This window comes from Eretmochelys imbricata, chromosome 27 (genome assembly GCF_965152235.1).
Source record: "Eretmochelys imbricata isolate rEreImb1 chromosome 27, rEreImb1.hap1, whole genome shotgun sequence".
Taxonomy (NCBI): Eukaryota; Metazoa; Chordata; order Testudines; family Cheloniidae; genus Eretmochelys; species Eretmochelys imbricata.
The window spans coordinates 10,982,552-11,051,486 of NC_135598.1; the positions used below are offsets into that span (position 1 = coordinate 10,982,552).

At 52.3% G+C, this 68,935-nt stretch overlaps 4 protein-coding genes across 10 annotated transcripts; 2 read left to right on the forward strand and 2 right to left on the reverse strand.

The window, feature by feature from the left end:
- The first annotated feature begins 5,859 nt into the window (after positions 1-5,859).
- On the forward strand, positions 5,860-6,171 carry PRR15L (proline rich 15 like). The gene has a single exon (XM_077806157.1). It carries the CDS (start codon positions 5,860-5,862, stop codon positions 6,169-6,171), a length of 312 nt encoding a protein of 103 aa, XP_077662283.1.
- Positions 6,172-8,605: 2,434 nt separating this feature from the next.
- PNPO (pyridoxamine 5'-phosphate oxidase) lies at positions 8,606-19,291 on the reverse strand. Of its 2 annotated transcripts, none has more exons than XM_077806322.1 (7): positions 19,151-19,291; positions 17,521-17,645; positions 16,888-16,987; positions 16,204-16,257; positions 14,966-15,094; positions 14,667-14,737; positions 8,606-9,231 (listed from the first exon to the last, which is right to left on the reverse strand). In XM_077806322.1, exons 1-7 carry the CDS (start codon positions 19,277-19,279, stop codon positions 9,186-9,188), a joined length of 654 nt encoding a protein of 217 aa, XP_077662448.1. In that variant the 5' UTR covers positions 19,280-19,291; the 3' UTR covers positions 8,606-9,185. The 2 variants fall into 2 exon arrangements, with proteins under 2 accessions (XP_077662448.1, XP_077662447.1); XM_077806321.1 differs by lacking the exon at positions 8,606-9,231 and adding an exon at positions 12,952-13,995.
- Positions 19,292-19,472: 181 nt separating this feature from the next.
- Positions 19,473-28,387, forward strand: LOC144258115 (uncharacterized). Of its 3 annotated transcripts, none has more exons than XM_077806471.1 (7): positions 19,473-19,540; positions 20,705-20,988; positions 22,742-23,412; positions 24,063-24,133; positions 24,773-25,018; positions 25,707-25,953; positions 27,302-28,387. In XM_077806471.1, exons 2-7 carry the CDS (start codon positions 20,774-20,776, stop codon positions 27,409-27,411), a joined length of 1,560 nt encoding a protein of 519 aa, XP_077662597.1. In that variant the 5' UTR covers positions 19,473-19,540; positions 20,705-20,773; the 3' UTR covers positions 27,412-28,387. The 3 variants fall into 3 exon arrangements, with proteins under 3 accessions (XP_077662597.1, XP_077662599.1, XP_077662598.1); XM_077806473.1 differs by having other exon boundaries at positions 25,707-25,937; XM_077806472.1 differs by having other exon boundaries at positions 19,492-19,540; positions 20,708-20,988.
- Positions 28,388-29,747: 1,360 nt separating this feature from the next.
- On the reverse strand, positions 29,748-46,429 carry SP2 (Sp2 transcription factor). Of its 4 annotated transcripts, XM_077806235.1 has the most exons (8): positions 46,357-46,418; positions 42,244-42,406; positions 37,362-37,438; positions 35,775-36,728; positions 34,819-35,119; positions 31,805-31,979; positions 31,483-31,676; positions 29,748-31,020 (listed from the first exon to the last, which is right to left on the reverse strand). In XM_077806235.1, exons 3-8 carry the CDS (start codon positions 37,422-37,424, stop codon positions 30,920-30,922), a joined length of 1,788 nt encoding a protein of 595 aa, XP_077662361.1. In that variant the 5' UTR covers positions 37,425-37,438; positions 42,244-42,406; positions 46,357-46,418; the 3' UTR covers positions 29,748-30,919. The 4 variants fall into 4 exon arrangements, with proteins under 4 accessions (XP_077662361.1, XP_077662362.1, XP_077662360.1 ...); XM_077806236.1 differs by lacking the exon at positions 42,244-42,406 and having other exon boundaries at positions 46,357-46,429; XM_077806234.1 differs by lacking the exon at positions 46,357-46,418 and having other exon boundaries at positions 42,244-43,510.
- Positions 46,430-68,935: the final 22,506 nt, after the last annotated feature.

Here is a 68,935-nt window from a genome sequence, read left to right on the forward strand (position 1 = left end):
GAATAGCGAACATACAATATCCTGCTAGGCCAACGGCACCAGCCGCTTTAACCCTTTGCTGCCCAAGCATCAGGGTGTCAGGCCACCTAGAGACCCTCCCCCTAGCAACCCCACGCTGGAGAAGCCCCTGCCCCTTCCTTTCCCCATGCCCCAGGTGAGCGTAACCTGAGCTGCTTGTAGAAAGTCCGTGGCAGCAGCTGCCCAGATCAGGTTTCCCCTGTCATGAATATTCAGCACTCCCCTGGCCCAGCCTCTGTTACTATTTACTTAGGCAGGAGTGGCTGGATCTCGGGTTAACCTTGACACAGAGCAAAACGGAGCAAGAGGTAAAACAGCAGCTCCCCTGCACCTGCCTCCACATGCACCTGAGATGTGACAGTCGCGGTCCCCACCCTCTCCGGGCGCAGTGCAGCCCCTCAGTCCGCAATAGCGCCCTGGAGCTATCCCAGCCCCCGGTTCCCTCTCTCCTGCCACTGAGTGCTCCCTGGGGGAGCAGAACGCAACCAGCAAGGGGCTGAATTGAAGCAGGTACGTTGGCCAGGGTGTTTGGGGGAATGGGGGGCAGGAGAGGGAAACCTGAGCCCCGACGTCGTGCCTCAGTGCCTCCATGAATGTTTCATTGATTAGTACTGCCGAGGACCGGCCAACCTGGTGCCGAGCACCTTGAGCTCTGGGGAAGTTGAGGGCGCTCAGCCCCTGGCAGGATTGGGCCTGAAGCCAGCTTCAGGAGGTGGCAGGCTTGACCATGATCCAGGGAGGATCTGGACAGCTCGTGGGGGAGTCGGAGCCTTTCCCCTCAAGTGGGACCTGTTACCTCTAGCCCAGGCTGGCAGTGACCAAAAGCTGCTCCTGTGTGATTGGGATCCATGGGAATTGGGGTGGCGGGGGGGTGGGGAGGGGAGCGCATTAGGGGCATTCATTTGTTGCCATCTCAACAGGGAGGCCAAGGAGTCAATGGGGCAGGGAGACTCAACTCTTCTTAGCCCTGGAGATGGAGGCACATGCCAAGGGGGGCGTATTGGGGGCATGGTTACCTTGTCACTCCCCTGGCTAGCCCTGATCAGTAGCTATCAAGGGCCATCAACCCAGCAGCTTTCACGGGATGCTTTTTTGGTAAAGGTTCAGCCTTCCCAGGTGGAACAGACAGCTGGTGCCTAACGGGGCGGGGAGGGCTAGCTCAGTGGTTTGAGCATTGGCCTGCTAAACCCAGGGTTGTGAGTTGAATCCTTGAGGGGGCCATTTAGGGATCTGGGGCAAAAAATTGGGGATTGGTCCTGCTTTGAGCAGGGGGTTGGACTAGATGACCTCCTGAGGTCCCTTCCAACCCTGAGATTCTATGATTTCTATAACCCACTAGCCCAATTCATCCCTGACTAGAACTGCTGAAGTCTCTCTGGGGCCTCTCCGGGACAGACCTAATGACAGCAGCACCTGCCCTAAAGAGCCCAATGGAGGGGGAAACATTGAGTTTGTTCCGTGCAAAATGAGCTTAATCCTTGGCCTGCTGGTTGCCAAACGAATGCTAAGGGGGTGGGGGTGTAGAGATACTGGCCATTTGAAGCCCCTGAAGGGTTATACCAGCCCTCCCCCGTGCTGGGGCTGCCCCCCGTCATATGCAAACACCAGCTAGAGATGGCAAGGGGCTCCCCACCCCCTTGTGGGTCACTGACATAGGAAAGCAACTGCACGCGGGATGCACCACGGCAGCTCCTTCCATGGGAATCTCCTGCTTGGGGTAAGGCTGGGTAGGTTTTGGAGCGGCCAGTGGGAATTCTGGAGGGTTGTTTAGGGGGTAGGTAACAGCAGGAGAGGAGTCTCATCTCACAGGCCCCCAGGAAGCGCTGCATGGAGAAGGTCTCTCGTGCCATCAGCAGAGCAAATGGGTCACTCAGGGCACTGAGAGAGTGAATATGGGGGGAGGGGTAATCGGGGGGGATCCAGAGGGCAGAGATCTCCGATACTGGAAACCTTCCCCACCAGGCATGAGGAACTAGCACCCCCCCCCCACCCCCAATATACCCCTGCCTGGGCTCTGCTATTCTGCCTGAGCTATGAATGTTTAACTTGCTGAAATATCTGATGGACCTGGCCCAAGGTTATTGCTACTTCTCACGGGATGTGCCCTCTCGTCACCCGCTACCTGCGAAGGCTGCCTGTGCTGAAATCTCCCTCCCCCCCCCCGCCCCCGGCTGATGTAACACCGATCGCCCAGCTTGCAGGAACTCCGCCACTCGGTCACAAGGCTGCAGAGGGGAAATGGAGCCCCTATGGCTAATAGCACCAGTGGGGGCTCAGGCCCGTCTCAGGTATGCTGTGCTCAGGGAGGAGGCAAGAAGACAGTTGAGCAGAGAAGCCCAGGGAATTGCTGGCCAGATCCTCTGGCAACCTCCCTGTGTCCTCTCCCCTCCCTCACATTGTAAGGAGAAAAGAAAAGGAGGACTTGTGGCACCTTAGAGACTAACCAATTTATCTGAGCATAAGCTTTTGTGAGCTACAGCTCTCACAAAAGCTTATGCTCAAATAAATTGGTTAGTCTCTAAGGTGCCACAAGTCCTCCTTTTCTTTTTGCGAATACAGACTAACACGGCTGCTACTCTGAAACCTGTCATTGTAAGGAGAGTGATCACTTTAGATAAGCTATTACCAGCAGGAGAGTGGGGTGGGGGGGAGAGAAAACCTTTTGTAGTGGTAAACACCCATTTTTTCATGCTTTGTGTGTATAAAAAGATCTTCTATACTTTCCACAGTACGCATCCGATGAAGTGAGCTGTAGCTCACGAAAGCTCATGCTCAAATAAATTGGTTAGTCTCTAAGGTGCCACAAGTCCTCCTTTTCTCAGTACAGGAGGTCGCTGCACGTGACCGTGGGTTCCACTTCCCCAGAGAGACCCACTGGATTTCAGGGCCAGGGTGACTTTGACTGGGATTTGGCTACTGGGCTCATTTCTGATATGGGAATTTTCCCTGTACGTTTATTGGGGGGGGGGGCGGGGGGGGGGGCCAGTGGTGGTGGTGGGTGTGTCCTTCTGTGACTGTGCCTCCCACTGTTCGCACTTTCCCCGGGGATCTCTGCGTACGCATGGGTCTGTTTGAAGGGGGACGTACAGCCACGCGACGTAGGTGTGCGCTGGATTCTCAGCAGGTGCATGTAGGTCTGCACAAGGGCGTCTGTGCATACGGGTGCCCAGACAGACAGACAGACTGAGCACTGTGGGTGGTAAGAGCTCAACATAGGGCTGACTGGGTGTCCAGCAGCTCTGTACGGGATGTTCGCGGGGCAGCTTCTCGCCCCGAGTGGGACGGCAACAGAGCACCCTCCCTTGCTCTCCAGCTTGGAGCTGAGGGTGTGAACAAGTGCAATCTGCAAAGGAGCCTGGGGGAAGCGACCAGGCTCTGGGCTGGGATAGGGACAATGCTAACAAGGGGTGCGGGGGGGGGAGGGGCGGCGTCCTTGAACCTATGCCAGGGTTCCAACTTCAGCCTGACGCAGGGGCCCCGAGTTCGACGTTTATCCTCAGCACCCCACCCCCTCGCCCTTCTCCCTGCCCTCCGCTCCCAAACGATGACGTAACCCCACCAGCTGGCCGGCGTTCACACCGGAATGGGAGAGGTGCCCCCGCAGAGCCAGGCGCCAAAAACACCCCCTGTCTAATGCCCTGTCTGTCATTCACACTGCTTCCAACAGAACCCCACCTGGGTTAACCCTTTGGGGACTAGGCCCAAGTTTCTATCGGTTATGTAAAGACAAATCCAGGTGAGCTGCGCCAAAGCCAACAGAATGGCAGCAGCTCTACCGTGGGGTGACTCTGGCCCACAGCCCCTAAAACCAAGCTGCTTCTATCAGCGGGTGCTGTTCTGTAGGGCAGTGGCGAATGGACTTGGTGATCGAACAGGCCTTTTCGACAGCTAACAACCCCAGTGCTGCACATCTTCCTTGGCAGTCAGCCTGCTATGGACAGATAGGGGGAGACCAGTTTGCCACGGAGTGGGCCAGTTTTTCTTACCCTTCCCTGGCTGCACAAATGGACAGACCGACCCAAGGGAGGCCGCCCAGCTGCACCCATTTTAGGTTTTTCCGACTCACTCCAGTATATTGCTGAATGTCGGCAAGAGCTCTGCTGTCTCTCTAGGTCAGGCAGGGCTGATGCGCCTGTGTACAGGACACCCCATGAGGGACTGACCATCTCCCTCCCCCCTCCTGGCTGCCACCCTGGCTACAGAGCGATTGAATGTTTCTATACAAACAGCTGGAGGGAGTGATCAAAGGGTGAGATACGCCTTCAGCAAACACCCAGATAGGATCATGCCGGAGGCTGTTGCCGGCCAGGAAAAAAGCAGGGTGGAACCCAAGGACTTGAAACTGTAGGGACTAGCAGCAGGAGCATTGATTAGACCCGATCTGGGCATCAGGAGACCTGGATTCTATTTCTGGCTCTACCCTTGGAGTATGTCACTTTGCCATGACTCAGTTTCCGCATCTGTAAAATAGGGATGAACAGGAAATGGATCATGGTTACTCTGGCCAAATTTCCAAACAGAGTGAGTTTTACCTTGGGGCTTCAGGACTGGGTCTTTCATATGGACAAAATGCCTACAGAACCCAGAGATGGCCCAGTTCAATAGAATTATTCAACAGGTTTTTCCGATTACTGGGAGCATGCTTAGGCGTGGCAAGACAGGATAAGAGATGGGCCATGGCCCCACACCATCTTCTGTCAAATTAAGACGGGATGCAACAACAGAGTAGCAAAGAATTGGCCAGGGGAGAGAGGGGGAGAAAAGTAGCAATGAGAACATGGACTGACGTGGGCAATGATAAATGGTTTGGAGGCGGCTCTTTGACGCGCCGTAGTGACTATAGGCCCCAGGCAAGATCAGGGCTCCATTGTGCTAGGCACTGTGCAAACACATTGCAAGAGAGTCCCTGCTCTGATGTTTAAGTAGACCAGAGAAGCAACAGAGAGGGATCAGAGGCACAGACAGGGGTAGTGACATGGGCCAGTGTCCCACCGCAGATCAGCAGCTCAGGAGTGGAGTGGAACCCCCCCCAGGCCTCCTGCCTCCAAAGCTAGTGCCCTAGCATCTTGCAAATGAATAGCTCCCGCTGCGTGCGCTGAAGGCTCGCTGCGCCAGGCTGCGTCATCACGTTGCAGTGAGTCGAGGCTGCAAACCCAGCGCCACAAAGTGACAGCTGCGGGGGCCGCCGCTCCTTTGACCTGGGTCTCCCCCAAGGCCTTGCTGAGACTTGGCTAAGTTTTGAGCCCTGAGTTTCCCTCACAGCAACCATTGCAGCAGCTTCTTCAGAAACAACCGCAGGGGGAATGCCCATGCTCAGTGACCGAGCAGGTAGCCCTGCCACCTGCCAAACCCAGGCTCCGTTCCTGCTCCTCCTCCTCCTCTGTTGTTGGCAACGTTGGTCTTTGTGGGGGGGAGGGAAAGGGAATGGCCCTCTCCCTGGGGGGCAATGGGCTCTGAAGGGAATCTCAGCCAGCAGGGGGATGGTCATGCTGACCCACGACCATGAAAGGGGACAAGCAAAAGTGAAGACAAATCAGATGGCACAGAATGGATAATGTAATATATTGGCTTGTGTGCACAATCAATGCTGCCCTCTAATGATCAGCCCACAGGGTAGAAAAGGGACCGGTCCTTACTCTGCCATCTGAAGGGGCTCTCCCTTAGCATAGCTGCGGTTTTGGAGCTGAAGATCTAGGGGTCTCATCTACATTCCAAGGGAGGGCATGGTGTAAAATTGATCCGATTGTCCAGGCAAACAATAAACCCTAGGAAAAGGTCTGCTAACCTATCTGCCTTCTCTCTAGAGACACGCTCCTCTGCCACCAGAGAGGAGAAACCACCATGGCAGATAACTACAGCTGGTGGAAGCTCACCTTCCTGCGGAAGAAGAAATCCACCCCCAAGGTCCTGTACGAGAGCCCCGATATCTATGCCAACGAGAACCACCAGGAGGCCACACGGACAGAGGTGGGGAGTGATGATGGCGCCGAGAGTGAATTCAATGTCCGGCTGGAGAAGATCGTGGATAAGAACACAAAAGGCAAACATGTCAAGGTCTCCAACTCCGGGCGCTTCAAGGAGAAGAAGAAAGTGCGATCCACGCTGGCTGAAAACCCCAACCTCTTCACCGATGGCGAGCGGGAGGAGAAGTGAGGCAGGGGAAAGCGGGCATTTGGGGGAAAGCGCTGCAGGGTGGAACCAACGCCCTGAGGCCATTGCGCATGGACCCTTCACGACTCAGAGCCAGCCTAGATGTCAATTCTGTTCTCTCCGCAAATGAAGTAATGAGGGGGCAGGGACCGCCCCGCTGTAGATTTCAAAGACTTTTGGTTCTGATGTGCACTCACAAAGGAGAAAGGACTCGATACTTTTTATTTAATACCAATCATATTTAAAATAAATGCCACTGGGTGATCGTCACAAGATGGAGGCACCCAAGTCTCGCTCTGAAGCCTTGGAGGTGGGGAGGAGTCAAACACAGGGCAGTTCAGAGGCCCCTTGCAAACACTCTCAGTAGTGCCCAAGGGCTCAGAAGCAGCGGTTGGCTGCAGGGGGCCATGGGATGGGAGGAGCCAGCTGATTCTCATCCACCATTCTACCACTGCACCTAGAAGATGCCTGAGAAGAGCTAGGAACTTCAGCTGGCTCTGCCCTGGGGGATTTCACAGCAACTAGCCTCAGCTCTGTCCGCACCCACTGACACGGGAAAGGTAAACGTAAGGCTGGCTGGGAAACAGGGTTGCACCTTTTAATACCACAGAGATTCCCTGGCCTGGGAAAGAGAAATACTTGGCCACAGGCAGTCACCAGCTGAACTGGTGGAGGCAGAACTGGGAATAGGACCCAGGATCCTCATTTCCTGGATAGCAGCACTCAGCCAGTTGAGCTAAAGGAGAACCAACCTTAGCTGGAGCAAGAACGTCTCTTGGCCTTCAGTTACTACAGACCAACACTTGAGTAGATCTGATCTTCCAGCCAGCGGGGGCACGGGGGTAAGACAACTAAAGATTCCACTGATAGGAGAAACTGCGGCCAGTCGGGTGGGGGGTCTGGGGGCTTTGGAACAGGGCTACAGCCCTGAGAGCTTATTTTCTTTGACTCACTGTTGGGCACTGGTTGATGTAGAAACCAGCTGGAGTCTGCTAGAGTGACTCTCTAAGAGAGGACAGATGGTCTAGTGGTTAGCACAGGAGCACCGGAACTGAGAAAGCCTGGATTCTATTCCCGCCTCTGCCTCTAGCTATGCCTCAGTTTCCTGCTATGAGCACGAAGGGGCCATCTTTCGAGTCAGCTTTTGGACCATAATCTTGCTTTGACGTTTCCTTCTCCACAGGTAAAAAAACGCTCAAGGACATGCTAATGTTCCCAGTAACTTAAATTCAAGGTTATTTGTTAACTTCTTTCCCTGCATTCATCTGCCTCTGAGTGGCTACCAGCCACAAATAGCTGGCAGCCCAGGTGGACTTTAGCAGCAGAGATTCTAATAACTCACTCATCAAGCCATTTTGCACTCATAAAATCTGCATGTTTTGCTGAACTTTGTGCACGGGAGCAGTTGCTGAATTCACGTGGTTTCTGGCAGAAGCGCCTGATGCAATGATGCAGAATTCTCTCCCCCCTCCACTGGGTTACAAAAGGAAAAGTTTGATGGCCCTTTTAATTTCCAAGAGCCATTTTGCTGCTGATACTTTAGAGGCCTTGATCTTCCTGGCTGGTGCTTTTTTCATGTTCAGTCGCTAATTCAGGGGGCGGGCAGTTAAAAGGTGAACTGTTCCCCGTGCTGGGGAGACGGAGAGTTGGCCACCCTACGCACAGTGTAGGTGGCGGCGTGGGGGGAGAGGGGGAAGGTAACACCTTGCACCCTTAAGAGACAAAACATGCTTGTAGTTAGGGCTCATAGCCGGAAGAGGCATCTTCTGTAAGTGTTTGTAAATGTTCTTTGTTAATAAACAAACCTGAAAACAAAGGAAGCTCAGTGGTTGATCTATGAAAACACCCCAGGGTTGGACCAGATGGAAACCTGTTCTGCTTGAAAAGATCGAGGGACCCTAACTCTCCACCCCTGCACAAGGGAGCAGGTGATACGGTTTCTAAATTAAGGGAGGTGGTGTCTCCCTGCTCCTAGCTGTACGTAATGAGTCTTCAGGGCCTAACTGGTGCCACCGTTGAGCCTATGGAATGCTATCTTCAGGACTCTACGGAGGCCGTAGAGGTGAAGCGCGCATGCAGACGTACTGGGGGAGCTCCAGAGAAACGGGGGTAGTGCTCTAGGAGGAGGGTGCATTCGTGCAGAGCTCTCCGGGTCCAGTACCGCTTCAGCGGGATGCATTCAGACACACCATTTCAGCCAAAGCCATACTCACGCACACACAGCCCTGTCGCTTCCTCTCATGTTACCGGTGCCCAGCATGGACTCCCTCCCTCCCCCCCACCCCATCTCCTGATGCCAGGAGTCAAACCTGCTGCCCCAGCAGACAGGAGGGCGAGGCGAATCAGGCTGGGCCCCTCCTTGCCTGAGCATTGTGATCAACACAAAGTTTCACAGGGACGCTCAAAAAGATTTTCTGTTTATTAGCAGGGAGTGGCTGAGCCTGAAGCTGAAAGAAAGTAGTGACCTTCTAGTTATTATAAAGGCCATATTATCCTACCAGCTTTGATTCAGACAGCCCCCTTCCCCAATATTTAGCCACTCTACAAACACACAGCACCTAGATAACCCAGGCATATTGTGTTCCCCAGCAGCCTCCACCCTTATAGCTTGTTACCAAAATAAACAGAGGAAGAATTCTGCAGACATACAAGGTGTTCTTTGTCCCAGACAAGTGATCAGTGAGAACCAGGGCTCCTTGAACAGGTGGGTGGAGAGGAAGAAGGATGTAACTATTGGCTAAGACCTATGGGGATGGAGAAGGAAAGGCAGGAGGCCTCTGCAGATCTGTTTACACAGCAGCCCATGCTGCAGCATCTGGGCACTTGCAACACTATTTGAAAGCAAAATTCAAGCTGCAAGTGGCAGCTTGCTGCCCATCAGCGGCGGCTGGGAATGCTGGAAATTTACTCACCTTTGTCATTAGTCACTGTGAGCAGAAAATCCTGGTCTATTTCCCCGGGCATCAGATTCACCGCAGCTACTCTAGCTGTCCTCAGCCCGACAAACCAGCTTACAATCAGCTATGTAGGAGGTACAGCGGCTCTAAACTGACAACGGAAAAGCTGCAAGGGAGGGGGAAAAAATAGTCTCATCACTTCATCGTCTATCAAAGAGGATTACCTTGCTCACGCCTGGTTAGAGCACTCGGTGAAGGCTGGGATAGGAAATAACTCAGCAGGAAGCAGCTGAGCTGTCAGCTTAACATGTTGGTACAGAACCTAGCACAAGAGAGGCCCGATCCAAGACTGGGGCTATTAAGCACCACAGCTATACGAATATGAAGGGGGACAGAGCAGAGCTGCAAGCAGAGACAGGCAGCAGCTGTCTGCTACTGTTCCTTTAAGATAGGTTCTGTATTTTGGGGGAGTTCATTCATCCATGTGGTACTCTCTGATCTGTCCGAGCAGAACCTCCTGCTCTTTCCTGTGTCTCTGTCCACAGTTCTGATCTCCCCAGCCAAGCGGAGGATTTCTCAGCCCAATCACTGAGCCGGTGGCCTCCTGGGGCTTACACAGCTGCCTGACTCCTGGCATTGGAGTAGGAAACATTTTCATCTGTTTTAAAGACACTGCTTTGAAATGTTCTCATTTTAAAATAACTTTCTCCGGGGTAGGTATCTGGCCGCTGTCTCCACTGTATCTGAGCACTGCCATCTTTAATGTACCTGTCGTCACAAACCCTGGGGAGGCAGGGCTCCTTTTACAGCTGGGGAACCGGGACACAAGGAGCCTAAGACCCAGATTCTCAGAGGTGTGTCAGCAGTGAATTCCCAGCGATTTCAATGGGAGTTAGGTGCCTCAATAACTTTGAGGATCTGAGCCCAAGTGACTTTTCCAAGGTCACCCAGGCAGCCTGTAGCAGTGCAGGGAACTGAACACAGGTGCCCCACTGCCCAGGATAGCAGCCTAACCCCTGGGTCATCCTTCCTCTTTCAGAAACAGACGTAAGCAGATTCCATTTCCGGTTGGTGACTAGGAAAGCGGCAATGGAAAAGGCTGGCCAGAGTTTTGCTTAGGATTTAAAACCCAAACATCAGTGATCTAACCCTTTCCCTCTTCAAAGCGGCGTCACAGACGCTCCCCGACTCTCACCGCCCCCCACCCCCACAAAGCAGGCAAGTGCTATTGCAATTTTATGGATGGCTGAACTTCCACCTGCAGAACTGGGACAGCTCCAAGGGCACACAGTGAGTCAGTGGCAGAGCTGTGAATAGCACACGAGGATCCAGCCTCCTAGTCCCCTGCTCTAGCAGCTTCTAGGCCACGCTCCAAAGGGCCAGAGGAAAACGAACCTGCATCTTAGCAAAGGAGGCTCTGCAAGAGAGTGAACTGTGGGGCTCCACGCAGAACCAAAGTCAGCTATTGTCCCCGGGTAGGAGCACACTGGGGGGGGTCTGGGTGCCTCCAACCCACGTCCCCCCATGGTCCAGTGGTTAGAGCAGGGAACCGTGAGTCAGGAGCTCTGTGTAATCCCAGCTCTGGCACAAGAGTGGTGATTACAGCAAGGCAGGGGAGGAGGTCAGGATTCCACGGTTCTATACCCAGATCTACAACAGCTGTGCAAGTCTTTTCACCTCTCGGTGAAATGGAGCTCACACGTATGCAAAATGCTGTGAGATCCCCTTGGAAAGGAGCTGTGGAAGGTTCAAAGTACTTGCAACCTCAAGCCATGTTAGGCAGAAGTTGCCATGGCAACCACTGCAACAACAGACACTATCTCCCCGTCATTTGCTAGTTTTATTGTGAAACAGCCCAGGAGGGGTGGAGGCAGCTCTCAGCGATTTGGCCTGAGCTGCGTGTACTACCTCTGCCCTTGTCCCCAGTGGCAAGCCCTTCTTCCTGCCCTGGGCACACAGCTAGCCCTCAGGCTCTGCAATGCTCCTCTCTGTTTAGTTAGCAGAGGGTGTGGAGAGTGACTCACTCCCCAGCTATTGTCGCTGGATGATTTTCCACCCCCATTCACACAGAGCTGGGATCTCCCCTCTCCTGCAGAGATCAGCTTTGGAGGTTTGAGGTCATGCTTCCCCGCTGCTCAGAGCCAACCCGTGACCCACCCCAAGCACTTCCCATTGCTGCAGCCAGAGGCACCCTCAGAATTTATTCTAGGCTGACAATCCTGCCCCCCCCATTGGGTCAGAATTTAGGGGTCCCCCTTCTCCCCAACTTTCCCCCATCTGCCCCACTCCCCTCAGGCATTCAAAGATGAGTTGCAGCTTTCATTCTCAAACCTTCATTTGAATACGAACCATTAAGCCTATGCAAATGTCTGCTCAGAGTGAAACCTGCCTGCCGTACACCTGGCTCCCTGAGCCTCCCGGCAAAACAATGGGCCAGGCCTGCCACTCCATTACAACCCACTGCACCCTTAAGGGAATCCCAGGTAGGCGAACCCCCCCCCACCACCCCCGACAAGACAAGTGAGTTCAGAACAGCAGTAGATGCTGGATTGGAAATAGTGCCCGTCTGTCAACGGAGCAGGCAGCCTACACTAGAAGTGGGGGTATCCGTGCACACAGTGTAAGCGGAAAGGGAAAACTGCCCTGTGACTGGTCTGGCTTTAGCTATTTTATCTTACAGGGAGGGGGGTGTTGAAGAGGAGCTGTATTTTGATGAGAGCCACACAACTTTTGCAGAGACACAAGTCTGCTGTATGCAGCCATGGGGACTTCAGGCACCTGCTCCAGTGAGGGCTGTGAGAGTGGTCAGGGGATACGTAACAAACCCATCCCTTCGGTTAAAGGCACCAGTCACCTATAGTTCATGGGGGATTGGCTCAGCCAGGCTGCCATGCCCGCAGCTGAAAGAACAGCATCCTGATTAGCTCTGCAGCCCGACGGAGGCTGATGGAGGCACACGCGGCAGGACGGCGGTTACGCCTGTTTCTCCCCTGCCCCAGCCCTCCCTTCCCTGCGCCCTAAGAAAGGGCCACGGGCTGCTGCTGCTTACCCCTCGCTGCTCCCAGCACAAGGGGGCAATTGCTATACCAGAGCAGACCTACTTCCGACAGCAGCCAGGCAAGAAACCCAGACACGGACAATTATGAAACACCCTGCGCAGGGGAATGGAAGCACTTCGCTTGCAGCTCGTTGCCATGCAGGAGACAAAGGAACTCAGCAGCTACTGCCCCATTCTGATCCTTCCTAAAACAATCCCCACGGGGAGAGGGTCTCATTGTTCACAAGTGTATATAGTGGATAAAAGCAGGACTGGGAGACAGGAGGGGGCTTTCTAACTGCAGTCACTAGATTTTGCTTTTGCTCTTACACGGTGATGAGGTGGCAAAGGAGGGACGGGGAGGCCTGGGGCTAAGGGAGAGCCCTAGGCTAAGAGCAAAGAAAGTGCTTAGGGCGTGCGGTTGGTCACTCACCCTGCGGCATGGGAATCCTGCCACCGCATGTGAAACAGCCAACAGATCCTGACCCCGATTGGCTGGGGGAGGAAGCAAATGACTAAGAGTGCAAACTTGCGCAAGGAGCCGAGAGAGGGCAGAGGTTATCAGGCTGCAGTTTCACTGGGACACAACCCAAGAAAGCGAGAGCAAACCCGGGGAAAACACACATTCCGGCCAAGTTTCTGCTCGGAAGCTGGGAGACCAGCTACCCCTGCTGGGGGTTACAGGCCCCTGGCACGGCCTGCTTGCCAGGGGGAGATTGAAAAACAGACATAGCTCCCCCTGCTGGACAGACAGAAGAATACAACCAGTCCCTCCCCCACTTAGGCATGTTTTTTTCCCTTTAACAACTGTAACACACAAGTTAACAGTAAACCAAATCCCCTTCCAGCTCTAGTTATCAGCTTGGACTTTATTTATGAGTTTATACATTTAGGGAGGCGTTACACAGCAGCACTGATAAAAGCAGCTCTAAGCCCAGAGGCATTGCGAGACATGCCGGTATCCCCAGGCTGGAGTCCAGCAGGGATTATACACAGAGATTACACACAGATCATACGGCTACAGACATTACCAACAACATGACTTGTCCGTCTGCATCCAGAATCGGTTACATTATTGCACTCAAAGCAGCACTGGACAAAATTAAACACCTGATTACAGCACACGACCACACAACACCTCTGCTCCCCATGTCATGTTGGCCCTTGAGGACTGGCAGGTTAAAACAGGGAGGCCCTCAGGCAGGAGGCACTTACAGAGAGGCTGTCCAGGAGAGCCAGCCTGCCTGTGGTTTTGTCTCAGCCACCCCCTTGGCAGGCGGGTCCATATAATCAACAAGAGGTCCAAGAGAATCACTAGCCAATGGCCTCTCTGTGAAATGAGTTTGGCGGGTCTCAGCCCAATTCCCTGTAAAGCAACATCCACATGACACAGAAACCACCACAGTTGGTACTAACTGCCCCCACTATGGAGACTAAACTGACCCCATGCCCAGAGTTATCCCTTTACGTCAGGGCAGACATATCTTGGCGGGGGAAGCTCACACTGGGATAGATAGAGGGCTTCAGTCTCCAGGGCTGTCAATCTGGTACCTCTGAGCACCCCAAATATTGCCTGGTTTTGTAAAAGTTAAGATAGTTGCCCTGTGAAGTGCAGGAGCAAGGGGGCCGTACCCCATTCTCCGCTGCTCTTGGGTAAGGGGGTGGGGGGGCAGAAGGGTACTGAATATATCCCAGGTCCCTATGTGAAATGATCTAGCTCTTGGCCTTCAAGGGGCAAGCCTCTCATACACCCAGTTCCCCTCTCCCTTGTGTGTCATGAGTCCCGTGGGGGCAGTGGCGTCCCGGAGGTGCCGGAAGACGATGCGGTCATGTAAGCGGTTGGTTTGGCCCTGCCAGAACTCCACAACGTCTGGTTTCAGGATGTATCCCCCCCTGAGGGAAAAACAGATGCTGTTAGAAGCGCCCATGCAGAGCAGCAGCCTTCACACAAAGCCAAGTGGGACCAGGAAGTTCCCTACGACGAAGCGGATGGAGCTAAGCTTTTACATAGCACAGATCACGACCGTCTGGGGGCACCTCAGAAGGATGTGAGGCGTCCGCACACACGCACGCCAAGCCCAATGATGCTCACCATTCTGGGATGCACTCTGCCTCTTCTTGCAGGGAACAGCTCAAAAGCAGGCCAATCTCAACCCTAACTGACTCCCCAAAGAACCCTTTAAGTAAATCCAGGATTTTTCAGGAGGTGGTACTCAGCTGCACGAAAGCTTTAGGTTCAAGCCCTGCACCTGGCCTTCAATCTAAATCTAACCTCGATGCTGCAGGGCAGAGCGTCGCAGAGAGGGGAGCAGCAGCAACAACACTATGGAGAGGTACCACCCTTTGGAAAGATTAAATCTAGGTGCCAACTGTCCATCTCTACCAGCCGGGAATCCGAGATCTCCTGGCACTTTTAAGGAGACCAGCATCCCCCCAGTTTCTAATAACCACAGCTGAGGCACTCAGAGCTGTAGCGGAAGAATGGGAAGGGACATCAAAGGAGAGAGGGGGAGACCAGGCCTAGCTTACACAAAAGCTGATTTTAGCAATTAAGCACCACTCACCAGAATGCAGGCTTTGGCACAATTCCCTCCCGGTACCGCTCTTCCAGTTCTGTGTTCTTCTTCCTTAAATACTGCAAGGGAAAGGGAGACAGTCTGAAGGCCTGGGGCTTTCTGCCATGGAGCAAACATGCAAAAAGGACGCAAAGCATGGCCTGGGGCCCTCACTGCCCCCCAGCAGGAGATAAGATGCACTGGGGGACACAGCGAGGGAACAACAGTTCCCAGGGAAAGCTCTGACACACCCAAGGGGCTGGAATCCAGCACAATCCACCCCACCCTCAAGTCTCACTGCTCCTCACCTCCCTGTCAGGAATCACTGTGCTCTGGCAACTCACAACTGCCCCGATCTGGCTGCTTCGGGGCCGGGAGTGGAAGTAGTGCTCCGATTCCTCCTCTGGGAGTCTCTCCACAGAGCCCTCGATACGCACCTGCAACAGCCACAGTGAGATGGGACCTGGCCCCCGGAAGATGGACACACTTCCACTAGGGGCCAGAAGGAGACCAAGTACATTTTGAAAACAAGATTAGGATTGTGGTTTCCACGAGAATAAGGGTGGGACATCAGTCTATCATCCCCCTGTGGATTCGCCAAGTGTCAAGTGCTCCCTCCGTCCCCCTGCTGTTATTCCAGGTGATCACCAACCCCGGCCTGAGATGGGGATGAGCTAGACACAGTTTGAATCACCACCACATCCTGCAGGGTAGAAAGGGATTTAACTCCTCTCCAGAACCTAGCTCCCTGGAAGGCAGCCAACTCACCAGCCCCCCACCTCAGGCAGAGTCAATTGGGAAGGTCTAGAGAACACACCTGAGAGCCACTTAGAATTCAGTTGGTTTCAGTGCCTCTCTCCCCACTGTCCATTATTAAAGACCCAGATTTCCTTCCCCCATAAGAAACCTGCCGTGCCCTCCCTTTTTTCTCCAGTACGTAGCTGACCTGCAAAACAGTCTCCTACTCTGGTAATTACAGTTTGCTGCCCTAAATGACCCTGCAGTTTCAAGTCAATAGACTCACTTCTTGGCGTTATTCTTCAATTCCCCTTCTAAGAACTATTGTGCTGCGTTGCTGAGGGCTGTTACACCACTACCACCTTCTACCCCAGAGGCAGCTGCTTTCAGTGGTGTGTGAGCATTCTCTGTAAGCGCAATTCATAACCTAGAGGCTAGCCCAGCACGCTTCTGGCGCGGTAAGAATACCTCAAGTTCTCAAAGTCGCAGCCCCCAAGGAGCTAAATAAGTTACAGATTCCAACCATCCGTCCCATCTGGTGTAAAGCAGTTTTTGATCTTTTAAGAAGCCTCTCCAGCCCAAGATGAGCAAACAGAGGGTCTCTGCTCAGTGCTGCAGTCTGCATTTTGAAAGTGAGGGTGTGGCTCTGAAGTAGACTGCATCTGCCATCTCCTCCAGCACTTCTCCGCAACAGGCCTCACCAGGGCATCCCAGGGAACGAATGTAACTATGATACTGCGTGCAGGGTGCTGAGCCTCTCCCCTCTGCCGCTTCCTCCCCTTGATTGGAATCAGAAGGCACAACTCACCTGGCGGTTAAGGGGCTCCCAGTAAAAGACGACTGAGGCAAAAGGATTGGAATCCTGAAGAGTGGGGAGGCAGGGGGATAAAAAACACAAAACAAAGGACTTTCATCAATTAGGTAATAGTTCAGATCTTAAAAGCTAGAGAAATTACCCACCTCTCCCAGCTCGATGGTTTGGGACTTGGAGGCACTTAAGAGCGCAAGACAGACTAAGCCAACACAGCCCATGGTGAGGAGTCAACATGCTATGCATCACCTTGATCAAAGCAGGATGGGGAGTGGAGAGGGGCACACGGAGACATCTCCCTCTCACTCTCTGATCCCCACACCTATGATCAACATAGCCCAAGGCACTTTGGTCCCTGAGGCGTATCTATACTGAAGGAGAGAGGCAGCTGCCGTCCACTTGATTCAATGTAAGCCTGGTGCAGACCTTGAGCACCTGGCAAGTCGGCGTCCTGCCCCTCATCTGAGCAAAGTTCAGGTGCCCACAGAGTTATGGAAAATACAGGCCAGTGGGTAGTTTACCTGCTTGATGGTCAACATCTTACGTCCCCCAGGATCCTCCCTCCTGGCACCACGCCCAACCCTCAGAGGTGCCAGAGCATGACCGAAACCTGTCCTCAAGTGACATGCCCCACACAAATCAATGAACGACATGGTCTGTAACCCACGAGGCAGCTCTCACCAGCTCCTTTCCTTTCCGGCTCTCGTGGTTAGTGAAGAATCGAAAGCCATCCTGGCTAAACCCCTTCAGGAGCACCATGCGGGCAGAGGGCCTCCCATCCCTGAGCCAGGGAACAAATGCATGAGTCAACACAGAAGTGCAACCACATACATAGATACATTCCAGAGACTGCCCACCCACCCAGGCAAAGGTGAAGGGAATCTACCCTCTTCTTTCCAGTCATGAATTGAGCATTGCTGAGATCAGGAGGACGGTTCACCACCCCCTCTCACCCTGTACCTCATTATAGGAGGCTGCACATTACAGGCTTTTGTGCCTTCCTCTAAAACATTTGAGATTGGACCCCACTGGAGCCAGAATAATGGGCTGGATGGGTCACTTGATTGATGTAACAGGGCAAATGCCTAGTCCCGTTCCAACACATAGCTGTGCCCCTGGATTTGCTCCTTACTATCCATACAAACATGCCAGAAGCTGTCTGCTTCCCTACGCGCCAGGTTACCCAGCCTAGGATACGAAAGCTAGCAGTGCACGTCACCGCAGGAAAGCAGCAAAGGAAGCCACCCAAAGATGCAGATAGGAGAGATTCTGGGCCAGCAAGCACCTTGCCAGCGACTCTCTTGCAATGCCCACCTGGTACAGGTGGCCAGGCACATAGCATTGGCTTCGCCGATTGAGGGACATTGCATGGCCTCTTCAAACCACATGGCAAACTGCTTAATCGGGTCAAAGGAGGCGAGATGTTTCTCCTCAAATGCCTGCACAGGACAGAAACGGGGAGAGGAGCAGAAGAATTGAAGTATTACATCCCCACCCATCAACCGTCAGGATCCTTCACTTCCCCACACATCATCTCAAATCCTGCTAACCCTGTAGCTGCAGGAACCAGCCCACATGAGTTTAGCTTTACAACTCCCAGCCCGCTGAACGGTCTCTGATTATCCACATTTGAAAGGAGACACATTGCTTAAAGTCACACAGTGAGCCAATGACAGAGTCAAAACAGAACCTAAAGTCCTGACCCTGCCCTGCTCGACTCCCTGTTCTAGCCACTGGAGAACACTCCCTGGTTTTTTATTTCATTCACCACTTGTTGATTTTTTTTAGGTCAGCTGAGCTCTGTGAAGCTGCTGTCTTATCCCATGCTGAGTAATGGAAAGGCTGGTCTTGAAGCTTAAAGCGTGGGCCTGGGTGTCAGGAGACCTGGATTTTAGTCCCAGCTCTGCATGACCTTGCCCTCTCGTTGCCTCTCTGTGCCTCAGTTTCCCCTGTAAATTAAGATTAGTATTTAGGTCCCTCACAGGTGGTTATGAGAATTAATCCACTGGTTTTAACATGCTCAGAGGCTTAGGGCTTGCCTACATGGGCAAGTTTTACCATTTATACTGATATAATTATACTGGTGTACACACAACCTCAATGCACACCTTATCTTATACTGCTATAACTCTCTCATGTACCCAAGTCCTTAGACAGAAGGGCAGGCTATTAAAGCCAGGCACAGCCCTGTGTGTAACATAAAAACGACCACACTGGGTCATATCAACGATCCATCTAGGCCAGTATCCTGTCTTCCATCAGTGGCCGATGCCAGGTGCCCCAGAGGGAATGAACAGAACAGGTAATCATCAAGTGACCCATCTCCTGTCATCCGGTCCCAGCTTCTGGCAAACAGTGGCTAAGGACACCCAGAGCACGGTGGGGTGTCCCTGACCATCTTGGCTAATAGCCCTTGATGGACTTGTGCTCCAGGAACTCATCTCAATCTTTGAGCCCGGCTGTACTTCTGGCCTTCGCAACATCCCCTGACGGACGAGTGCCACAGGTTGGCTGTGAGCAAGGAACCCAACCCAGCCCCTAGAGACGAACGGGGCCCGAACAGGGCTTTTCTGTGATCCCCACCACAACCCCCCGCCCAGACTTTGGATAAGGGCAGGATGTGGGGGAGCCTTGGCGGGTGGGGGGGGGAGAGCATCATGGCTCAAGGGGCAGCAGGGTAAAGACTGGCTCACCTGCCAGCCCGGGCACCTCTGTGGGAGGGGTGATTGTGCACCCCACCTGTGGGGGGGGTCACCCCACCTGTGGGGGGGGGCAGAGATCTCTGATCCCGCTCCTCCCTCCTCCTCGCCCCCTCCCCTCCCTCTTTGAGCCCCTCCCCCTCTAGAACCCTCCCCCAGCGGGACCCCCCCCGTAGCCCCCCCACCGCGACCCTTCCCCCAGCGGGACCCCCCCCCCGTAGCCCCCCCACCGGGACCCCCCTCACCTCCTCGTCCCCCCGGTAGCTTTTCCTCAGGGGCCCCAGGTCCATGGCTGCAGCTGCCACCCGCCCAAAGGGACGGGAGCCGCGCCAGGCCCAAACGCGCAGCCCGCTCCGCGCCGCGGAACGCATCATATCCCCGCCCCCGTCCCGCGCACGCGCGCGCAAAGACCCCGCCCCTTAAGGGGGCAGGACGCCGGACGTGCCGCAAGCCGGGGCGGGGCGATATCAGCTCACGCCCCCTGCCCCAGCAGCCAATAGGGAGTTGATGCCTGGCCTCCAATCAGGAGGGAGACAGGGCCAGGCCTCGGCCAGTGGGGAAGCGGCAGGGGCGGGACTCGGGGACCAGGAAATGGTGTCAGGGCTGTAAACAGGCACATGGAGGGGCTGTTAAAGGTACAGCGTCCCGGGGGGGAGGGAAGGATGGGGGTGGCTAACAGGAGGTGGGGGACGGAAGGGGGGGGTCCATACAGGGGGCATATGGGGGAAACAGAGGGAAGGGGATGTGGGGGAGACAGACAGGAGCAAGGAGGGAAGGGGCAGACAGGGGACATGTGGGGGGAATAGACAGAGGGAAGGGGCAGACAGGGGACATGTGGGGAAAACAGAGGGGGAGGGGCAGACAAGGCTCCAGACAGGAGACAAGTGGGTTCAGTCAGGGCGAGGAGAAGCGGATGGGGATCAGACAGATGTCATGACTGGAGGGAAGTCAGGCAGAGGACAAGGAAAGGAAGAGGGGAAAAGAGACAGGAATAGACAGGTTCAAATACATGAAGGGTTGTTACAAGGAGGATGGAGAAAAATGGTTCTTCTTGGCCTCAGAGAATAGGACAAGAAGCAATGGGCTTAAATTTCAGCAAGGGAGGTTTAGGTTGGACATTAGGAAAAACTTCCTACCTGTCAGGGTGGTGAAGCACTGGAATAAATTGCCCAGGGAGGTTGTGGAATCTCCATCATTGGGGATTTTTAAGAGCAGGTTGGACACACACCTGTCAGGGATGGTCTAGACAATACTTAGTTCTGCCTTGAGTGCAGAGGGCCTCTCGAGGTCCCTTCCAGTCCTATGATTCTATGAGGTTACAAGAAAGGGAGGAGGCCAGACAGAGGGCAAAGAGGGAGCAAAGTGGGCAATCAGGGCTAGTAAGGGAGGAGGAGAAGGGAACAGAGAGCAGTGAAGGGCCAGACAGGAACAGGATGAGGGAGAAGCAGGTGTCAAAATAGGCAAAGGGCTGTTTTTTACAGAGGGGTTGGGGAATCAGATGTGGGACAAGGAGGGGAACATGTGCATCAGAGAGAGGGGAGGGAGATAGGGGAGAGGGGTCAGAGGCAAGGGTGGTGGGGCTACTCAGAGAGAAGGACGGAAAGCTAAACTAATCCTGAACCCAGAGAATGTGTGGGTGGGTGCTGCGGGGAGGTAGAAATTGGGGGCTGGATCGACAGGACCAATGGTGAGAGTGTTAGGACAATGTCAGATCAAAACTGGTATTTGTATATAATCCTTCTCCATTTCTTTTTCCCTGCTGGTGTCTCTTCCCATCTCTCTCTCCCTTCTCTCTTCAGCAGATTGAGTTTTCCTCCCTCTCCTCCACTATGTTTCATTGGGGCTGGAAGCTGTGGTGATGAGAGCCAATGTCTGGTGGTGTGACTGACCTGCAGGCTCTGCAGAGCCACCTCCAGGCCATGGAGCAAGGGACAGGAGATGGCAAGCAGCCAGATGGTCACCCACTGTACAAACTATCTGAGCCTGGGCTGGACGGTGCTGCTCTCTGCAGCCCTGACTTCCAGCAGCCCCAGGAGCTGGAGCTCCAGGAGTCCCGAGGACATGCCCCCCCAGAATGTACCAGGTAGGAGGCGGGGACATGCCACAGCTGATTCACCCAGCTGGACCCATGGAGAACTGGTGGGAAGGCACAGGAGTGGGGCACTTGCGGTGACTTTTTCAAAACGCAGTGTGGCTTAGAGGCTAGAGCACTGGACTGGGACTCAGCAGACCTGAGTTTAATTCCTGGCTTGGCTGCTGGTCTGTTGGGTGACCTTGGGCAAGCTACTTCACCTCCAGCTTTAATGGTGGCTGTTGTTATGGGACACCTGCCCAGCAGGAACTGAATTGCGACCCTGAAGCTTGTTTCTTACAATCCCTTGAACAGCCCACTGATCGTAACAGCTGGCAGTCACTGGGCTGGATTTGAACTGTAACTAACAGGGGAAAGGCCCCAGCTCCCTTAGCCCTCTGGTCCCACTCATTAGATCCCAGTTCCTAGGGAATGACTCTGCAGGGCCCCAAAAGCAGCAGCTACAATTCAGAACCTCGTGTGAGTGTAGCAGATAGGGCGCTGGACTTGGGTTCTACACCCATCTCTACTGTGGAATCTCTAGGCTGCTTATTCTAATCCCAAACCTTAATTCCCTGTCCATAAAGTGGGGATAATACTTCCCCCATATCCCAGGTGTGCTTTGAGGATACAGTCTCGTTCTGGTGTCCACAACTGAAGATGAATTGGAGAGGGGTCAAAGAAGAGCCACAAGAATGAGTAAAGGATTAGAAAATGTCTTGTAGTGATAGATTCAAAGAGAGGGTTCAGGTACTTGATCACATTCTGTAAGTACCTACATGGGGAACAAATACTTAATAATGGGCTCTTCAATCTAGCGGAGAAAGGTCTAGCATGCTCCCACGGCTGGAAGATGAAGCTAGACCCATTCAGAGTGGAAATAAGGTGTACATTTTTAATAGGGAGGATCATTAACCATTAGAATAATTTACCAAAGGTCATGGTGAATTCTCCATCACTGCCAAATTTAAAATAAGACTGGACGTTGTTCTAGAAGATCTGATCAGGGAATTGTTTTGGGGGAGTTCTCTGGCTTGTGTTGTACAGGAGGTCAGACTAGATGATCACAATGATCCCTTCTGGCCTTGGAATCTGAGTCCATGAATAAGGGTGAGGTGCTCTGATGCTGCAGTGAAGAGGGCCATCTAAGTCCCTAGATAGAGTGAATACAATAGCTTTAGCTGGGGAGAAAATGGAAGAGCTCTTTGTCATTAGGACCTGTCTGATCTCACAAGCTAAGCAGAGCCTAGTCTTTGTCTAGGAGACTTCTACGGACCACCCCAGTGCTGGTGATTCGGCAGCATACCAGGAGGTTTTTGCATTAGTTTAGGTTTTTGTATTAGTGCAAGGTCCCTGCAAAGCTCACCGAAGTCAGACGGGCTTTGAATACGCTGTCTTTTGAATCTCACCGAAAGCCGCAATCCTGAAGGCTTGTGGCCATTAAAGACCCTCTGGAACTTTTCACAAGAGTTAGCCCCAGTAGCCTGCCCAGTGGTGGAGTTCCAGCGGTTCCAATCTACCTCCAGAAATTCCCCCTGGAGTTTCAAGTGGATATAACATTCTCCTTCGCTTCCTCCCATAAATTGCTGTGTTAAACAGCTGCCACATACCACCCCAGAGGTGGCTGCATTTCACTGGTGGGTGATGTGGTTGCTGCATGCGCACATGTGCTTACACACCGTTTGTACAGTATTTGGAGACAGTAAGGGCTGGAAAGATGTGATTTAATTATAATCTCTTCTTTTTGGCTTTTGTCTGCTTCCAGCGCCCAATCCCATGGAGCCCTGAGCAGCCTTGGGAGGCCCAGCCACTCTCTGCTGTGCGTGGAAGAGGAGGTCAAGAACCGGAAAAGACCCAGGCTCTCCAATGGACCCGAGGCCAGTCCTAGCCTTGTCTCTCACTTCCGTCGTGTGCTGAGCGGGCCACAGCCCCAGGGCCCATCCCCCTTTGGACACATCCTTCAGAGCAATAGCCTGGATCTCCACAGCAGACGTCCCCAGGACGGGCTGCCACACACCAGGACTCTGGACAATCCCAGAGCCACGCATTCTGGGGCCTCGGTGCTCTACAGGCCCAGCCCAGAGCCACTGGAGTCTCCATCCCTGAATTACGGACTTGAGGATTGCTGCCCATGGAGCGGCCGAGCTCCCTCAGGAGGCAGCAGCATTAGCAGCCAAGCGAGCAAGGTGACGGGTCTATACGCCGAGCTGGTCAAGGAGCTGGAGCTGCAGATGGCCGAGCTGCGGAATCTCCTCGCCTCTCGGGAAGAGGCCGCCATGTGGCAGGAGAGGAGGATCAAGGAGCTGGAGCTGGAGAACCAGCAGCTGAAGAGCCAGCTGCGGAACCTAGAGGAGCAGAACGACCTCCTCTCCAGCAGGAACGGGGCAGGGGCAGCGGCAGCCAGGACAGTGCTGCGGTCCGGAAACAGCTGTGTTGGTAACCGAATCCTCCTTCCCTTCCTGCCTTAGCATCGTGGAGGCAGTTTGCAGCTATGCCAGCTCTGATGGCGTTAACCCGATCTCGGGCTCCAAGGCCTCTGCTGGTCTCTACATTCCCCACTTAAAAAGGCGCCCAGCCGGCCAGAGGCATCAGAGCGTGCGTGGTGGGGGGCGTCACCTTATCCTGAGGTGTCAGGCCTTGGCCCAAGCTGGATGCAGCAGCTCAGCCTGATGGACCAATGGTCTGATCCAGCTGGGCAAAGCCCATGTCCCTAGGTCAGAGCTGGGAATACCTGTGTGTGAGCTCAAGGCTTGGTAGCAGACTCTGGCCTCCCCCTATGTGTTCCGTGGGGTCCTGCCTCCAGCTCGAGTGGGGTGGCTGGAACTCTAGCGATTGTGCCAAGAGAGAAGAGCACGGCCAGCAGCTCTGTAGAGAGGCCCCTGGGCTGGGATCAAGGGACAGGCACCTGTAGGAACTCTGGGCAAGAAGTGGGCACCAGGGTGGATAGGGAAGGACCCCTATTCTGCGTGTGTGCCTGGGACTCTCATGTGACCCAGCTCAGCCTGAGGCCAGGCCAGGGATGGAATTGGTTTCCCATGGGCCTCTGCGATGCTCAGTTCTGTCTCTGTGTGCGCGTCTCTCCCCAGACATCAACGAGAGCAACATCCAGTTCCTGAAGGGCCTGGTGGGGCTGCTGGAGAGCAACACGGCGTTGCAGGTGGGTGCCCCAGTGTCTACCCTTGTCCGAGCAGTAGCTACCAGCACCTTGGAGGCAAAATGCTTCCCTGGCTTGTCTCCCTTCCAAGGGTGCATATGAATCAGAGAGGCCGGAGATGAAGAAACCCCATTCGAGCCCATCTGCCCAGCCTCTCGGTCCTGGAGAACATTTTCTAGGGCGTGGCCCACTGTAATTTTAAATATTCCAGACAATGGGGGGATTTTGCTCCTGGGGAGATGATCCCACACTCTCTGCTGTCATTCTTCCCTCCCCCGCACCCCCCCATATCCCAGTTAAACCCTATTGTATCATTGCAGGGGCAAGCCGAGTCTCCTGGGCACCCCCTTGGTGTTTCCCCCCTTCACAGCCTCTGATCACGTCCTCCTGTTAGCCAAGCCTCAATGATTTAGCTCAGTTTCTCCAGCCAGGACCCTGCTCTTCTCTGAACACCCTCCAGTTTCTGTCTGGTGTTGAGGAGCAGAGAACTGAAAGCAGGTCGGGTCAGAGTTGTATGGAGGACCTGTCCTCTCCTGGGAGGCGGGAAGGGGTGGAGGCAGAAAGGGATAGCTCATTCGTCACCCAGTTTTTCCACCACGCATCCCTGTGTGTGGCATCCCCACGCATTCGTTCCTATTGCAGGCCAATGGCCTCCAGCCATTCTCCTCTCCCAATATGGGGGAGCAGAGGTGCACCCCAGCTGAGGTCCCCAAAAGCCCCCCGGTCTGGAGGATGCGAGCTGGGGTCCCAAGCGGTTTCCCACCCTGGATCAGCACAGAGGACAGCTCGGGGAGCCCCGTCACGCTCAGTGATGCCACCTGCTTATGGGAGGAGAACGTACAAGATATGCTGCCCGATGGCACCCCAGTGTGGGCATCACCTGTGGAGGTGGGTGATCCGCGATCAGCTCCTATGTGGGCCATTGCTCATTGACTGCATGGGGATATTGCCTAATGGGACCCCGGGAGGGCACTGGCCATAATTGGGGGTGGCGCACACGCCTCGGGAGGGAGGGGGGATTGGGCATTATCTTTTCTCCTTGGAGCCAGAACCATCCCTACCCTTCCAGGTTTGCCCTATAGTATCTGGGGTGCTCTGCAGCACTCAGCTTGCAGTTCTCAGTGTGGCCGCTGCTCTCGGACAAACACCTTCCTGCCCTATTTTAAGTAGGCCCTTGCCTAAATTCCAGTTTAAAGGCAGGAGTGCAGGTGAGTGACTAGAGCAGGGAGGCAAGAATCCTGGGTTCTAATCCTGGCTGTAGGATGGAGTGTAGGCTAGTGGTTAGAGCAGATGAGTCAGGACTCCTGGGTTGTATTCCCAGCTCTGCCAGTAACGTGCTGTGTGACCCAAGGCAAGTTACTCAACCTTTCAGTGCCTCAGTTTCCCCATCTGTAAAATGGGGGCTGATATCCCCTCACTGAGATCAATGGGCTTGGGCCTGAGAAAGGATAGCTGGGGTTAGCCCAGCATCTGTCGCTCGTTTAGCCTACCCGGGGTGGGGTCTGCCTGAGTCTCCCCAGACTCCAGGCACCCACAAAGAGCGGAATGACGAGGGGCTTCTCTCCTTTTGCCCTAGGAGAATGGGAGGCCCAAGCTGGAGCTGATCCCCAACTCGGGGGTCTACATCACCCACAACCAGCTGGACGACCTCTCGCAGGTTTCCACCGACAAGCCCAAGCTGATGACCAGGCGCCTGCTGGATTACTTCTTCTCCCGGGAGACGCTCGCCAGATCTTCGGCCACCGGCCAGCGCATTGCCCACAACAACACGACCATGGAGAAACCCATCCGCCTGCCGGTCGCTGTGGTAAATGCTATCAAAGGTAGGGGGGGTGGGTAGGGGGCTTTGTGGCGGGAGATGGGGTGAGGCTGGGGCTCCCAACGACGCAGAGGGTGGAGAGCGCGCATAGTATCGATCCCCTGCAAAAGGGACAGGATGACGCTGTTTGATCCTGGCCGACGGGTTCCTTCTGCTCCCCTCCTCCATTGTCCTTGCCCAGCAGGAGGGGTTCTGTTTGGTACAAAGTCGGACCGCCTGAGACTGGATCCACAGAACTGGCGGATAGCACAGGCAGGGGCAGTTCAAGCATCCGTCCCATAGCAAAGCCAACGGGACTCAGGCCTGCTTGGGGTTTTCTTCGGGCAGCCTCTCCCCTCTGCATGGCCTATGCAGTTCTCAGCTCCCCTGATGAGACTGCCAGAGCTGGCCAGTTAATGCCAGGTGGTGAGGATTGGGACTAGCTGCCTACTGACAAGAGGACCGAGCCGCCCCACTCCTTTCACCTTGGCCCCAGGGAGATAATGATTTTCAGTCCCTGGCAAGCCGGGCTTGATTTGAATTGGGGACCTAGAGAAGAAATGCTTAGAGCCCATTCCCAGCCCCTCGAAGCCTCCAATCTGCTATTTGGGAATATATTTTATCCGTACCCTCATCCGTGCTGGTACAACTTCCCTTCTGCCGTAGTTCAGGACCCCCAAACGCAGCAGCGTTGTTACTGCCAAGGAAGTCATTGGGCCTGACCCAGCGAATTACAAAACGTAACCACCCAGCATTAGTGGTGAGACGCACGTGAGGCTGCAGAAAGAGAGGGTTAGTTTTAATACCCCAAGCTGTGTGCCTGGGTTGGACAGGCGGAGATGCCGGAACAATTCTAACAGCAGATGCAGGCCAAGGTTTCCAGAAAGGGTCCTGATTTTCAGAGTGCTGGTGCTGAGTCAAGGGGTCTCAGATTGGGCACCCACAAGCCAAGGCAGCCCAGATCCCCAGTCACGCCTGCCAGTCTCGCCCCCTGCACTTTACACACCTTCAACTCACTAGCGTTTCTGATCTAGTTAATCAGCCACCCTCGCGCAGTTCCTGTGACGTAGGGATTACCACCCAGTTCGGCAGCAAAAGATTCAGACTCAGAGGGTGAAGATACCACCGTGCTAAATGCAAGATCAGATTGGATGGGTGATGCCCAAGGTCGCAGAGCAAGTTAGTAGCACATCAGGGATGAGAGTGCAGGACCAGGGGCATGGTGTCCTTGTCTGGGTCCCACATGCTGCATTGCGGGTGAGCGTGGGTTTTGCATGATGGGATCTGGCGTGATTCATCTCAGTGGATTCAGAAAAAGCCAGAACTACGCTGGTTTTTTGCTCCACTTCTCTGCCCTCCCCACCCTCCTCCAGAGTACGTCACCAAAGTGTGCGGCAAGAGCTGCAACTTCAACGCCGTGATCAACAGCAAGTGCGGCACCTCCCGGAGGGCGGTCAAAAAAATGATCATCAAAATGGAGTAGACGGCAACGTCCATCGAGACAACGGCGAACCAGCTGCCAGCTCCCACGACGCTCCTCAGAGGATCCATCGCCCCCTACTCCGACGGACGCTGGCGGGAGATCGACACAGCAGTGCTGGTGGCCCGGGTCCCCTCCCACACAGCTGCATTGGGGGTGAGCATGGTGGAGGTAACGCACCCCTCCCAGCAGACGTTACGGGGGCAGCCGTGGTGCAGTTTAGTACATGCACCACAAGGCCTGAAGCACCTGCTGTGTGGCCGTCCTGGGGCATTCAGTCCTAGCATACAGACCTCGGTGCGTGCATTCCTGGGGAGGGGAGACTTAACGCCTTCTAAGGAAGCATCTGGGATCTGCCGCGCCTGGGGGAGAAGAGAGCTGGCGGGTACGTTCTGGTGCAAGAGCTCTGACGTTCCGTTCTAACGAGTCCCTGAGGAGGGAGGGTTGATCCCAACTGGGACGCTGCACTCACCCATGGGAAATCTCGGTCCTCTTTCAAAACTTGTCAGCTCCAGTCAGGAATCCCGGCTCCGTGACGCTGAACATTAACACTGCGGCCCTCTCCTCCTCCTGTGGGCAAACTCTTCTCCCCTCACATCGGACTGGAAGAGGGACAATGCTGGCAGTGGAACGGGGCCCAGGCTGCAGTCACGGCACTGGACTCTCTGGCCAGAGCAGGGGAACTTCTGCTTTGAAACAGTTCTTACCAGACTGTTTAACCGGCCGGGCCTGTAGATGAACTCAGAGCCTTAGTCTTTGGAGTTGGGGGTGGGATTTCATCTCCCTCCCACAGGGCAAGGTCTGCTCTCATGCGGAGGCTCACGGTGCGGCTCAAAAAGCAATTTCTCTGCTCATTGTAGGTGTAATAATTTAACTGTGGGTGAGGCATTATTCCCCCCCCCCCGTAAAGAAAGTTCCCATAAATATTCATTCTTGTAAATAAAATAATCTTTCCTCTCCCCCCAACTTCCCTAATAAAGGCTGGAATGTAACAGTTGTTTCTCCCGCCTGCTTCCCCATGCTGAGGGTGGAGGGGGAGCATGGAGGAATTTATAGTCTCTAGGGTTGTCACAGAGATTAGAAGTAGCGCTAAGCTGCCTACGGTAGACACAGCCAAAACCAGCGGGGTAATTTTAACCAGGAGTTCTTTCCATCGTTCAGCATCTGGGGCAGGAGGGCTTCCCCCCACTCCCAAGCCACGATTCAGCCTGAACGCCTGTGTCGGGTGACCTGAAAGAGAATTCAAAGTGGCCCGTTTGGTGCAGTTATTGGCCTCCTCTGGCAGGCTCAGAATGGAGCAATTCCCACCTTCCCATTTCCGAGGGTGAGCTGACCCCGGACGCTGAAGCTGGCTCCTTTAAGAGGATCCTTCTCTTGCTTCCAGGAGATGCTACCAGAGCACAGCAGGGGCAGCGTGTGTGTGGAGGGGGAGGGACGGAGGTGGTGGGACACTTTCCAATGACTCCAGTTCCTGAGCAATTTCCCCTGCCCTCCAGGTCACCAGGCAGCTTTTGAAAGTCATCAACTGTACTTTTTCCTGCCCAGTGCTGGTGAATGGGGCTTGATTGAAGGCCTTCGGGTATCCGGAGCAGGGACAGCACCAGGGCTTCCCCAGCATTGCCACTGCCCTGGAGAAGGGGGTTTAAAGGGCCGAGCCCCCTCCATCTGATTTTTGGTTAAGAATGTCCCATGCCCCATGTCCTCTCGACATGGACACTCGTCTGTGGGGAACCAGCAGCTCATTTCCCAAGGTCAGGCAGGTTAGAGGGTAAAGCTTGTGTCGCCCTATCCAGGGAAGGACTCACAGACCCACAGATGGTTCTGAGGTCCGGCCTGACTGTACCAACGGGATCCTTTTTTGGGTGAAGCTCGGGAGGATAGAGAGATGCTCCAAAAGACAAAAGCCAGTGGGCAGCAACTGGAAAGCTCTTTGCAACAAGGACTGTCTCTTATTCTAACGCACAGCTCCTAGCACAATGGGGCCCTACTACAAATAACAGTGTGGTCCAGTGGGTGGGGCATTGGCCTGGGATTCAGGACACCTGGGTTCCATTCCCAGCTCTCCCACTGACCTTGAGCAGGTCACTTCCCCTCTGTGCCCCGACCTTTCTCCTCCCAGCTTTTGCCTTGTCTAGGTAGATTGTCAGCTCCTTGGGGCAGAGACAATGTAGGTGGCTCCAGTGGACGGGGTTGAAATCTCAGCGGGTCTCTTGGTGCTACTGTGATACAAACAACTGACCTGGTCACCCCCCAACTAACCATCTCACCACTCCCCAAAAACTGGTCCCTTTTACCAGGCGTCACGCTTACAAGACAAAGGATCCTTTGCTTCCCATGCGGGGTTTGCCTCTGGCGACTAAATTTATTTAGCAAGAAAAAACTCTTGGCTGACTCTTCACCAGCCAGCCAGTTACATCGTTAATAAAGAACAACAGATCTGTCACTTAATTCATAAAACATACCTCAAGCAGTTACAACTAAAAAATAAAGTGGATTTTTTTTTTTAATTTAAAAGCTCAAAAATAACAAGCCATATGTTTTTGAAACATGTAGTAAACACGGAAGCAATATAGTCTATGATACAATATACACTATACACAGTGATGGGCTGCCGGGGGTGGGGGTGGGGGTTGGCATTATGGGCAAAAGAGGATTTAAAGATCCAAGATTCAAAAGGAAATGCCATGTCACTGAGAAATGAAAAGGAAAAATAAATCAGCGGAGAGGAAAAAAACCTCTTCAATTCATAATTAGAAAAGAACTTTGGAGGGAAAAGGATTGGGAGGGCAGATTATTAAACGGGCTCAATTAAATAAAAAAAAAAAAAAGCACTCACGATACACAGTGTTCATACTTGGGAGCTGGGAGCATAAGGCAACAATTTCCATAGAAAAAAAGGGCCTTCCAAAGGAGTTTATAGAGAGAGATATTTATAGATATTTATAGATTTTAAATATAAAGTAGGAATGTGCCGCAGAGCGCCAGGTGGGCTGTCTGTGGAGTGCTGCCCCCCGCTGTGTCGAAGCTTCACAAGCGCAGGGAGTGGGGGGGCACCGTGAGAAAGTTTCACCGGCATCCTTGTTCCGTTTACATGAGGATGGCACGGCACGGCTTGTTCAGTCCCCCCAGCCCGCGACGCAGCGAGGAGCATCTGCCGCTCGCACCCACGTTAGCATTTTCCTTTGGAAATAAGGGCTTCCCCTTCGTCCCGGCCCGTGCAATCAATGTCCGGCTCTGACGCGCTCTGCGGAGGAAGGAGCTGGATTCCCAAGGACTGTGCTGGAAGGCGGATGGCTTCCGAGGAAGGAAGATCAGCAATGACTCCTCTCCCCGCGCAGACACCTCTGGGAGGGTATCAAAGCCAGGAGTGCGACTACGGCTGTGGAGTCCCAGGCTGGCCGTCTGCCCAACCCCTACGCCGTACCCACGCCGGGGACTGTCCATGACAGTGCGGGGCTTAGCCAGTGCTCGAGGGCCAGCTGGCGGCCCCCGCGTCTGGCTGCCGCTAACCCTACAAGTTCTTGGTGACCAGGTGGGTTTTATAGTGCTTCGTCAGGTGGTCACTTCTCATGAAGCGCTTTTGGCACTGTGCACACTCAAAACGCTTATCACCTGCCAGGGAAACAAGAGCAACGTTCAACGCGCCAGAGGCCAGTGCTTGCTGCTGCAGCCGAGCCTCGATCGCTCCACCTCTAGACTCATGCCCGCAAGGGCGCGTGTTGCGTCCTCATGCCGGGAAGGGGGAATGCACCGATGCATGCTCCCCTTCCCGCCCAGCTCCCCATGTGTACAGCTCGCACCCTGTCCCTCCCCCTGCAGGGAGATGACGGATCTGTGCCAAGCTGCAGCTGGGGCGACGCGAAAGCAGCAGAGACCCCATATGCTCTGGAGCCCCCCTCCCCATCACCTAGTCAGCAAAGCGCTCGGCGGGCAAGGCGGCAGCATGCTCTGGGGTTACTGGTGAAGCGGAAGCAGGAGAGGGGGGAGACAGTCCCACAAGACCAGCTCCGAGACACGGCAGGGCTCTCCTGGTGGGACACGGGAGATGGGGAGCAGGTGCGGCGGGCAACAGACCTGTGTGCGTCCGGGCGTGCCGTTGCAGCTCATCGCTGCGCGTGAACCGCTTCCCGCAGAAGACCCAGTTGCAGACAAAGGGGCGCTCGCCCGTGTGCAGGCGGACGTGGGCCCGCAGCAGCGAGGTCTTGCGGAAAGTTTTGCCGCACTCAGGGATGTGGCAGATGTGCTTCTTCTTCCCCTGATCCCCTGACCTGCAGGGACAGGAAACCATCGCGACTGTTACTCTTGCTGATGTGGGGGCGGGGAGGGGCAGAGATGGCTGGCACTGTCTCTCTCTCCCCCCGACAATCACCTGTCCCGCCCCCATCTGCCCGCTCACCTTTTCTCCCCGTCCTTGCAGTTGGGGCAGGTGCATGCCATGCGCCGCCTTTTCTCCCCAGGCTGGATCTCCCCGGACAGCGCCTGCTCCATCTGCAGCTGGATCTGGGTTGGGCTCAGGCCGCTGATGGTCAGGTTGTTGCCAGACACGTTTTGGACTGTCAGCTGCTGCTGGCCTGCGGGTGAGAAGCAGAGGGAGAAGGGTATTAAGGCTGCTGCTCGGCGTTCCCCTGGGAGACCCCCAACCCCAAGCGGAGACGCAAACGTCTCGCTGCTGGCGTTGTACATGCCTCTTTTCCCATATTCCCCACACAGGCAATGCTCCAGCTGCCTAAGCAGATCAAATCCTTAAAAGGGAGGCCTGGCAAAGGGAAAGGAACCAGCTCCAATAATGTGACCAGTCCCTACTCAGCACCCCCAGATTTTGCTTCCTTTCTCCTCTGTGCCACCCTAGTATGCAGTGTCCCAACGGCCCTGGACCCCCCTGTGGTGCTGGCCCTTTAAGGGGGAGGCAAGTCCCTTTTTTCTGAATATACTGTGCGGTTTTTCAAAGTTTTCAATTTAACCCTTGGGGGCGGGGGGGAACAATCGGAACAGGAAACGAAAAAGAAACTTTGAAAAAACGTGCAATATATTTACAAAAAAAATGGGACTTACCTGGCACCCTGAGGGGCCAGCTCCAAGCTCCGGCTTCAGGGACGCGGGAGCCTGGGCCGCGCCGGGGGCTGGAAAGAAGAAAACTGATGTCAATGTCAGCGAGTGGAATGGATCCTCCCAGGGCCCCTGGGTGACGGAAATCCAACATCCTTCAATGCTGCTGAAAAAGGTCAGCTCAGCGCCTCTTCAGACCGAAGCCCTGTAGCTACTGAGCAGATGCTTTCCCTTCAGCAGGCCTCAAGACTGCTCTGCAGGGATCCTTTCTCTGCAGCAGAGAGGGCAGCTCAGCTTCCACAGTGCTTGGCTTCACCATGGGGGCCCTCCAAGCAAGTGGCCAATAAGCGCCAACTGTGGAAACTGGGCTGAGACACCCATCAACTCATCTCACGTATGGAACAGCCAGCAGGCCCTGCAGAGCCTGGGCTGGATCTGAACTTGCAACCCTTGAGGTGGAAGGTTCCATCATCATCTCAGGACTAGCCTCCTCAGCTGGTAGCTGGTAATTTACCATGAAACCACTACACCATGGTGGATGATGCAGACAGGAGTGAACATCTGGCCAGTGCCGATTCATTTATTTGCTGGTTTCGGGACAGATTTGTGTGCAAGCCACAAATTGTGGCAGCTCACTTAGCAACTGTTCTGTATTTTACACTGCTTTGGTTTAGCCAAGCGAGGAAGGACAGCTTCCAACTTAAAAATCCAGCTGGGAATCTTGCCACTTCCTGCTGAGGAAGAAGCCCTCTGGCAGGTCTTTCTGGATCAGAAAACAGATTGCCTTTTCCCAGACAGAACTTCCTTTCCTGATGCTTCCTGCAGCAAAAGCCTCCCAGCTGACCTCTGGAATGCAGAAACGTGCCACTGAGAGCAACGGGTCGATCTACCACATTGGCTGGGGGCAGATGCAGGCAATGATGGAGCACACCACAGAGCCATGATTCTCCGAAGTCAGTTATGAAAGGAAGTGTCTATGTCTGCAATGCCACCTTGGAACAGGAGGAGTTGAATGCAGTGCAGTATTTGCAAACTCTCTGTTGCTAAAGAGATCTGGAGACTGGGCTAAGACTCACCATTACTTCCAGCCTGCACAAATGCAGGATGGCAGTTGTGGTTTTGATATTTTCTCTGGCATGGTAGGAAAGTCACTTGCCCTAAGAAGAGGACACAGGGCTGTGTCCAGAACTGAACAGCAAGGGTATTATGAAGCAGGAGCTGTCATGGCTTGGGATGCTCAGCCACTCAGAATTCACTGGATTTCTTTCTCATCACTAGTCCGTGACCAGCGCTTGGAAAATTTTAGAGATCCTGAAAGCATCTGTAGTGGTCTGACTACTGGAAGCACTTTCGCAGTAGCCTTCCCCATGTGATTGTGGCAGGGAATAACCCACCACCTGCTAGTGGTTCTCAAACCGTGGGCTGGGACTCCGAAGTGGGCCGCAACCGCATTTTAATGGGGTCGCCAGGGCCAGCATTAGACTTGCTGGGGCTCAGGACTGAAGCTGAAGGCCAAGTTCCAACCCCACCCAGGATGGCGGGGCTCGGTCTCCAGCCCCCTACTTCCCCCAGGGTCATATGGTAATTTTCTTGTCAGAAGGGTCTGTGGTACAGTGAAGTTTGAGAACCCCTGTGCTGGAGAGAAGAGATGAAGGCTTTACACTGCTTGGAAGCTGGGATTCCAAGCTTTTGGGTTCTAGCATTAATGGTTTTGTTTTAAATAGCCGCTGCCTATACAACAGGCAGGAAAGGCAAAAGAATCAAGAAGGAAATCGGCAGGAGGGCTGGTACAGTACCCTCTCATACCACCTGACAGGGATAGACTAGGACAAAGCAGGAATTCCAGCTCTCCAAACCATCTGCCTCTAGTCTCGGGGTGGTCTAATAAGTAGGTGAGCTTAAAACTCACTGGGTCCGTACATCTACCAGGACTTTCGGGAGATTGGTTCAGGACCCAACAGAGCAAGTCAGCCCTCAGACAGGCATGACTATCAATCCCTGCTTTCATTAATTAACTTGGTTGCTCAGAGAGGCTGTGAAGCACTCTTGTAGAGTCTGGGGCTCAGCACAGCTGATCTATCAGGCGAGGCCTCCCTAGGGCTGCAGAGAGATACGAGGGATCTTTTGGGACAAAAGGGGCTATAGAATTGTAGGACAGTTAACACTCTGCAGTACTCGGTCACGGGCACCAGGGCTTGGCTTAAGATCCAAATGAAATCTACGCAGCCAGCGAGGAAGTTCCTGGCCCCCAGAACCTTTAAGGCTTTGGGAGCTCAGATAGTTTCTTCCCCCCCTACCCCGCCCACCTCCCCAATCAGCACACATCCCATCCCTAGCACTAGGGTGTAACAGTGCATATCCCACCTCCAGTGTTGGTGATTGTGACAGGTACGCCTTGGACTTGGACACCGTTGATGTTGATGGTCTGCATCGCCTGGGCCGCAGCCGCCAGCTGGGCGGCATTCAAGCTGATAATGCCTCCAGCAGGGGCGATCTTCGGCAGGGGGCGCTCTTTGCGGGCAGCTGGCTTTTTGCAGCTTCCTCCTGCTTGGGCACTGCGGGACATGGGGCTGCTACAGGAGGTGGGAGAAGGGGCCACCGTCACAGCCGGGGCTTCCTGAAGTAGCACGGTCTGCAGCTCCCCTGAAGGTGTTTTGAAGTAGACCTGAAGGAAGAAGGAAACGGGAAAGGACTCAGACCAGCCGTCGCTTAGCCAGAGCACAAATACGGCCCCGTGTGACTCACAGGATTGGGACGATGGGCTTGGGTCCAGGACACCCAATGCCACCGCCAACATAGTAAGTCCGCAATTCCGAGGAATTAAATGTAATTAACGTACACTACGGCCAGCCTGTGAGAGGGGTTTTCTGTGCCCTCCCAGCGCTGGGGCCGCCCTGGATCTCTCCACCTAGTCATGATCAGTCAAGAATCAGGAGTTGGCTATGTAAAAATAAGGCAAGTCCTGCAAGGATCCATCACAAGAAAGGCTTCTAACACATAGGAAGGTGACTGCTTGCCACACACCAGTCACATCCACCCCTCTCCCTACAACAGACGAAAAGACGCCTTCCACCTCCCTCACGACACATCAAACCACCATGCTTGCATAACATGGAAGTCTGGGCTTGCAATACATAGCTTGAAAGGAGAAGTTGCCCAGGTATTTCTAAACACAAACCCCGCCTGCAAAGAGATTCCTATCTCATGCAGTACCCCCCGGCCACTCTGCCTTTCCTTACACACCACCAGCTGAGTCACTGATCGTCGGTGGATCTCCCAGACACAGATGTACCCCCCAGAAAGGGTTAAGGACCTGGTACCTGCGTAGGAGTTGGCTCAGCTGCCTGGATCTGAAAGTTCTGAGAGGACTTCTGGGGGACGGTAGGGAGTGTGGCAGAGGCCGCCTGGACCACTCTCAGGGCCTGCTGGGGAATCTGTACCACCTGCTGCTCTTGCTTGGGTTGGACCACCTGGACCTGCTGCACCACCGCTGGCTGGCCTGAGCCAGGACTCTGCACTATCAGCAGGTTATTTCCTGCCTGGATTATGTTATCTGCCGTAGTCTCTATCAACACTGTTTCCACTTGTTCGGCCACGGCCATGGCTGTCGTCTGGGCTGGTGACATGGCTTTCTTTCTAGTCTTTTTACAGGGTTTTGACGGGCTCTCGGCTATGATCTGAGCCTGAGCGCCAGGGTCCGCGGCATTCACCAGGTTATTAACTGGCAGGGTTAGTGTCATGTTGCCGCCGCCGGTAAGCTTGACAACGTTGCTTGCACTCTGCACAGACGATGCCCCGGCCTTGTGCGCGGGAGCCGGCTTGATTGGCACAGGCTTGTGCGTGGAAGAGGAGGGGGTAATAATCGCTTGGTTAGTGCCGGGAATAATCTGAATCTGGTTGGCTAGGTTCTGTTGAACTTGTATGGTCTGCCCCCCTGCTGCTTGAATCTGAGGGACAGTCTGGTACTGGATGTTCGTAGACGAGCGGGCCCCTTTGTTGATCATAGTTGGATTCTGAATGGCAAAAACCAGCTGCCCCCCAGGATAGGATGTCCCAAGCTGAGACCCTTGGATCTGGAAGAGGTTCCCTTTCGACGACAAGATCCCAAAGCTGTTCTTACTGGAACCCAGAGGAACTGGTGCGGGTTTGATGGGGACAAGTTTTCGAGGCGTGGGCTGAGGAGGGGCCGGAGGAGTGACGGCGGCTTCCACGGCGGGAGGACCGATTTTGCTACATGTCGCTGCAAGCAGGGCTAGTGGAGATGGCTGAGAGTCCTAGAGGAGGAGACAGGAATGAAGAGACGGGTTCGAATTGAGTTGGTTCAGCTGATGCAGGAGATCAGTTTCAGAGGTGATGTAAACACAAAGCAAGTTTCTAAGGTTTCTGTACAGCTGTCAGAATCTTCCTTACCCATCACCAGTGCCTTTGATCTCAAAGCACATCCCCCTTCGGAGATAGGCTGGTGTTACTAGACCCATTAAGCAGATGGGGAAAATGAAACACAGAGGGGAAGGGACTTCTCCAAGGCCACAAAGTGACTCAGTGGCAGAACTAGGAAGACAAACCAGGTGACCTGGCTTCCGGTCCTGTGTTTTACAAGCAGGGCTTTGGAGCTGTGCTCCGGCTCCACTCCCGCTCCAGGCAAAAACCTGCAGCTCCACTGCTCTGGAGCTGCTCGTGGGCTCCGCTCCAAAGCCCTATTTACAAGGCCACCCTTCCTTCCAAATCAACAGCACCAACCTCTACAGAGACAGGGGAGGAAGCTCTGCAGGAGATGCTGATCCCCTGAGGGCGCAGTAAAGCAGCCACTAGCAAAACGGTTTCACAAGCACATTACATAGTTGTGCGTGGTGTGTCCCCCGCAGTTCTCAATGCCACAGTAAGGAGCCACGCAGTCGCCCTCTCACCTGTGCTGTGGAGGCAGCAGGCTGCAGGTATTCACTAGGACTGACTGCCGCAGTGGCTGCCATATTGTCCTCTTGACCTGCAGGGAGGAAACACACAGGAGGAGGAGTAAGGCTAACGTTGACAACAAGGAGTACAGTTCTCGCCCTTCTGCATCACCCCCAGCCCCGACGCCTAAAGGAGTCACATAACGCGTCCGTCCTCTGAACTAATCTCGCCTTCCAAAATCATCAGCGCTGACGCAACGAATGGCTCAGTTCCTGGCAGCGTGCGCCTTCATATGAAGTGGGATTTTATCGATTCGCAATTTGTTATTTCAACCTTTGCATGGATTGTTGCTAATGGTAGAAGGGACCATTACATCACCATGGGCAGCAAACAGAAGCAAAGGATCAGAAGACAGAGGGAAATGGATGGATTTCCTCGATTATTTATTTGTGTCTTAGCAGCACCTAGGGGCCTTGCATGGAGGTTGGGGCTCTGCTGCACTGGGCAAACAACACAGAGGAAGAGACAGATAGTCCCTGCCCTGAAGAGCTTACAGTCTACACAGACCAGACAGAGAAAGGGTGGGCGGAAGCCCAGAGACTTGCCCGAGGCCATGAAGAAGATCAGCAGCAGAAAGAAGAGTAGATCCTCTGGTCTGACTCCCAGTCCAGTACTCTCTCTGCAGGTCCATGTTGCCTTCTGTTTGCTTCCAAGGGAATGTCTACACTGCCAAAAAACCCCTGTGCAGGGCGTCTCCGAGCCTGTGTCTATAGACTAAAAACAGCCATGTAGACATTCTGGCTTGGGCTGGAGCTCAGGCTCTAAAGCCCACCCCACTCCCTGGGCTTTGGAGTCCAAACAGTCTACACTGCTATTTTCAGTGCCGAGGCTGTGGACCTGGGCTTGGAGATTCACTGCCATGGTTTTTTTTTTTTTTGCAGTGTAGACATACCTGAAGTTTTCTATCAGGGTAAAGTTTTAATGCTGTTTTGGGTTGGAAACAGAGTCAGTGCCGATTACTTTGGTGTGTTATTGGTGCAGAATGTGTAGAAGTCATTATGCAATTATGGGATAACTCTCTGCTGGAGGTCCCCTGCTTGCAGTGCAACTGCGGGAGGTCGAAAGGAAAATGCTAATGTGCAGATGGACAGGGAGGACATATAGCTGCAGCACGCAAAACAAAAGGACAAGAAAGCACGGCGGATGATTTCATGAGAGCCAAAGCTAGAGAGTGGAGTACACAGGGTTTGAAATAGGCAACTGAATGGGAAGAGAGAAGAGCTCAGGACAAGGATGAGGCTACACTAGGTGGAGACAGGGTAAGAAAAGCGCTTGTTTGACACATTTAGCAGCTGGAAGCAGAGCCTGCAGTAGCAACCATCTCAATTATTTGAATACTCTGATTAGATACTATATTCCTGTTCCACAGCATCAGAACCTGACAGGTCCAGCACTCGCTGGAGGTTTCCAGTATGACCGTCAGCAGTGAAAAGGTTAATACTGTTAGCACTTAATGGAAATACTTGCGCTTCTCCACTAACACCCTTCTGACAGGAGTGGGCAAGTTCTCAACTTCTCAGCCCTAACGCTCATGCTGCAGACTCCAGCGACACAGAAGGGAATGAGGAAGGTTGCAACGAGCACAGCAGAAAGGATTGCTTTGTTACAGGCTTAAATACAGTGAAGCCAGGAAAAGACTCCTAAATCCTTAGAACTTGCAGAGTCTTTTGTCCTGGAGAAGACGTTTCGTCCATGATATTTCCTTTGGCAAATTCCCCGGTCATCCCACCTAACATTCTTGGTATGGCTCAATAGCTTGATAATATTTACCTAGAAGACATGCCAGTGGGAGCTTTTTTAAGCCCGAACTCTCTGCGTTACAATCACTGGCAGGGTACAGATTTAAATGGGGAGTTATGGACATTTGAGGAATATGGCTGTTCACAGACACTCTCCCATCTCAGAGAGACAAAGGGAGGGGTGATCTTCGGCCTAAAGGTCTGGCATCCTCTGTCAGAAACCCTGACAATACACTAGCCCCAACCAAAGGCTGCATCTGCACAAGGAAAAAGAGGCTGGTTTTGGACCACATGGTAAAATCCCAGTGTGGACAAGGCAGTCTGTAGTTTCACAAGTGTCGAGATGAATGCGGGGAGGGCCTACGGTTTATCTCGACTAGCTAACACTTGTAAAAACAACAATTGCCTAGTCCACACTAGCATACTAACAAATGATTCAAAACCACCTTTTTTCCCCCTGGTGAAGACACAGCCTCCCCGTAAGCAGAAGGCAAATGCTGAAGTCCAAGAAAAGTGATCCACTCATGACATGGAGAAGCCAAGTCTTAGCTAATAGGGAGGGGAAGCGTTTAGTTCCAGTTTGCTTCGCTTTGCTGCTGTGAGCAAAATCAGCCCATTTACAAGGAGACGGGTCCTCACAGCAAAGCATGGAATGATCTCAGAATGGGTAGGCAGCTCTCCAGCTTCGTCTGCCAACCTTGGGGAGATGTACAGTACCCATGCACCCTGCACACACCATGAGCCATAGCAGTCAAATCAAGGATGCAGTATCCACCCCCCCCCCCCAAGAACAGCAACCAACCCCCTAAGTAACAGTGTAAAGGAAGACACCACAATGGGAGAGAAACAGAATGGCAGGCACGGTCTCTACACAATCGGAGACACACTGCACATGACAGCTCAGTCTGCCTCAGCCTATGAAAAGATGGGAGGAAAGGAATACAGTCTTGACATGCCAGGAGTGTGAACCCTGGGGCTATTTACCACCAGCTACAAGATTTGACTACTTCTCCGGTGATTCAGACAAGGTGGATATTCTTGACTAGTGCTTGATAGTACTTTCTTCCACACTGCCTCTCACGTATGGAAGGAGGATATATGTAACCATCCGCAAAGCCACCCCCTTGACCTCCTGCAAACTCTCCTAGGCCATGATGCCTCTAAAAAACTTGACAACGGTTAGGCGGCTGGTGTGCTAAGGCCACTGCCCATCATGCTGACCAGGACTGTCTTATTGTTCCCTTCTGCTCCCCAATCTGTTGGTATTCACCTGCTGTCTCATGTCTTATCTCTAGATGACAAGCTGTTTGGGGCAGGACCCTCTGTCTGTATAATACCTAGCACCATAGGGCCAGGGTCAGTGACTGGGGCTCCTGCAGGCTACCACAGTATAAATAATAAATAGTAAATATAACTGAATTACATCAGTATTTCTTACAGGTAGGTCAATGGAGAGACCTAGTGAATTAACATACTGTGCTGCTTAATTTGATTATCAGTTTAAGGAGTAACTCTAGGAATCAGTGTGTGTCTACACTTTACTCAACACAGGAGCCAGTCATAAGATCTTAATACAGCTCAGGGCTAGGAGAAACGCTATTTATATATTTCAGATGCAATTAAACCCAGAACACTTAGTAACGTCAATGTCCTTTGCCCTCATTCTCCTGTTTGCTGTTTTGACTGCCCTGAATGTTACTGACCAGTCTTTAAAACTATCGTTGGTCAGCAGAGACACAAAACTTCTCTCTGAGCAATGCCGAACCTTTCCCCAAACAGAGAGTAGCAAACAAACTGAGCTAGCGGGTTCCAAGCCAAGTCACCAAGGAGTCCACTTCCCAAAAGCAGACAGTTCAACACTGAGTAAGGAAAGACTCCAGGCTTCTCCCAAAGCTACACAAAGGCTGTTTCACATCCTGCCATGGCCAAGTGCATAAATCCTCACAGAGAGCCAGTTTAGAGATCCCAGAGCCTGGGACATCATCAGATGGAAATTATTTGCACCAGTTCTGACAAAAGGGCATCCATTCCCTTCAAGCCACTCTTGCTCATTCACTGTGGTAACCTCTCAGCCACCGAAGCATCAGATGTTAGCGCCCAGCTCGCTGGCCTTTGATAAAAGGATAGATTTTTCCCAGAAAACCAGGGGCTTGAACTCTTGCCCAACCTAAATGACTGTACCCTCCCTTTCAGCAGAAGCAAGAACTGCTATGGATTAATTTCTTGGATGGCACATGAGTGACATTAAGCCAGGCCAAAAAATGAAACACATTAAAGGGGCGTGGGGGGGGGTGTCATTAACCTTTATAAATCAATTAGGGGGATAAATGTGGAGAGAAAAGTCATCTCTCTGTGTTTGCTGTTTGAACCCAGTGTTAATCTGTCACACAAACATTTCCTCCCAACATCCCCTGGTGACAGATTGACATTTTGAAAAGGCAGCAGAGTACAAATCCACTTACAGCATGGTAAGACCAATGGGCTACTTAAACACAACTTCCAGGAGCCCATCTCTCTGTCCAATTCAGATTTGGGGACAGAACCATAATTTACTAGAGTAAATGTTTCCAAGCCTGTAGTCTTCTGGGATACAGACCTTTATGAGAAGCAGGAGAAGTTCCTCCTTGGCAAACTATCACCATTTGTCATCATCTAACAGCAGTTTGCTGTGAGCTACTCACTTATTCACCAAGAAGTCACTTAACAATTCAGAGTCACTTTGCCCTTCTGTAAACCCACAACTACAGTCAAGTGCCAAACGGAACAGAACACCCCTTGAACCTGTCAAAGAGCGCTCACTCAAAGTTACAACCTTTCTGTCCACCCCATTCCCACTGTACTTTGGCTCTCTGCCTTGGAAGACTGCTGGCTGAAGAGTTGTTTCTTTTATCAAGTTATCTGAGCAAATACAATTAGGACTTGTTCCTGCCCTCGGATACACAAACAGGGACACGTAGGTACTAGCTAACTGTCCAGATACCGAGTCTTTAAGCATGCAGGCTAAACAGCTCTCTTCGTTAGTTTAGAATGCATTTAAAAACTCCACCGGACTGCAAACTGAGCAATCAAGCTGTACAACAAGAACAAGAAAACTTACCAATCGCGCCAGCCAATAAGAACCCATTTCCAGCCAGTAGTAACGCCTGTTAGAAGCCAGCTGGAACATTCACACCAGCACGATTGGTAGGTTTTCTGAGAGGCGACTGCTTCACTTGTCACAAGACTTAATTTTTTGAAACTCTGCCATTATCTTCAACATTCTACAAAAGATATAAAGGGAAGAGTGGTTTGGGTTTTTTTCCCCTAATGATAATTAGCCCCTTTCATTGAAGCTCTGCCATCAGGAAATTTTCCTTTGTACCCACAACTTCCTTCTCAGTATAAAGAGCCTATGCAAATACTTACATAACACACCTATCAATACTCAGTACCACAAGTGGCAAAACATGTCTCCAAGTCCTGCAATCTGGTCTACGCAGGCAGTCTTCTACAGAGATATGAAGACTACGCAGGTGTAAAAGATCTATCTATCTATGGTACTTACTACATTACTGTAGGATCCAAGTGCCTCACAATCTTTAATATATTTATTCTCACAACACCCCTCTGAGGTAGGAAAGTATTGTCTCCATTTTACATATGGGAAACTGAGGAACAGAGAGGCTGAGTGATTTGCCTGAGGTTGCAAGTCTGTGGTGGAACAGGGATTTAATCCCACAATTCTCAGTTCCCAGGCTGGCCCCCTAACCACTGAACCATCCTTCCCACCCATATGGATCACATTGCATGGCTGGAGTTCATGTGTGAAAGAAACTACACTGGAATTAAAAAACACAAAGGAACATCCACCTAACCAAAAGCAGCCTTTGTACATGTGGCTACAGCTGACCTCACCAAATCACAGCTTTAGGTAACATGGCTCTGTTCTTACTGGGGACAGGCCTAAAAAGGAATAAGATGTTAAACCAATTGAAAGATGGGGACAGAAGCTTCCTCTTTTGCAGAGGATTAGAAATATATGTTTACTGCAGTCAGACAGCAGATTCAGGAAATTTAAAAATAATTCCTAAACCCACAAGTCAGCTGAGAGAAAAATTTTGATTTCTCAATTCTTCACAATGGTTATGTATTATTTGTTTAGTGTCAACAAGATGCTTGGAGCTGCACATTGGGTAGGTGAGCAGAGCTCTAGTTCTACATTTAATAGGACTGCCAGATAGATTAGGTCCAAAATTTAAGGCTAATGGAGAAAAAATGGATCTTAGTAAAATTGTTCATAAGGATTAGATGGACCTTTGGTCTGACCCAGTATGGCTGTTCTTAAGTTCTTATTAGCTTGTGACGAAACACACACACCCCTGAGAGACGTAACAAGCCAATTTAACCCCCCTGTGTAGCTAGTGCTAGGTCAACGGAAGAATTCTTCTGTCAATCTAGCTACCTTAGCCTTTTGGGCAGGTGGATTACCTACCGCACCACGAGAACCCCTCTTGTTGCTGTAGCGAGCGTTTACACTGGAACACTACAGCGGCACCACTGCAGTTGTGCTGTTGTAGCATTTTCAGTATAGACACAGCCAAAAAGAAGTTACAGGAAAAGTATTTTTTCAGTGTGTTTACTCTGTGGATTGGCAAGCACTGTGTGTTTAGTTGGTTTGACTGTTACCCTGTAGAGCAGTAGTTCTTAACTAGGGGTCCACATACTCCTGGAGGTATGCAGAGACCTCCCAGGGGGTACATCAACTCATTGAGATGTTTGCCTAGTTTTCCAACAGGCTACATGAAAGCCCTGGCGAAGTCAGTACAAACTAAAATTTCATATAAACAATGAGTTGTTTATACTGCTCTATAAACTATACCCTGAAATGTAAGTACCATTTTATATTTAAATTTATTTTATTATATGGCAAAAATGAGAAAGTCAGCAATTTTTCAGTACTAGTGTGCTGTGACACTTTTGTATTTTTATGTCTACTTGTTTACCAAATCAGTTTTTAAGTGAGATGAAACTTGGGGGTACTCAAGATAAATCAGACTCTAGAAAGCAGTACAATCGTCTAGAAAGGTTGAGAACACTGACATAGAGGCAGCTAGCAAAGGAGAAACAAATATTATGAATTTAAGGCCAGAAGAGACCACTGTGATCATTTAGTCTGACCCCCTGCACAACACAGGCCAGAGAATTTCACCAAATGGTTTCAGCATCCAGCCATAACTTCTGGTTGAAGTAAAGCATGCATCTGAGAGAGAGAATCCAATCCTGATTTATTAAAAATCTGAAGTGATAGAAACTCAACTGCATCCACAGATAAGTTGCTCAAGTGGTTAATTATCCTCCCTGTAAAATGTGTGCCTTATTTCTTTTTGCTAGATATTACTTATTCTTTAGTGCCAGTTATACTAATTTATAAGACCCTTGTAAATATCCACAAGGGAACTGAAAATTTTAAATAAAATTTATTTTCAGGAATTCAAAGGGTGATCTCTAGTAAAAACCATTTTTTTAAAAATGTGTCAATTTCAACCTAACAGCACCCCTCTAATATTCTTAAGTGTTTATCACTAAGGCAAACTGTTTTTAAGATACAATGTTTAACCTGAGTGGTCGCTCTAGCACCAAAACTTCAATATGTTAGTTCTGGAGTTTCTTCATCATCAGTTCTGATTCTTTAACACCTTCTTTTCCCTCAAAGGAGAAAGTTTTCACTATAACCAAATTTGTAACCAGCACATCAGGTTGCACTAAGACAACACAAGACTTACATTTTACTTTGCTATACTAAGTGTGCTGTATTGCTTTGTCCTCAATAGACTTTTTAGGGAAATCCCCCACTATTTCAGTTTCATAGTACTGTAACAGTGGGAGTGCTAACGTGGACAAAGTACAGATGGCTACTAGTGCTTTGACTATATATATGTCATGTTATGCAGATGACTGGCTCCCAGGCACATGCCTGCACACACACACACACTCTTATAAGTTAGATTTAACATAGTCCTAACCCCAAGATATTGTTTTGAGTCACTTGGTCCCAGACTCTGGTCTCTAAACTCGTACTTCACAGCCTCCCTATAACAGACAGTAGGAGACATCTGGAGGGTGTGGATATTTTAACTGCTTGATAGTAAACACAACGTGGCCCTTGGGACTCCAGCAGCATCAGGGAATGAGAGGGTGATCAGGCCCTGCAGAGACTTCCATCAGCATCAGTCCTGCTGCACACTGTGGTTCCCAAAGCATCCCATGCAGGTGAGGTTCTCCAGCTCCAAGCACCCAGGGACCAAGAATCCCTACATCCCCACACACCCCTGCTAACCCCGTCAGTTTCACCCCCACCATACCTCCTGTACTGTAGGGAAGCAGATATCCAGTTAATCCCCTCCATACACCATGCCCATCCCCGGGCAGCCTATTCACCCTTTTACCCAAGGTGCCACACCAAGCCCTTAGGAACAAAGTGCCCTCCACACCCACCTCAATGCACTTGGGGTTGAGGGGTATGGAGATTAGCATGGTCCCAATGTCCCTCACCCTATCCCAATACACTGAGGACGATGCAAACCCTGTGCCCCCTGCCCAATCCCAGTGTCCCCAATGCACTGGGGGACCACACAAATCTCCTGACTCCCTATCCATCCCTAATGCCCCCAAGTACCCAGCCCAATGCACCGGGGAACCATGCAAACCTCCCTCCCCCATGCCACCCACCCCAATGCAGCAGGGGACCATACAAACCTCCCTGCCCATCCCTAGTGCCCCCCCAATACCCAGCCCAATGCACCGGGGGACCATGCAAACTTCCCTCCCCCCCCACCATCCCTGATAGCCCCCAATGCCCCGGGGGACCCAGCAAACCTCCCTGCCCATTCCTGGTCCCCCCAAGGCTCATCCCAATACGCTGGGAGACCATGCAAACCGCGGGTTCTTAGGGAGGCGGGTTATCCCCGCCCGCCCGTCCGTCCGTCCCGCCTCCTCCCGGGCCCCGGAAGCGCCGCCCGCCCGCAGCCCGGGGAGGGCGGAGCAGGGAGCCCCACGCCCCCTTCCGGGTCCCCGTTCCGCCCGGGTCGGCGCCGCTCCCGCCCCGCTGCCCGGGCCCCGGAGCCCAGGCCCGGCCCCGCCCCGCCCCCGCTCTCGGGCCCCGGGGCGGGAGCTCCCGCGCTCTGCCCGCCCGGCCCCCCGCCCCGGGCAGGGGTGAGCGAAGTGCACAGACCCGGCTGGAGCGGAGGCGGCGGCGGCGGCGGCTCCGACCCCCTCACGGCGCCATCTTCCTCCTCCTCGGCCGCCCGGGCACCGCCCTGAACTCCCCGCCCCCTCGGCTGCCGTACGGCCAATCCCCACCCGATCCGCACCTTCCCTGGCCAATGGGAGCGCGGACACACTGGCACTGCCCAGTCAAGAGCCACAAGCCCCTGATTGGCGTCTCCGCCGATCAATCGGACCCAGTGATGGAGTGCCGGCTGCACCAATGAGCGGCTGATTTGAGAATGACGGACGGATCTGGGAGATCAATAGAAAGACGGCTTTCTGATTGACGATGCGGCTTACCAATAGACGGAAGACCAAACTATCGCCCACTGGTAATTGATTGACAAGTGAATGCGGGGGGGGGGGAGTGGACTAAAAATAGGCGGGATTTTTTTAGTAGAATTCTACGATTGGTCACTACAGATGATGATTGATATGTATAATAGCCAATTAAAAAGCCAGACAGTCCAGCTCAACCTCTTATTGGTTCTTCTAAATCAGCTGGGCTGTGAATTCTGGAAGGTTAGTAACAGCGACAGCTGTTCCACTTCAGAGGTGGTTGCATTTCAGTGTTGGGCCTTCACTCCTACAAATGTACATAACTTGTTCCAAATTGGCTGCAGAGGTTGGGTGCCCAGCTCTGGACTGTAAGAGGTGCTGACCCCACCCGGAGCTCCCAAAGAGTGACTGGCGTTGTGAGCACTCAGTACCTCCACAACATCAGAAGCACATAAATCAACAGCCACTTTTTTGGGAAAATGATGCAATTAGCCGCCCTGTTCCACCACAGAAGTGGTTGCATTTCAGTGCATTCCTGTACGGAAAGTGTTGTAGGATCCTGTGTGATGAAGGAAGTTACATATTAATACCTAATTCCTTTTAGTAACATAAAATACATAGGTTTCAGAGTAACAGCCATGTTAGTCTGTATTCGCAAAAAGAAAAGGAGAACTTGTGGCACCTTAGAGACTAACCAATTTATTGGAGCATAAGCTTTTGTGAGCTACAGCTCACTTCATCGGATACATATTATTATGAACTGTATCACACACTACAGTGCTAGGTGCCAGGAATTCACAATCCAAAAGCAAGCAGGCAAGGAAAAGGAGGTTAAGGGAACATGCAATTTAAATGATAGATCTCTGCTTTTTAGAATTCTTTGCCTTGTTCCTGGCTCTATTCTTGAGTCCAAATCGTCAAAAGAGCAAGATTGTCAAATGTTCAGCATGCAAGACTGGAAACAGATTTTCAAAAGAGCTCATCTCCTGTTTAGGCTCTTGAAAACTGATGTCTGCCAAAGCTGGCTGAAGAGGTCATTCTGAAACTCCAGGGGGCATCAAATACTTCTGAATTTGCAAATCAGTTCTCAGGGTTCCTGCAATACTCACTCTGTCCTATGTGACAGAGTGATATTTGGCAACCAGATGGTCTGGCCAGAGTTTGAAAGCACAGGAAAAACATATTCCATGCATTTGTTCTCTCATTCTTCCTTTCTCTTTATAATAATAAGGGCCCATCTGATTGCTCTGCGCATTCTTACAACAATTTAAAGAGAACATAGGGGCCAATACAATTCACTAAAGGTACAATCTAACCCATTGGATGGCCCTGACCTTAAAATACAATCTGTCTGAAGCACCTAGCACGCCTTTGGGTACCACACAAATCAAATATTAATTATTATAGGTTAATAATTAGGGCTGTCAAGCAATTCAAAAAATCACAATTAATCACATGATTAAAAAAATAATTGCGATTAATCGTGCTGTTAATAATAGAATACCACTTATTTAAATATTTTGGATGTTTTCTACATTTTCAAATACATTGATTTCGATTACAGCACAGAATACAAAGTGTAAAGTGCTCACTTTGTATTGTATTTTTGATTTGCACGGTAAAAAGCAAAAGAAAGTATTTTTCAATACACCTAATACAAGTACTGTAGTGCAATCTCTTTATCATGAAGGTTGAACTTACAAATGTTAGAATTGTGTACAAAAAATAACAACATTCAAAAATAAAATGTAAAACTTTAGCACCTACAAGTCCACTCAGTCCTACTTCTTGTTCAGCCAATCACTCAGGCAAACAAGTTTGGTTACAATTCGCAGGAGATAATGCTGCCCATTTCTTGTTTACAATGTCACTTGGAAGTGAGAACAGGTGCTCATATGGCACTGTTGTAGCTGGCATCGCAAGATGTTTTCATGCCAGATGCACTAAAGATTCATATGTCCATTCATGCTTCAACCACCATTCCAGAGGACGTGCGTCCATGCTGAGGACGGGTTCTGTTCGATAACGATCCACAGCAGAGTGAATCAATGCATGTTCATTTTCACCATCTGAGTCAGATATCACCAGCAGAAGGTTGATTTTCTCTTTTGGTGGTTTGGGTTCTGTAGTTTCTGTGTCAGAATGTTACTCTTTTAAGACTTCTGAAAGCACGCTCCACACCTCTTCCCTCTCAGATTTTGAACGGCACTTCAGATTCTTAAACCTTGGGTCGAGCGCTGTAGCTATTTTTAGAAATCTCACATTGGTACCTGCTTTGTGTTTTGTCAAATCTGCTGAGAAAGGGTTCTTAAAATGAACATGTGCTGGGTCATTATTCGAGACTACTATAACATGAAATGCAGGTAAAACAGAGCAGGAGACATCCAGTTCTCCCCCAAGGAGTTCAGTCACAAATGTAATTCATGCATTATTTTTTTAAAGAGCATCGTCAGCATGGAAGCGTGTCCTCTGAAATGGTGGCAGAAGCACGAAGGGGCATACGAATGTTTAGCATATCTGGCACGTAAATACCTTGCAATGCCGGCTCCAAAAGTGCCATACTAAGGCCTGTTCTCACTTTCAGGGGACATTGTAAATAAGAAGCAGGCAGCAGTATCTCCCGTAAATGTAAACAAACTTGTTTGTCTTAGCAATTGGCTGAAAAAGAAGTAGGAGGAGGATGATGACAAGAAGAAGGACAAGGACAGGGACAAGAGTCTGGAGGTGTGCTGTGAGACTTGGAAAATCAGTGAACTGAAGTAAGGGGGACCCTGCCTCAGTAGGGGAGGGAGACTCCCTTCCCTAGCATCTAAGGACTGCAGGTATTTCACCCAAGGGGGAAAGAGGGTAAGAACCTGCAGAGGTTGAGAGGGACTGGGGCTCAGATTCAGGAGCAAACCCAGACCCCTCCCCTACTTCCCTCCTTTACCACCTTCCTGGGCCACTAGCAGGGCCATTGGTGCCCCAAGACCAGGGGCAAAGGGTGGCATCTTAGCTCCCCACCAAGAAAAGCACAGGACCCACCAGACTAACATCAGCCATCTTGTCACACAATATAATTGAAAATGCAGAAAAACATCACACAATAGAATGCCAATTGAAATGTATTAAATATTTTTGATTAATTGCAATTAATTTTTTTCATCATGATTAATTTTTTGGAGTTAATTGCATGAGTTAACTGCGATTAATCAACAGCCCTATTAATAATACATGTTCTTGCCCATCAATAATAATTATAAACTCCATGCCTGGTGTTGGTCTTTATTATTGTTTGTATTGCAGGGGTTTGTATTGTATAACCCCTAATAGCACCTGTCTTGAACCAGGAGCCCATTGTGCTGGCTGCTGTACAGAGAACAAAAAGACAATCCCTTCCCTAAAGAGCTTTACCCTTGGGGTCTGATCCTGCTCCCATTAAAGTCAAAAAGGGGGATTTGTCATTCACTTCAATGGAACAAGATAAGGTCTTCTGTTGTTCGACAACCTTACCCAGATGCTTGTAGTCAGGGGCCATCAGGTGCAGGTTGGGTTGCAGGCCTCATCAAAGGACCATCCTAGCTAGATTTATGCAGGAGGGCTGAGGAGATCTCAGGCCATCTTGCAAAGGGAGCCAGCTCTTCTTAGAGTTCAGAGTTTGGAGCCTGGGCTTTGATTTCCCTGCAAACAGAGAGTCGGCAAGGGATTTTACAGACCCCCGCCCCGGCCTGACTGTGGTAGGGAAGACCGGTCCCAACATGCCCTACAGGCCCAGAACCAAGGCCTGGTGGGCTGGAAATAGGAGCTTTTTCCAATGCAGTGCAGGGCCCCTAGGCTCTTACAGCCTTTGGGGGGCTAGGAAAATTGGGGGTGCCCAGGGCCTGAGCAATAGAGAGAATCAGAAAAAGGCCCCTGTTGCTCCATCCCTAGATATCGGTGCAGGGATCTTCCCAATAGTCCACTCTCCTCCCCTGTCCCCAAGGGACAGGACTTCCCTCATTCCCCTGGGGAGACTATCCCACAGCCAGACGGTTCTTGCTGTTCCCTAGGGGAAGTGCCTCAGCACAGGCCTGGCTTGGGGATTAAGGGGGGATTCACTCCACTTGGCTCCAGAGGCCCGGAGAGGCTGGGGAAAAGCAGCAGCTGGAGGTGAACGAACTGTGCTGGGAAGGGTCAGGTCGGCTGGAGGAAGGGACTGGAGCAGGGAGATGAGGAGCGTTAAGGGACAGGCCACAGCGCTGGAAGTAGGGGGTGACAGAACAGAGCACCAAGGAGCCAGGGGAGGGCGGCAGGTGGGAAATCAGGCAGGGAATGGGATTGGGATGGGCGTGGAGCTGAGATGGGAGACCCCAGGTCCAGGGAAGGGGACCAGTGCCCTGGCAGTTTCATGCGTTAGTCACTGATGGTCCTTTCTAATGCCTCGGGGAATCGCCAGATGGGGCTGGAGGGGAAGCCCTGTGTAGTGGTTAGCGAACAGTGGGGGATGAAGGGCACAGAGGAACTCAGGGCTCCTGGGTTCTGCTCTTGGCTCTGGGAGGGAGTGCTGCTTAGTGGTTATAGCCACTTTTCCTGGGTCCTTTTCCTGGCTTTGGGAGGGAGTCTGGGGTGGACTTCTAGATTCTATTCCCAGCCCTGCCATTGATCTGCGTGTGGCCATGGCCACGGTGAGATGGGAAGAAGCATACTTGCCTGCCTCTCTGCGGGGGTCAGTGCATGATGGAGACCCTCACCTGAAGGAGAAGGAGGCATGTTTCCAGCCAGCTAGGACTTTCCATCCAAGCCTCTTCCTTGAGGCTAGCTCCAGCTGAGAGTCCGTCCGCACGTGCACTCAGGAATCCGATCGCCGTGGCCTGCGGCTCTGAAGGGGCTGGGAAGTTAATGCCACTGGCTTGGCAGCCTCCGGGAGCTCCAGCCTGATGGCAGCCCTCCTGGGGTCGGAGCACCCTGCACGGTGCGGCCTCGTGGCCTCTCCCTGGAGCAGCAGTAGCCGTTTGGAGGCTCCTGGGCTTATCATCTGTATGGGGGAGCGGGGGCTTTAAAGTTGTTACAGCCAATCTCCCCATCCCTCTTCTGGGCCTGAGGGCCCTGTGGGGGCAGGTGCAGAGCAGATGCAGTGCATGCTTTGGAGGGGCTCTTCCTTAGCAGCTCCCCTTTGTCTGATGGGCAGGGATGGACTTCCCCTGCCCTCAGAGCCTCGAGCCTCTCCTGGCCTGGCTTGGAGGGCGTAGGTTGGGAGGGGAGCTGGCCTGGAGACAGATTGGGGGGGCGGAATCTGTAGGGGGACATGGGCAATGAAGGAAGCTGCCTTGCTTCAGAAACCCTCACAACAGTGTCCGTCACAGGGCCTGGCTTGAGCACCTTGCTGGCCAACCATCGCCAATGCAGTGCAGGTCCGGCAGAAGGCCAGAGGAGAGATGTGAGGGGTAGCCCAGAGTGTTGGGTCATGGGCCGGCAGGCAGGGGTGCTGGAACAATTTGTATAGGGGAGGTGCTGAGAGCCACTGAACCAAATTGTAAGCCCTGTATATAATGGAAACCACTTCAAGCCAGGGGGTGCTGCAGCACCCCCCGCACTCGGAGTTCCAGCACCTATGCCGGCAGGGAGAGGGTTAACAACCGCCGAGCCGCAAAGCTGGGATCAGAGGGGAGCACAGCTGGGCCTAGCTGGAGTGTGGGGGTGCCCACGGGGTGAGGTGAGACTCTACTGAACAGGTCTGAGGGCAGCCCTGCCGAGTGTGTCACAGCCCCCCTGCCCCAGTGCTTGATCCGCTGAGGATATGAGTTTGCTGCGGCCCAGCTGGGGAGCCTTAGCACTTGCGCATTGAGCTCTGGCGGGTCCCCAGTTCAATCCTGGTGCATTGGCCAAGCTAGCAGCGATCACGCATGCAGCTGCAACCAGATCACTCTTGTCACTGTCTTGCTCGCCTCTGTGCCCTCCCTGGGTGGTGAGGAACCAGGAGATGCTGGGTCATGCTCCCCCCTTTGCGAGGGCTGCAGCCGTGAGGCGTCTTTCATTACAGCACCACCCCATGCCGGGCAATGCGATGTTCATAGCGACTCTGCGAAACTAGGCTGGCTAGAAATATTAGTATTTAGATTAGAGAGGGGAATTGCCTCCTGGCCCAGCCTGGTGGAGCTGCACCTCTAATAGGCAACTCTGAAATAGCCTGATGGAGCAGGGTGGTTATTAGGCTGCAGAATTTGCATGCATAGGAGGGGTGCAGAATTCCAGCCACCCTTGCTTTCAGGCAGGCAGCACTGTCTAGTAGTTGGAGCTCAGGACTAGGACACCTGGGTTCTTCTCCTGGCTCTGGGCAGTGGTACCAGTATGATCAACTAACATTTCAAGAGGTGGGAAACTTATCTGCAAGAGATCTTCCAAAACCGTGGCGGGTCCCCTATTCGCTGTTTCATTCAGGGAATTCTTGCCAGGTGGACAGGGCTCAAATTGCAGATTTTCCCTCCTTCGCTTTCCAGACATCACTGCCCAGGCTGCTCCTTTCCTGCCCACTGCTGCAGTTTCAGCTCTAGGCTGTGAGGGCCTCTGAGCTCACAAGCTAAGCAGGCTTGGGCCAGCTGACCACTCTGGATGGAAGATGGGCAGGTATTCAGGACAAGGTGATGGGATGGTAGCTAGTGCTCTTCCCACTGAGTCAGTACTCACCTAATGCCCCAATGAGATTCTGTAGGATGCAGGGAGCGGTGTGGGTAACATCAAGCTGTGGTCTCCTCTCTGAGTCACTGCTGACCAAAAGCCCTGCCATCTTTCTGACAGAGCTCCTGATAGTCATTAAATATCCCCAGCTGCTTTTGCAAGAGCAGAGTGGACAACACCCAGCCCTCACCTGCTGCTTTTCCATCAGCAACTCTCAAAGCACTTTACAAAGGAGGTCAGTAGCATGATCCCTGTTCTACAAATGGGGAAACAGAGGCACAGCAAGGAGACATGACTTGCCCTAGGTCACCCAGAAGGCTAGCCGCAGAGCCAGGAGTTGAACCCTTGTCTCTGGAGTCCTAGATCAGGACTTGATCTATTAGGCCACAGGGGTATAACGGAATCAGGGGACCACAGCTAAAAGTCAGAGAGGACCCAGTGATGCCCCTTTGGGCTCTGTAATTAGGAGCTCCGGGCTGGATTGCCACAGGGGACTAAACCTGCTTGGAAGGTGCACCTGGCAGTGGCCTGACTAATGCCACAGATCAGCTAATGCTGGGAGGGGGACCCGGACCGGCTGGTGGGCAGGACGAGGAGAGGAGGAAGAGTGGCTGTGGAAGTGGGGGATGCAGAGGGAGGGGAAAGGGGGTAGGGAATGGGGTGTGATCTCTCCCCAGGGGCCATGTGGTCCCAGCATGCACACCAGGTGCCTAGGCCTTTGCTTGGGGCAGTTAATTGGGTAATTGCTTTGATTATCAAGGGGGTGGGCAGAGATCTGAGCTCTAGCATCCCCCATGGAGAGAAACCCAGTTCCCTTAAGGCCTCTCTCTCCCATCCCCACTGTGAGTCAGGAGCCCAGAGACGTCTGGCACCGGGTGCCTCCCAATTTCCGCCCCCCCCCCCACCTCAGGGACTCTGAAAGGGCTTGTGAAACCTGAACTCAAAGCTACCGGCCTAGTCAGCACTAGTTCGCATCATCCACTACAGCGTCCTGACTTCTAAACCCAGCAGCCTGGGCCACGGGCTTGGGGAGCACTCGTCCAAGAAAGGGTTAAACATCATATGCTGCTTTCTGCCCAGGGCTGCCTCAGATTCACTGCCATCCCCATGCTGATCTGGCAGCCTCTGGTCTGGGAGAATCGACAGCTGAAATAGCCAGGGGGTTGTGGGGTGGGAGTGAGAAGTATCAGCAGAGCCATGGGTGGGTTGCCCAGGACTGGGATAGCAGGGGGTTGTGGGGTGGGAGTGAGGGGTATCGGCAGAGCCATGGGTGGGTTGCCCAGGACTGGGATAGCAGGGGGCTATGGGGCAGGAGCGGGGGGTATCGGCCGAGCTGTGGGTGGGTGGGTGGCCCAGAACTGGGATAGGAGGGGGGCCATAGGGGTTACTCAATGGGGACGCTACCCTGGCCAGCCCCTCCTGCCTTTCGCTCTGTTTGGCCTGGGCCCAGAGGGGCAGGGCTGGGACTCCACTTCCGGCTGTACAGATTAGCGCCCGCAGTGCGCTAGGAATCCTGTCGCCGGGGGCGGATTCTGCACCATAAATAAACCCGCGTTGTCTCTCCCCCCTGTGTTTATCTGTCTATGGCAGGGCTTCCGCCCGTCAAGGAGGGGCGGTCTGAAGCGTCAAACGTGACAGGGGCGGCTGTGGGGGCAAAGAATAAGGAAGGGGAGGGGGGCAGCCGGGGGAACGGCACGGGACTCTAAGTCAGATGCAGTCCCAATCTCTCTCTCTCTCTCCATGCTCCACCCCAGGGGGCTCCACGACCAACCCTTTGGGTGATGTCTCAAAGCCTGTTCGAGTGCCCATCCACTGATTTGAACGGGCTTGGGACCTCTCTCTGAACCTTGCTAGCGGGATGGGGACCATGGCCCGGGGAAGAGTTCCCGTGGATCCGTGAGTGGCACCAGCAGCAGGGGGTGAAGGGAGGTGGGGAAAGACCTGACAGTGGCCCCTAGAAATGGAAAGGTTCGGGAGCAAGAGGCAGGGTAAGCGTCCTCCTCACAGTCTCTCCTGTCCATGTGCCTCTGGCCTGCAGGGCAGAGGGGCAGCTGGACCTGCCAAGGAAGGGCCCCATGGTTGCTGGGATCTGGTCACACCCACCTGCACTGGCGTGGGCCCCTGAAGGCCCCTCGCCTACAGTTGGGGAGCATGTCCCTTCCCAGCAGTCATTGCAGGATCCCCTCCCACCCCAGGAGAAGACCTCTAGGGGAGGATTAGGCGGAGGAAACAAGCCATTCTGGGGCTGCTGTGGGGGGGGGAAGGGGGTGTACGGCCCCTGGGCCGTACGTGGTTAGCAGGACAGAATGGGTTCGGGCAGGGGCGGCCGCTGCCATAACTCCAGCTCCGCATAAGGATTTAGTGGGTTCAGTGTGCCACTCCAGAACCAAGATGGGACTCAGAATGGTGCCCAGATGCCAGGGTGATAGCCAGGCAGGGCAGAAACCACATGGCTGGATGAACGGGTGGATCCCCTTTTTATTAGCATCTGCAATGGTACTAAAGGGATTTATTCTGAGCAAGGTGGGACTGCAGCCAGAGTACAGGGCTGGCTTTGGGGGCATGAGGCAGTGAGTTAGGTTGCCTTATCGGTTGGGTCTACGGGGAGGCTAAAGGATCTAATACTGCTAGTAGCTGAGGGACAGCTCCTTTAGTTCCTGTGCGGGGGCCTGTATGTTTAAAATCATAGAATATCAGGGTTGGAAGGGACCTCAGGAGGTCATCTAGTCCAACCCCCTACTCAAAGCAGGACCAATCCCCAACTAAATCATCCCAGCCAGGGCTTTGTCAAGCCTGACCTTAAAAACCTCTAAGGAAGGAGATTCCACCACCTCCCTAGGTAACGCATTCCAGTGCTTCACCACCCTCCGAGTGAAAAAGTTTTTCCTAATATCCAACCTAAATCTCCCCCACTGCAATTTGAGACCATTACTCCTCGTTCTGTCATCTGCTACCTCTGAGAACAGTCTAGATCCATCCTCTTTGGAACCCCCTTTCAGGTAGTTGAAAGCAGCGATCAAATCCCCCCTCATTCTTCTCTTCTGCAGACTAAACAATCCCAGTTCCCTCAGCCTCTCCTCATAAGTCATGTGTTCCAGTCTCCTAATCATTTTTGTTGCCCTCCGCTGGACGCTTTCCAATTTTTCCACATCCTTCTTGTAGTGTGGGGCCCAAAACTGGACACAGTACTCCAGATGAGGCCTCACCAAAGTCGAATAGAGGAGAATGATCACGTCCCTCGATCTGCTGGCAATGCCCCTACTTATACATCCCAAAATGCCATTGGCCTTCTTGGCAACAACGGCACACTGTTGACTCATATCCAACTTCTCGTCCACTGTAACCCCTAGGTCCTTTTCTGCAGAACTGCTGCCGAGCCATTCAGTCCCTAGTCTGTAGCCGTGCATGGGATTCTTCTGTCCTAAGTGCAGGACTCTGCACTTGTCCTTGTTGAACCTCATCAGATTTCTTTTGGCCCAATCCTCTAATTTGTCTAGGGCCCTCTGTATCCTATCCCTACCCTCCAGCGTATCTACCTCTCCTCCCAGTTTAGTGTCCTCTGCAAACTTGCTGAGGGTGCAATCCACGCCATCCTCCCAATCATTAATGAAGATATTGAACAAAACCGGCCCGAGGACCGACCCTTGGGGCACTCCACTTGATACCGGCTGCCAACTAGACATGGAGCCATTGATCACTACCCGTTGAGCCCGACAATCTAGCCAACTTTCTATGCACCTTATAGTCCATTCATCTAGCCCATACTTCTTTAACTTGCTGGCAAGAATACTGTGGGAGACCGTGTCAAAAGCTTTGCTAAAGTCAAGGAACAACATATCCACTGCTTTCCCCTCATCCACAGAGCCAGTTATCTCATCATAGAAGGCAATTAGATTAGTCAGGCATGACTTGCCCTTGGTGAATCCATGCTGACTGTTCCTGGTCACTTTCCTCTCCTCTAAGTGCTTCAGAATTGATTCCTTGAGGACCTGCTCCATGATTTTTCCAGGGACTGAGGTGAGGCTGACTGGCCTGTAGTTCCCAGGATCCTCCTTCTTCCCTTTGTTAAAGATGGGCACTACATAAGCCTTTTTCCAGTCGTCCGGGACCTCCCCCAATCGCCATGAGTTTTCAAAGATAATGGCCAATGGCTCTGCAATCACATCCACCAACTCCTTTAGCACTCTCGGATGCAGTGCATCTGGCCACATGGACTTGTGCTCGTCCAGCTTTTCTAAATAGTCCCGAACCACTTCTTTCTCCACAGAGGGCTGGTCACCTCCTCCCCATGCTGTGCTGCCCAGTGCAGCAGTCTGGGTGCTGACCTTGTTCGTGAAGACAGAGGCAAAGAAAGCATTGAGTACTTTAGCTTTTTCCACATCCTCTGTCACTAGGTTGCCTCCCTCATTCAGTAAGGGGCCCACACTTTCCTTGACTTTCTTCTTGTTGCTAACATACCTGAAGAAACTCTTCTTGTTACTCTTAACATCTCTTACTAGCTGCAACTCCAGGTGTGATTTGGCCTTCCTGATTTCACTCCTGCATGCCCAAGCAATATTTTTATACTCTTCTCTGGTCATTTGTCCAATCTTCCACTTCTTGTCAGCTTCTTTTTTGTGTTTAAGATCAGCAAGGATTTCACTGTTAAGCCAAGCTGGTCGCCTGCCATATTTACTATTCTTTCTACACATTGGGATGCTTTGTCCCTGTAACCTCAATAAGGATTCTTTAAAATATAGCCAGCTCTCCTGGACTCCTTTCCCCCCTCATGTTATTCTCCCAGGGGATCCTGCCCATCAGTTCCCTGAGGTTGTCAAAGCCTGCTTTTCTGAAGTCCAGGGTCCATATTCTGCTGCTCTCCTTTCTTCCCTGTGTCAGGATCCTGAACTCGACCATCTCATGGTCACTGCCTCCCAGGTTCCCATCCACTTTAGCTTCCCTATTAATTTTTCCCGGTTTGTGAGCAGCAGGTCAAGAAGAGCTCTGCCCCTAGTTGGTTCCTCCAGCACTTGCACCAGGAAATTTTCCCCTTCACTTTCAAAAACTTCCTGGATTGTCTGTGCACCGCTGTATTGCTCTCCCTGCAGATATCAGGGTGACTGAAGTCTCCCATAAGAACCAGGGCCTGCGATCTAGTAACTTCCGTGAGTTGCCGGAAGAAAGCCTCGTCCACCTCATCCCCCTGGTCTGGTGGTCTCTAGCAGACTCCCACCACGACATCACCCTTGTTGCTCACACTTCTAAACTTAATCCAGAGACTCTCAGGTTTTTCTGCAGTTTCATACTTGAGCTCTGAAAAGTCATACTGCTCCCTTACATACAGTGCAATTCCCCCACCTTTTCTGCTCTGCCTGTCCTTCCTGAACAGCTTATATTCATCCATGACAGTACTCCAGTCATGTGAGTTATCCCACCAAGTCTCTGTTATTCCAATCACATCCAATCCAATCACATTTAGCCCTTTAGAGCTAAAGGGCTAGAATTCTAGGCCATCTATCCACGCTAAACACTGCAGCTTCAGTGTAGACACTTCCTACAGCAACAGGAGGTGTTCTCTTGTCAGCGTAGGTAATCCACCTCCCCAAGAGGTGAATTCGTCCGTCAGCCTAGAACTGTCTACACCAGTTAGGACGGCATAGCTGCCTTTCTCAGGGGGTGTGGATTTTTAACCCTCCTGAGAGATGTAGCTATGCTGAAGTAAGTTTTCAGTGTAGACCAGCTCCTATGTCTGCTTTTTGTGCATGTTATTTATCTAGATTTTGTGTCTTTGCTATGACGGGTGTCAGGGAGGTTGGGACAGGTTGCTATGAACGGTGTTGGGGTGGCTGGATGTTCCAGGGCAGGTTGCTATGACAGCTCTTGGAGTGTCCATGGCAGGTTGCTATGTCAGGTGTAGCACATCCAGGGTGGGTTGCTATGACAGGTGTTGGGGTGACCAAGGCAGGTTGCTATGATGATCGAGGCGGCTGAGGCAGGTTGCTATGACAGGTGTCAGGGCAGCTGGGTGTTCCAGCGTGGGTTGCTAGGACAGGTGTTGGGGCAGCCAGTGCAGGTTGCTATGACAGGTGTTGGAGCGGCCAGGGCAGGTTGCTATGATGGCTGTTGGGGCAACCAGGGCAGGTTGCTCTGATGTGTATCGGGGCAGCTGTAGTGGGTTGCTATGACGGGTGTCAGGGTGGCCAGGTGTTCCAGCGTGGGTTGCTGTGACAGCTGTTGGAGTGCCCATGGCAGGTTGCTATATCAGGTGCAGCATATCCATGGATGGTTGCTAGGACAGGGCCTGGGCATCCCTAGAGTGTTGCTATGATGCGTGTTGGGGCGGCCAGGGCGTGTTCCTGTGACTGGCATCTGTGGTGGCTTGTTATGATGGGCGCTGACCCCGCCCACTCCAGAGGAACTCTCGTTCCCAGCCCTGCTTTGGGGTTGCGGAGCATTTGGACTCCCGGTGCCCATCCCTGCTCCACACAGAGCCCCCAAGCCCTGGGCACTGACTCTGAATGCCCTGGACAGGAGGGTGTGGGCTTGGGTGGGTATCGCCTCCCCCTCACCTGTGGCCCAGTGGGTGGGGAGGGGGTGGCTGTGGCTGCAGGGTGCTCACCCACGCACTGCTCCCGACCTGCCATGTCCCCTTGTGCCAAACCTCCGAGAAGCCCCAGGGCGGGCAGCTGAAACCGGCTCCGAATGGGACCATCCTCTCCCACTGGAGCCAAATAATTGCTCAGTGCTTTGTTGTGTAGTGTCTGTGGCCCCGGGGCCTCCATTTGTGGGAACTTGCTGTGGCTAGTTGCCTCCCTCTTTAATTACCTTCCCCTCCTTGCTCGCTCTGGTGCTTACTCACTGCCTGCCAGCCGGGTGCAACTCCCAAACCCGGCCCGAGACTGCCTCCCGCCCTCTTTCTCCCCCCGGCCTGCCCCCCGCAGCCTTGCATCTCAGTCTGTGCTAACACAGCAAGAGTGCTGAGGGGCCGGAGCAGCAGGAAGGGGGCAGCAGGACTCCTATTCCCAGAGCTGGGAGGGAAGTGGGGACTAATGGTTATGGAAGAGTGGGGGGCCTGGGATTCAGGACTCCCGGGTTCTATTCCTGAGTATGGTCTAGTGGTTACAGCAGAGGGAAATGGAAGCCTGGGTTTTTCTCCTGGTTCTGGGAGGATGTGTTGTCTGGGAACTGAAGCAGGCAGAATCCGAGCCAGGATGCCTGGGTTCTCTTTGTTGCTTTACGGGGGGGATGCTGTCTAGGGGTCCGAGCAGGAGGGACTGGGAGGCAAGACTCTTGGGTAAATTTCCCAGCTGTGCCACTGATTTACTAGGTGACCTTGTGCAAGTCACTTAACCTCTCTCTGACTCACTTGACCCTTTTGAAGTAGGGACTAATTTCACTCCCGCACCTCCCAGGGCTGTTCTGAGGCTCAGCTGATGTTCGCAAAGGGCTCCATAGAAACGCAAAGCATTCAAATAATGCTGAGACAGATCCATCCCCCTACCGCCCTAGACCTGCCCCCGAGGCTCCCCCTTGCATCGAATCAGCTGATGACTCACCATAACCCTCCCACAGAGACGAAGACCCCTCTCCATGGTTTGCCTGACAATTTCAAACTTGCCCGGAAATGGCCAATAAAAAGCTCAGAGGATGCATTAATATGAATCTCGGCCTGGGAAACTCACTTCAAAGCCATTTCTGGATCCAGTCTTTGAGCTTGCTCATCAGAAGAGCCACTTGGTGAGCCTGTCAGGATTTTGCCCAGGAAAAATGATCCACTGGCAAAGGTATTTTGGATTAAATGACATTTTCCGTGGGCAAATGTCGATTCCGATGCAGCGTTTCGATTTTCCTCTCTGGAGAATCGAAGTGGAAGGTTTCGATTTGAGTCGCTGTTTGTCAAGGAAGCGATGTTTTGGGTTTGGAAGCGCTGATTCTGAGTGCAAATGTCCAACTCTTGTTTCGTTTGTTTGATTCGACGTTTCCGATTTGAAACCTTTTTTCTTCGGCAACATTTTCCACGATGGCGAGTTTCTCCTTCCGAACAAAGAAAAGGAGTACTTGTGGCACCTTAGAGACTAACCAATTTATTTGAGCATGAGCTTTCGTGAGCTCATGCTCAAATAAATTGGTTAGTCTCTAAGGTGCCACAAGTACTCCTTTTCTTTTTGCGAATACAGACTAACACGGCTGTTACTCTGAATCCTTCCGAACAGAAACTAATGTTGAAATTTCCTGCAGGACAAAAATTCTGTTTCCCAACCTGCTCTCCATTCTGGGAACAGGATCCAGAATCCCCACCTCAGCCCACCCCCCAAGAAAAGAGTACCTGCAAGGCTGGGTTACACACATGTGCATCAATTTAGTGCTGGATTATTTGACGACAAAGGGGCGGGGAGAGGGACCTCAAAAAGGGCCCTCCCACTCATACGCTATTGGCTCATCCCCAGACAAGGGGAGGGGCCAAAAAGGAAATGGACTCGACCAATTGGGGTGAAACGAGCGCTGGATGGACCGCTGTGGATTCTGCAGTGCTCTGTCCATCCAGAAACCGAGTGTGGGCATGCGCGGGGCAATCTTCGGCCCCACTCCACCCACATGCCACGCCTCTGATCTGGGGAACCCACTCCAGGGGCAAGAAGGGTGTTGGTTGACTCCTTCAGCCCATGGCTTCTCCGCTGAGGAGGTCCACAAAGGAGCCGACTGGGCTGAGAACCAACTTATTTCACCTGGGCCTGGCGCTGTCCCTAAGAGATGGGTTTCCAAACACTCAGCACCACCAATAACCAACTTCCCTTCCCTAGTGGGTGCTTGGGAAGCCGAATGTCGTAAGTGTTTGTGGCGTGCTTTGAGACCCGCCAACTACAGGGGCTGGAGAAGAGCTATGACAAACCCTCCATCGTGGAAGGCCTCTTTCGGCAGGGCTGCATGAGGGTAAATTGAGGCAGATGCAGCTCCTTGTTTCACTGTCATCCAAATAATAACTCCTAGTTCTATCACTGTCGAGCTCAGAGCAGTTTACAAAGGAAGTCAGTACCATTATCCCCACTTTATCAGTGGGGAAACTGAGGGACAGAGCAGTGACATGACTTGCCCAAGATCACCCAGCAGCCAAGCCAGGGATAAAGCCTAGGTCTGCTGAGCCCCCATCCAGTGGGCTACCCACTAGACTGCACTGCCTCTCTACAACAGCCTGCCCTTAGCCCTGCACTGAAACAATACAGGACTCTCCGGCTTCTTCCCCCTGCGGTTGTTTACATCTAAACCTGCAATAGACCCAAGTCCTGATCCTGCCGTCAGCAACCCTGGTTAAATCTGGGGTCACTCCAGTGAATGAATGAATAGTCACTCAGGGCTTAACCGGAACAAAATCAGACCCCAAATGGGCAAGTCTCTCCTTGAAATTAGTGGGGATTTTGCCTGAATAAGAACACTGCAGGGCCTACTTTAAAAACCTTAGATCACTTTCTCTGAGGCTGTCCTGGTGATGGTGTTAAAGGAGCCTTGAGCCCCGCTGCCGCCGTGAAACACAGATTCTTGTGACCCGAAGGGGCTCAAGTGACTCAGAAGGAGCTGCAAAGTGAGGAGGAGGACATCCATCCATCAGGGATGATTTACACAGCAAGTGAAGTGGATTCAGTCCTGGCCCGATGCAGGTAGGACTAGATGACCCAGTGTGTGTCTGGGTGGCCGCATCACCTAGTGGGAAGGGCACTCGCTTAGGACTCATGAGGCCTGGGCTCCATTCCTAGCTCTGCCCCTGGACTGATGTAAGCATTTGTAAGTCACTTCCCCCCACACCTTGCTGTCTGCCTCAGTTTCCCCAGCTATAAAATGAGGATAATGGTGCAATATGAGAGCTGGCTATTACTGTTATTTAGGTCCTGTCTAATTCTAATGATACCGTGATCACAGCTGCTCTCAATCCCAGGCATTGGACTCTCCAGTTCTTTCACAGACAATCTACCCTGCAGGAATAGGTTGTACTACTGTGATTCCACTGAATTTAGATTACGGTCTATCACCATAATCCCACTGCTAGAGCCACACGGGCAGGCCCCACTGAAGTCAAGGATGCTGCCTGCAGGCATTAGGGACCACCTGGAATGAGCTGATTACAGGGGGGGGCTGAAACCAGGAAGAGGGCGAAGCCCCGCCGAGTGGGATTTACTTGCATCCTTTTATAAGGGTTGGGAACGTGGCCTAATGGATCGAGCACTAGTCTGGGACTCGGGAGCCTTGGGCTCTCTTTGTGGCCCTCCTACTAACCTGGTGGGTGATCTCAGGCAAGTCACTTCCTTTCTCCGTGCCTCATTTTCCCCACCTATCAATTGGGGGCATGTTTACAAAGCATGTTGCTATCTACTGATGGGAAGCAGGATGAGACCTTGGGATTATTACCGATAAATCCTAGAGTACTAATATAAGACCCAAGCCTGTACCTGGACCCTTGGAGGACTGGGGCCAGAAGCTGCAGTGGTTCGAACCAGTGCTTTTGGATCTCGTAGTATTTCTGTTTAATAGAAGGGATGAGACCATTGAGTAGTTGTTAGTGGTTGGTAACAGAAGGCTGGAATGGGGCTATTTAAACCCATGTGATTTGAGTGTGTGTGTGCTGTATTTCACTGCAAAATATAAAATTCTCCTGGTAGGGTCGTGGCCTTAGCATGTAACCTAAATTTAAGGGAATGACAGCCTTAGTTCTGAACAAAAAATGAGAATTTTTCCTTGGGAAATTGACCATTGTCAGTGAAACTCAAATTTCTGACTGAGTGAGGGACAGTCAGCTCAAAAACGTTTGGAGTAAAGTTAGGTTTGCTTCCTTTCTTTCATAAACTTTAAGGCCAGAGGGAACCCTTGCGGTTATCCAGTCTGTCCTGTGTAGTTCAGGTCACAGAACATCACCCATCGAGTCCTGCATTCGGCCCAACTCCTTGTCTCCTTGAGTTAGAGCACATCCTGTCTTAATAACTCCTAGTGATGACAAATTGACCCCAACCTCTGGGAAGCTCTTCCAGTCACCCTCACGGCACCTTATTTCCAGGTTGAACTTTGCCGATTTCAGCTTCCAGCCACTGGATCTTCCTAGGCCCATGTGTTTTATCAGTGTCCACCTTTTTCCTACACACAGAGAGAGCAGCCACTTTTACTTTAGGCTGATGACAACAGCAAGAAAGAACGAAAATAAAGTCTTCAGGACTGAGAGAACACGGCGTGGGTCTCCCCTCCTGAAACAGGCTGCTTGTTCCTGCAGAATGGCAGAATCCTCAGTGATTTAAAGGGACAGAACACAGAAAACAAAGGCATCACAGATTCAAGCTACCCCGTGTGCGCATTGTAATATATGAAACAAACAAATCAAACACCACATGATCGAGAGTGACAGTGAAATATCAAATCCTTCTCAATAATATTTGCTGAAGGCACAATAATAATATTTGCTGATGGGTTATACACTGTGGCATGGATCCATGTGCTCATTAATTCTACCAGGAGCTATGTTAATAGCCAGCAATTAGATGCACCATCATGTTTGCCCTTGATCAGGATGCTGGTCCAAGTAATTCTGTGCTGTTGTAGTTGGTGACTTGACTTACCCTGGAGGGTGGGTGCGTTTGCGTGCACAAGTGTATATGCAGCATTTGTGTCACTGTGCATGACTGTGTGCACACATGCATGTGAGAGCAAGTGAGGCAGGGAGGAGGAATGGGGACCAGTGTGTAAGGAACCTGTGTAAAGAACCCTGTGACAATCGCCCTGGAGCCGACTGTATCCATCTACGCCAGCCTGCCATTTCTGACAGTGATCGGCCCTCCTCCTTGCTCCTTAATGGGGTAACAGCCAATTGTACAATATTCCCCCATGGGGCAGGAATTGCCCCTGGACCCCCACTGTCAATGGGCCTACTGGGTCATGCAGCGGTGCACGACCTGTTGGTCTCCTAGTCCTGGCAGCACCACAGGAGCTGGGGTATTCGCTGGCGGAGGGCACCTGCTTGACCTACCTAAGGGAGTGTCTCACCACCCAGCTGTGAGCTGAGTGAGCAGCCAGCAGGGAGCTGAGGGCTGCAGCCCTTAGGTGGACTGTGTACTCAGCAGTTCTGCAGGAAAGCGGAGCTGGTCTGACAGGTTTGCCCAGGGGAGGGCTTGCAGTCAGGAGACCTGGGGGATGAGACAGTTGCGTCTCTCTCTCTTGCCCGCACAGGGCTGTGAGGGGGGACACCAGCTGAGGAGCAGGAGTGTCACGTCTCTGATTTACGACCCTCGCCTCACCCGGGCCCGGTTGCTTGAGCTGGTGGGGGGGGGGTGCATCTTTGAATCTCCACGAGGTGCAAGGCCAATCCCGTTGCTCTGCAGCTGCTGGGGAAGCCCCTGCTGGAAAAGGGGCCTGGCGGCGGGAGGGGGAATGCTGCGATCTCAGGCTCATTCTTTGCAAAGGGGCTTCTGAAACATAAATCCGGCCTGCCCTGCACCTAAAACTTAGGTCGACCCAGGTATGAAAAATTCACACTCCTGAGAGATGTCGTTAAACTGGCCTAAGCCGCCGGGTAGATGCCGCTGGCTTGATGGCAGAATTTCACCGCTTCTCGAGGGGATGGATTTACTACAGAGATGGAAAAGACTCCCCCACCTCTGTTGCTATAGCAAATGTCTACACTACAGTGCTTCGGCAGCTGTGCCACTGGAGTGTAGACCTACCCTCCACCTCTGCTGCGTGTGCATTCACACGTGCGTGTCCTCAGCATGTCTCTGTCGGTGACTGTATGTACCCAGCACTAGCGCCATGTGCGTGGTGTGCCGTGTCGTCCCTGACGCAGTGGGTCTGGGCGTGGGGTGCAGAGCGTCTGATGTAGCGTGGTGGATCAGTGGGTGCGGATGCTGTAGTGGGTCTGGGTGTGGGGCACGGTGCCTCTGATGCAGAGCATATGTGCCAGTGGGTCTATGTTGGATGCAGGAGACGGATGCAATGGGACTGTCCTTCCCACAGCTCCAGCCCATTCTAATTAGGTCAGTTTCGCTCCACAATGAATATATGACTCACAAAACTTTGCCGGCCAAATGGGACCTGCCTAGCTCACTGGGGCTGGGCACTCTGAAGACTGGTCACTGCAATACCCTTCCTTCCTCCCAAGAAGAATTCCCCTGCAGGGTGAGCTCCTGCTCAGCAGCAATCTCAGAGCCAGCTGCATCCCATTTATAGGAGGAGCGAGTGCCTGGTGTCAGGAATAAAGGCTCCCAGCCCGAGAAGAACAGGGAAGTGAATCCAAACTAGCTCTCAATTGGAGCAATTACGGCACCTTCGTAAGACGAAATCTGATTTGCTCGTTTGGGCCTAAATCATTAATGTCGTTAATGATTTCTTCGAAGAATTAGAAAGTGGTTTGTATATCTCATTGCAGGGCTCATAACCTAGGAAAGGTGTAATTTACAAGTGGGTGATCCAGCCCTGGTGGTGTCATCCACGCCTGGGGGAGGCACTGACATCACGCCACTTGGATGGCTCACAAGTTCAGCTCCCTTTGATCGCGCCTGTTAAACAAACCTGTTCCTGCATTTGGCTTTAATGACAATCTTTGTCTTTCTCTAATGCCCTTGGCGCAGATCCTGAAAGGGATTTAAGCACCTAATTCATATTGATTTCAGTGGCAGATAGGAGCCTAAATACCTCTGTGGATCTAGGCCCTTCTGCTTGAGGAGCTTAGAGCCAGTTTCCCTGAGCTGTGGTGCAGGGAGCACTTGCTGGGGGTCTACAGACAGCTGGCTTTGCTGGTGGGTTGCAGTTTGCTCCATGCTGGACAGGAAAAGTACTGTAAACTAGTCAATTTCACAGTGGTTCTAATCAGTCATCTTGCCATTGTCCTGGGGTATCTGGGTTTGCAGGAGGGCTGTTTCAGTTGTTCTCCTTGCACTTCAAAGACCCATATGGGGACAGCACCGGGGCTGAATGGCCGCAGTTTGTTTGCCATTAGTTTTTGATAGGAAGTTCATGGGAAATGCACCGGACTTGAGTCTCTCTTTCTTTACAACTCCTGGGCCCGATCCTCAGCTTGTGTAAATGGGTGCAGTTCCATTGACTTCAATGGAGCTATGCTGATTGACACATCCTGGGGATCTGGCCCATTGACTTTAATGGAGCTACATTGCTTTATACCAGCTGGGGACCTGATGGCAAGTCATCATTGACACCAGTGCAAAACACCACCCAACCCGAATGCTAGTGCTTTACACCCAGCTTTGCCCAGGTGTAAACAATGGCACAAGGTTCAGGGCGATAGAAAGATTGTGCCCATGGACAGCCGAATGGGGGCAATCTGGTGATATCTGGAGGAATGTAAACCCCCTAGAACCTCGAAAAAAGTTCTAGTTTTTGCAAAACTTTCCTGGTGTGTCTGAGACATTGTTTTCATGCTTAGTTTAACTCTCGCTGCTCCTGGGAAATGTTTATCCCTAGACAATGGCATGTCTAATGGGTCGGACTGCAAGTGACTGCGAGTCAGGAGATTTCAGGTCTATTCCTGACTCTGCCCCTGCACCTGCTGGGTGATCTTGAATGAGTCACTTCACCTCTTTCTGCTTCAGTTTTTCCTCCTACCCTTTGCCTGTCCTGTCTATTAGCTTGTAAATTCTCTGAGGCGGGAACTGGCTGTCGCTGTTTACGTACAGCGCCTAGCACGGGTGGGGGCTTGATCTCATTTGAGGCCCTTTGGCATTACTGTAATGCTCAATCGTATAGAATTTCCAACTGAATGGCAGCTTGTACTTTGCAAAGAGATGCTCCGGGCAGATCCTCAGCTGAAGTCAGAGAAGACCCTGTCTTGCCACGTGGCCCATGAAGCGCCAAAGATTTGAGATGATTTTTCTTGGTGATTTTCCAATGGGTTGGCAAAGGCGAGACCTCCCCTCCCTTCCGGACAACACGCTCATGGGCTGCAGATAGGGAAGGAGATTTGCCGGGTCTCATTCAGAGGTGGGTTTCAATGGTTCAGGGCTGTCAGCTCTCCTTAGGAAACGCACAGGGAGGCTGTTCATTTGAAAGGTCAAACCCCCCAGGCCGTTCAGACTCCTGGTGATGAATGCTACTTTGAGGCACAACACGAACGGGTGAGAACCTGACTAGAAGACAGTCTAGAGATCCTGCCTTTGTTTAGAAAATAAAACCACCCAGGGGGTGGAGGGCATCTCTAAAATGTTACCCTGAGACAATCTACTGCTGCAATCTACGCAGGCTAGAAATAATAGATTTTAGTAGTGAGGGTAATTAACAGTGGAACAACTCACCTACGGATGTGGTGGCTTATCCACCACTTGAAGTCTTTAAATCAAGACTGGATCTCTTTCAATAAGATCTAATCTAGCTCAGCCAGCAGTTTGGGACTTGATGCAGGAGTCCCCTGGTGAGTTTCTCTGGCCTGTGATGTACAAGTCAGACGAGATGATCAGAATGGTCCCTTCTGGCCTTAGAATGTACTGGCTGAGTCTCACGGGGAGAGCTCGCTGCTGTGTCCTCGTGCAAATTTCGCCGCTCAACCAGTCTGTGCTGGGAAGTTCCATGATGCCGCGGCCTCGCTGCTCCGGTACCCAGCAAACAAGCTTAAAGCTGGTTTCAGAGTCACAGCCGTGTTAGTCTGTAACCGCAAAAAGGAGGACTTGTGGCAC

Coding starts and splice junctions, on each gene's coding strand:
- PNPO (XM_077806321.1), bottom strand. CDS start 19,279: ATGATGCGTTCCGCGGCGCGGAGCGGGCTGCGCGTTTGGGCCTGGCGC. Junction 15,095..16,203: donor GGGAGCCCCTTAACCGCCAG/GTGAGTTGTGCC, acceptor TGGCTGTTGCAG/GTGCGTATCGAGGGCTCTGT. Junction 13,996..14,666: donor GTGCCAAAGCCTGCATTCTG/GTGAGTGGTGCT, acceptor TTTTTCCCTCAG/GGGGGGATACATCCTGAAAC.
- LOC144258115 (XM_077806471.1), top strand. CDS start 20,774: ATGTCTGGTGGTGTGACTGACCTGCAGGCTCTGCAGAGCCACCTCCAG. Junction 20,989..22,741: donor GCCCCCCCAGAATGTACCAG/GTAGGAGGCGGG, acceptor GTCTGCTTCCAG/CGCCCAATCCCATGGAGCCC. Junction 24,134..24,772: donor AGAGCAACACGGCGTTGCAG/GTGGGTGCCCCA, acceptor TTCCTATTGCAG/GCCAATGGCCTCCAGCCATT.
- SP2 (XM_077806233.1), bottom strand. Junction 31,980..34,818: donor CACAATCACCAACACTGGAG/GTGGGATATGCA, acceptor TCTCACCCGCAG/GCCAGCAGCAGCTGACAGTC. Junction 31,677..31,804: donor TGCAAGGACGGGGAGAAAAG/GTGAGCGGGCAG, acceptor CTGTCCCTGCAG/GTCAGGGGATCAGGGGAAGA.
- PRR15L (XM_077806157.1), top strand. CDS start 5,860: ATGGCAGATAACTACAGCTGGTGGAAGCTCACCTTCCTGCGGAAGAAG.